The sequence below is a fragment of the Gordionus sp. m RMFG-2023 genome, chromosome 3 (assembly GCF_954871325.1).
Source record: "Gordionus sp. m RMFG-2023 chromosome 3, tfGorSpeb1-WG-v2, whole genome shotgun sequence".
Taxonomy (NCBI): Eukaryota; Metazoa; Nematomorpha; class Gordioida; order Chordodea; family Parachordodidae; genus Gordionus; species Gordionus sp. m RMFG-2023.
In genome coordinates, this window is record NC_088777.1 from 22,924,617 (window position 1) to 22,996,705 (window position 72,089).

The following is a 72,089-nucleotide window of genomic DNA, read 5'->3' on the forward strand; positions in this document are numbered from 1 at the left end:
ATTTAACATGTTAACAATATCTATGCTATAAAAAAATTTTCAAAAATAACGATTATAACAATTGTCACTTTTCTATGGTACATCTTCATTGAAATTTTATTTTTACATCTTAATATTAATAATTATAACTTATTTAATTTAGGATATAATAAATCAAATAAGTTAAAAATAACGATTATTACAATTTCCACTTTTTAATACATTACATCTTCATTGAAATTATAATATAAATTTTTTTTTATATAAATTTTTTTTTACCCATATATGTTCTAAAAAGTTAAAAAATAACGATTATGAAAATTGTCGGTACATCTTTATTAAATTTTTATTTTAATTTAACATGCAGTTCAAAAAATAATATCAAAAAAATAAAACATTATAAAATATGAAGATCTTTGAAGATCGTTGCTCGAAATTTTTTAAAAGTAAAAGATCTTCAAATTTTACGATCTTCAAAGATCTCGCTCAAAAATCTTCAAAGAAGATCTTTTGTACAACTCTGATATATATTTCTAATTCAAATTACAACTTAAATTTTTATATACCTTTTTCTTTTTGTTGTTGACGAAAAAACTTACAGATATCCATATTTAAAAATTATAAAAAATTAAAATTTATAAACTATCTATATAGTTTAAAAATATATATTTAATAATTAAATTTATAAATATCTAATTTAACTATGCCAAGCCAGAAAATATTTACAAAAATCTTTATTGTTATTTAATAAATTTAACTATGCCAGAAATTATTTACATACAATATATCTTTATTCTTTTATTGTTATTTAATATTTTAGTTCATATAATTTATATATATTTTTAAACGATGTGATCATTTAAAATTAAAACTCCTTTTTTTATAAATATATTTCATTGTGATATTCATATTCATATTGTATTATATATAATATATTATCTTATTTCTCTAAATTGAAACCGTTTTTTAAATATAATTATTCGCAATAAAAAAATAATAATTTTTTATTTTATAAAAAAAAAAAAATAAGGGGGGGGGGGGGTTCGACCCCCCCCCCCCTTGTCTACACCACTGTATAACTCCCTGAATGAGACCCGGCTTGTTCAACTTCAGACAATATAATGAAGTTTATTTGGTCCACCTCTGTCACGTGAGTTATGGTTGTCGAGTTAACATTTTTTCTAGTAGATTCGTTAACCCCAAGCAATGGTTGGGTAATAAGATGACGAGCAGACAAGATGTAGTGTCTATATATAAATCTCAAAAAATACCCAAAAAGGGATATGAGGCGAAGCCTAAATTGATTGACAAAGTAGGAAAGAGCATAAGAGATTTTGCTTACTTATCCCGCCATATTATGATTAAATCAAAATGCATCGAGGTTTAAAACAATTTACTGAATTTAAGTTATGCCAATTATAACAGATGTCAAGAAATAAAATATGCAACATGGCAAGCTTGGAACCTATAATTAAAAATTCATTTAAGGTACCATTTTAATTTTTATATACTTATTCTTTAAAGGAGGCTGATCAATTGAATTTATTAACTACCAATCTTTTTATACAGTAATTATTTTTTATTGTTTAATTATAGACATTTAACAGGCTAGATTCTTTGCAAAGGAAGTAATAATAGGCCAAATATATTTATTATATTCATACATATATTTTAGTTTAGAAAAGTTATCAAATTTGAATGAAAACATAAATTCAATAATAAAAGCAATGAAATGACATTATAATTATATAAAAATAGGTAAGGTAGAGCAGTTCATTTTTTGGAGTGCTAACAAATATGCCATTTTGTAATATCTTATATTTTGCTCAATGAGTTTGTGAAATCATGATTAACAAGCACACTAATTTATTACAAAATAATTCATTAACTATCTTATGCCAATCTAAAATTTTTAACATTTGCTAATTATTAATAGTGGTTTCTATTCATTCTAACTAGGAAAAAATTTGATTATATGACAACCTTAAATTGTCTTTTTATTATTAAAACTATAAAAAATCACATAGATGCCTTTTTTGCAGTGTTCAGAGATTATTGTCATCATACACCTCAATTTTGTTGGGTAAAATTTACAAATAATATGAATAGATTTGGAAAGAATTTCTATTCCTTCTGATTGAAATATCTCCAATATGATCCTAGGATCTCAAAGTGATGGAAAAAATTCTTATGTTTGCTTATCATTCCTACTTTTTGTGAGGGAATTGTTCAAATAAAACAAATAATGATGATTAAAAAAAATTTCATGAGAATTTATATTTTAATAATTACAAATAATAGGAAAAAAATTATTACAAGCACACATAAATATATAAGTTTGGATATTTGCCAAATATGTTTCGTAAGTAGAAGTTAACTAAAGATTTTAATTTATAAATGACTTGATTATTGAGTTCTTAATTACACAAGATGTATAAGACAATATTATTAGGTAAAATTATGGAAATAAATAAGAATTTGCTTTTGAATTGACTTAATTATCCATTATTTTTTATAATTAGTTTATAAAAATACAAATTCGGTAACTATTTTTCAAAATAAAATAACATCTTGATTTATTAAATATTAATTTATAAAAAATAACCAACTATCCTTTATAAATATAAAAGAATGTAAACAAGATAAAATTTTATAAAAAAACAAACGATTTTAATTTTACAATGTAAAAAATATATTTTATGCGAATGTGCTGCAAAACCAGGGTTTAACAAAAATCTTAAAATAAAAATTTTGAGGAAAAAATCTTTGAAGATTAATTTACTAAAAATAAAGATTTTTGAGCAAAATAAAAAAAAATTTTGTAAAAAAATCTTTATGATTTTGAGAAAATTTTTTTGTATTTTATAATATACTAAAATCTTCAGTAAGAAAATCTTTATTATAATAAAACATTTTTGATCCTAAAATTTTTTGTACAAATATTTTGTGATTTTTTAAAAATAAAATTTTTGAGATATATGCTTTTATTTTATTTTTTGATCTTAGAAAAATATTATTTTTTATAAGTTGTAAATGTGAGAATTTAATGATTACATATTTTTTAATATTTGGTGTTTTGTCATAATTATAGATGTAAAATTCCTGGGAAAATTGGTTCAGGGGAAATTTCCCCGGGAAAATTGGGGAAAAAACAGGAAATTAAAAAATAACCACAAAATATACTTTAAACCTTTCAATTTTTTTATGGAATAACTTTATTAAATTTGAGGAACTAAGGGAAATTAATATAATTAAACAATAAAGACAAAAATAAATACACTATAAACATCATTTTTTAAATAACTTTATTAATTACAAAAAGCATGTATCAGAAATTACATTTAAAATTCTTGGGATGCTAATGAAATAGCATCAATATCTTCATGGGATGAAATTGAAATATCATCATTATCACTTGATATTGATAAATCGGAATCTGAACTCTTTTGATGATATCCCGAACTTGATGTATTTGTATGAACCTTTAAATGTATGTTATGCCTTATTGATATTAATTTTTCGACTCTTTCATTCTTTATTCTATTTCTCGTTTTTGAATGAATTTTTCCAAATGCTGACCAGTCTTTCTGACGAGGCACTTGAGGGTGGTATCGAAAGACATCTTACTGCCACTTGACAAAGGGGTTGATTTGTACACAACCCTTTCCACCATATGAGTGGTTTGGTTTGGATTGAGCTCTCCCATATGCCAGCTCCTTTATAGAAACCTTGTTTTGAACGATATTTTGCTAAATTACCCATAATTTTTCCAATATCGCAATTAATTTGGCCTGAAATAATATTTATTATATTTAAAGCTGCTGTTAATTCACGGTCTGTTAATTTCACACCATAATATCGAGGATCCAGAAGATTTGTTGCAAAATGATATTCTCGGCAACAAAATTTCTTTCGTTTTTTAATATGCATCTTAAAAAATAAAAGATGATGAATTGAGTTTATCTTTTATGTCCCAAAATATTTCTGGAACGTCAGATAATACCTATGAATCCGATTCTACAAATATAATTTTCTTATAAATAAATTCCAAAAAGGTCAGTACAGACTCTAATTTATCCCAGTATCCTTCTTTGTCTAATATAATAAGCCTTCTTTGTTTGTTTGTAAATAAACTAGAAATTGCAATTTCTTGCAAAACTTCCTTATTTTACCTTAAGGTAAGAAATAAACTCTTTTTGTTTAAGAAATTATAAAAAAAACTTTAATAAAAAACATATTGCTTTCAATCTAAACAAAGATGCGTTACATTAACAAACATACTGCAAACGCTTAATTTGTGCGCACTATTATATATCAAATCTAAATATATCATTAATTATTAATAATTCTATAATATCACATTAATATTATGTATGAGAATATAATGTGAAACATTTTACCTTTATTTTTGTACTTTTAAAATTATAGATTTGAAAAATTGCACTCAATGATTGCACTAATAAAAAAAATAAGTGTAAAGGCTCACGAGGAAAATAAAAATTATTTATAAATTAAATTATAAATCATAATTATTGAAATAAAATATTATATTTTATAAAATATAAATCATAATTTTTGCAAATAAATAATATATTATTAAGGGAAAATTCGGGAAATTTCCCGGGAAAATATGAATGTTCCCGGGAAATTTCCCTACTTTTACATCTCTAGTCATAATTAATGTTTTATATTTAATGTAAAGTATAAAAGTGACATACTCATCTCAGAACCTTTAAAAATAATTTTAATTAAAATAAGCTAGTTGAGCATCAAGATGGTTTCAGTGATTGTAAAGGATATAAAGTTGACAATTGTCTTAATCGTAATTTTTGAACTTTTTTGAGTTTTTTTAAGTAAATAAGTAAAAATATGTTTTGTAAATATGTTAAATTAAAATTTCAGTGAAGATGTATCATAAAAAAGTGACAATTGTCATAATCGTTAATTATTAACATTTTTAAATTTTTTTAAATAAATAAAAATATGTTTTGTAATTATGTTAAATTAAAATTTTAGTGAAGATGTACCATAGAAAAGTGACAATTTTCATAATCGATAATTATCAAGATTTTTAAATTTTTTTAAAGCAAATTAGTAAAAATATGTTTTGTAAATGTTAAATTAAAATTTCAGTGAAGATGTACCATAGAAAAGTGACAATTGTCATAATCGTTAATTATCAACATTTTTAAATTTTTTTAAAGCAAATAAGTAAAAATATATTTTGTAAACATGTTAAATTAAAATTTCAGTGAAGATGTACTATAGAGAGTGACAATTGTCATAATCGTTATTTTTTAACCTTTTTGAATTTTTTTAAAACAAATAGGTAAAAATATTTTTTATAAACATGTTAAATTAAAATTTCATCAAATATGTATCTTAGAATAGTGACAATTGTTTTAACCGTTATTTTTTTTTAAAAGCTTATTATAAAATTATATATTTTGAAAATTTTTAATTTCAGTGAAGATGTACCATAGAAAAGTGACATTGTTATTATTAGTTTTTTCTAATTTTTTGTAGTAATGAGCTTACTACCTATAAAGGTGACAATTGTCTTATTACTCATTTTATATATTTTTAAATTAAACATAAGTAAAAATGTTCTGATATAATTTAAAACTAGACAATTATCTAATTCTCAACTCCCTTTTGAAATTATTTTAGTATATTTATCGTATTGGGATTCGGAATCCGTGGGGATTCGGAATCTTTTGATTTTAAAACCTTTATCGAGAGCGATTTAAAAAATTTTAAAGTTCGATTTTAACCGGAAATGTATTCTAGCTTGGGTAGAATACCCAACTGTAAATTTCAAACAATTTTGCCATGAACTTTAGAACTACTTCTAATTTATATTAATTTTTATATGGATTTTTCATATAAATTAAAAAAATACTAAAATGTCTATCGCTGAAATTGGCTAAAATTTATAGGGTAAATATTCTACACATGCTGGAATTCAATTCCTGTAAAATCAGATTTTTAAAATCCAAAAATTGTCCATAGTAAATGATTTAAAATTGAGAGATGCCGAATCCCCACCGATTCCGAAACCCCATACGACATATATATTTTTTGAAATTATCATATTACTCATTTCCATTATTTTTAAATTATATTAATATAATATTTTGTTGGAAAACACTTAAATTTCTGTGCAGATTATAATAGTATTATATATGTTAAATGTTTAGATGCAAGAATGGAGTTCAACTAGAAAGATGCACTAAATAAAAATGATCTTTTTACGACAAAAATATTTAAAAATATTAAATCAATTTTAGTGAGTTATTTTCTAAGAAATATTATAGGGGAATTATTTTCCGCTCCCATTAAAAAATCAGAATACTATTATGCAGCCTGTAGAAGGAAAAAAGGTTTGGACATCTATTAGCAAAATCTCGAGGCTTAGGTATTATTTATCTGGCTAAAATATTGAGCTAGCCATTTTAAAAATTGCCTCAAAACGAGCTTTAACACTAGGGGTTGGTTTAAATTTATTTATATTGGCTAGGGCAAGAGGAAAAACCTATAAAAATTATTTATATTTTACATTCTCTCTTTCTCCTTATAGAATATTTAAAATAAAACTACTTATATAAAAAAGTTTAAAGAAAAACACAATTAAATTAATTCAATTTATTGGTTAATAAATGTACACAAAACAGGAATATATTCTTAAAAAAACGCGTATAATCTCAATCTCATTTTAAGTTCGATGTGCCAGCAATCAATGGATAAATATTGCTTCAAAGTTATAGTCCATCACCTTTACTAAAGTAACAGAATATAAGTCATAACATAAATAAAATAAAAATAATATACCCTACAAATAAAAAAAAATATATTGTTAATTAATAGTGAAAAAAAACCAGAAAAATGTTAACTTTTTTTAACCTAATAAAAACTATATTGAAAATTTTAAATAATTTTCTAAATAAAAAATACATTAAATAATAAAAGGGAGAGGCAATGGAAAAAAGGAAAAGAATTTGATGTCTGACCCAGAGTTCTACTTCTATTTTATTTTTTGAATCCCACCCTTCTGGGAAATAAGGTCCGTGAAGTTGGCCCCACAATTTTTGATTTTCAATGGTTTATCAGTTGGTGTGATTTGTACCGTTTCAGTTCGATTTGTACCATCACCGTTTTTGAGATATTCAAAGAACAAAATGGGGGGCCAACTTCACGACAGCCCCCCAACTTTTGAACTTAAAAATAAAAAGTGAATAGGTCGATAGAGAATGATTTGTACCGTTTTCAGTTCGATTTGTACCATCACCGTTTTCCAGCTATTGACCGTTGAAAATATGGCGCCAAAAATAAAAAACACTCAAAATTTATTTTTTTTAAAGTTTTTTAACGTCAACGGTATAGATATTTTTTCTCTTCCTAATGATGCCTCAAATTAAGCTTTATCTTAATTATTTATTTCGGAAATCAAATTTTAAACCTTATATTATAGCGTGAAGTTAGCCCCCCCCCCCGATATTCAAAATTTGAAATTTTTCAAATTTTTAAAACGGTATTGATTTGTACCGTTTCAAACTCGATTTGTACTATTACCGTTTTCCAGCTATTGACCGTTAAAGATATGGCGCCAAAAATAAAAAAAACACTCAACATTTATTTTTGTTTAAATTTTTTAAAGTACAAAGAGAATTTTTTTCTCTTCCTAATGATGCCTCAAATTAAGCTTTATCTTCATTATTTATTTCGGAAATCAAATTTTAAACCTTATATTATAGAGTGAAGTTAGGCCCCCCCTTCCGATATTCAAAATTTGAGATTTTTCAAATTTTAAAACGGGATTGATTTGTACCGTTTCAAACTCGATTTGTACTATTATCGTTTTCTAGCTATTGACCGTTAAAAATATGGCGCCAAAAATAAAAAAAACTCAACGTTTATTTTTTTTTTAAATTTTTTAAAGTACAACGGTAGAGAATTTTTTCTTCTTCCTAATGATGCCTCAAATTATGCTTTATCTTTATTATTTATTTCGGAAATCAAATTTTAAACCTTATATTATAGCGTGAAGTTAGCCCCCCCCCTCCCGATATTCAAAATTTGAGATTTTTAAAATGGGATTGATTTATACCGTTTCAAACTCGATTTGTACTATTACCGTTTTCCAGCTATTTACCGTTAAAGATATGGCGTCAAAAATAAAAAACACTCAAAATTTTTTTTTTTTTAATTTTTTTAACATACAACGGTAGAGAATTTTTTTCTCTTCCTAATGATGCCTCAAATAATGCTTTATCTTTATTATTTATTTCGGAAATCAAATTATTAACCTTGGCGCCATATCTTTAAGGGTCAATAGCTGGAAAACGGTAATAATACAAATCTAGTTTGAAACGGTACAAATCAATATCGTTTTAAAAATTTGAAAAATCTCAAATTTTGAATATCGGAAGGGAGGGCCTAACTTCACGCTAAAATATAAGGTTTAAAATTTGATTTCCAAATAAATAATGAAGATAAAGCTTAATTTGAGGCATCATTAGGAAGAGGAAAAAATTTAAAAAAAAAATGTTGAGTGTTTTTTATTTTTGGTGCCATATCTTTAACGGTCAATAGCTGGAAAACGGTAATAGTACAAATCGAGTTAGAAACGGTACAAATCACTCCCGTTTTAAAAATTTGAAAAATCTCAAATTTTGAATATCAAGGGGGGGGGCTAACCTCACACTAAAATATAAGGTTTAAAATTTGATTTCCGAAATAAATAATGAAGATAAAGCTTTATTTGAGGCATCATTAGGAATAGAAAAAAATTCTCTACCGTTGTAAAAAATTTAAAAAAAAATAAATGTTGAGTGTTTTTTATTTTTAGCGCCCTATCTTTAACGGTCAATAGCTGGAAAACGGCAATAGTACAAATCGAGTTTGAAACGGTACAAATCGGGTACAAATCAATCCCGTTTTAAAAATTTGAAAATATTTAAATTTTGAATATCGGGGGGGGGGGAAGGGGGGCTAACTCACGCTATAATATAAGGTTTAAAATTTTATTCGAAATAAATAATGAAAATAAATCTTAATTTGAGGCATCATTAGGAAGAGAAAAAAATTCTCTACCGTTGTACGTTAAAAAACTTTAAAAAAAATAAATTTTGAGTGTTTTATTTTTGGCGCTATGTTTTCAACGGTCAATAGCTGGAAAACGGTGATGGTACAAATCGGTACAAATCATTCTCTATCGACCTATTCACCTTTTATTTTTAAGTTCAAAAGTTGGGGGGCTGTCGTGAAGTTGGCCCCCCAATTTGTTCTTTGAATATCTCAAAAATGGTGATAGTACAAATCGAAATGAAAACGGTATAAATCGGGTACTAATCACACCAACTGATAAACCATTGAAAATCAAAAATTGTGTGGCCAACTTCACGGACCTTGGGAAATACATTTTGTAATGCTAAAAGAAAAGAATATGTCGTCTGACCAAGAAAATACGGGGTATGACGGGTAATACTGAATTGCTAAAAAGCCATTAATCATAATCAATCAAAATTTTATTTAATGAAAATTTTTAAAACTTTTTTTAAAATATACTTAAATTATTTTTTTATTAAATGAAGGGTACAGATTAAATATCATATAATATATAATTTTATTTTGAGTTAATATTATTATAAAAGAAATATTTTCATAGCTTATTAAAACATAAATAAATTTTAAAAATTAATATATATCCGTAAGAGGGCGTTATATGCGTAAATATGTAAGTATCATTTTAGGAAACCGGAATGATGATTGGATAGCGCTTTTTTTATATTTGGGTATATATACATATGAAAAACCTAAAAATTAAAAAAAAAATTTAGGTTTCTTTGATGTTTAATTTATGAGTAGGTTTAGAATAGTAAAATAATGGAACTTTTCTAAGGTAAATATTGCTGGCGTTATTTATCAAAATCTCTTAATTTTTGTTTTATATGTGTATATTTACGTGCTAAGCATTATCCTAAAAAATTTTTTGAAAATATTATGATTTGACCGAATGCCGATCTTAAAACCGACCACTTACTAAATATTCGATTGACCAAATTTACTAGTAATACAATTTGAAAAATGTTGATTTTCGTATTATATATCTATAAATACGTATAAAACATAATCCCAAAAAATATTTTTAAAATATCGCTATTTGGCGGATAACCGACCCAATGACTAAATACTGAATTGCTGGCGTTTTAAATCAAAATATCTTAATTTTGTTTTATATGTGTATATTTACGTGCTAAACATTATCCTAAAAAAATTTTTGAAAATAATTTGATTTGACCGATTGCCGAGCTCAAAACCGACCACTTACTAAATATTCGATTGACCAAATTTACTAGTAATATAATTTGAAAAATGTTGATTTTTGTTTTATAAATCTATAAATACGTATAAAACATAATCCCAAAAAATATTTTTAAAATATCTCTATTTGGCGGATAACCGACTCGTAGCCCACCCAATGACTAAATACTGAATTGCTGGCGTTTTAAATCAAAATATCTTAATTTTTGTTTTATATGTGTATATTTACGTGCTAAGCATTATCCTAAAAAATTTTTTGAAAATAATTTGATTTGACCGATTGCCGAGCTCAAAACCGATCACTTACTAAATATTCGATTGACCAAATTTACTAGTAATATAATTTGAAAAATGTTGATTTTCGTATTATATGTCTATAAATACGTGTAAAACATAATTCTAAAAAATATTTTAAAAATGTCGTGATTTGACGGATAACCGACTCGTAGCCCACCCAATCTTAATTTTTGTTTTATACGTGTATATTTACGTGCTAAGCATTATCCTAAAAAATCTTTTGAAAATAATTTGATTTGACCGATTGCCGAGCTTAAAACCGACCACTTACTAAATATTCGATTGACCAAATTTACTAGTAATATAATTTGAAAAATATTGATTTTCGTTTTATAAGTCTATAAATACGTGTAAAACATAATTCTAAAAAATATTTTAAAAATATCGTGATTTGACGGATAACCGACTCGTAGCCCACCCAATGACTAAATACTGAATTGCTGGCGTTTTAAATCAAAATATCTTAAATTTTGTTTTATACGTGTATATTTACGTGCTAAGCATTATCCTAAAAAATCTTTTGAAAATAATTTGATTTGACCGATTGCCGAGCTTAAAACCGACCATTTACTAAATATTCGATTGACCAAATTTACTAGTAATATAATTTGAAAAATGTTGATTTTCGTTTTATAAGTCTATAAATACGTGTAAAACATAATTCTTAAAAATATTTTAAAAATATCGTGATTTGAAGGATAACCGACTCGTAGCCCACCCAATGATAAATACTGAATTGCTGGCGTTTTAAATCAAAATATCTTAATTTTTGTTTTATACGTGTATATTTACGTGCTAAGCATTATCCTAAAAAATCTTTTGAAAATAATTTGATTTGACCGATTGCCGAGCTTAAAGCCGACCACTTACTAAATATTCGATTGACCAAATTTACTATAAATTCTTAGTTATAAATTTATATAATTTTTGTATTAACACTTAAAATTTATGCAATACTATATGCTAAAGTATTTTTATTTTTATATAATAAATAAAATCTATAATACTCTCTAAAAATGTGTTATGTGCAAATATTTCAGATAATTTTAATTGTCTAAGAGATAAGCAATTGAGATTCAAAAAAGGTGCTTTTAAACCCCCTCCCCATGATTATATTCTTTCTAATATTTTTTTATTTTCCTTTATTATTTATATTCGAAATTATTATATTTTCCTGAATATTTTAAAAATATTTGGCATTATTTTAAAAATAAAAAAATTTGAGTTAGAAGTATATAAAAAATAATAAATAAATACTTTTAAATAATAGCCGTTAAAATTTAAAATTGTTTTATAATTATAAATCATAATTTTGCTATTAAAATGTCTTTATTTTGGTAAAATATATATTTAATAATATATTTTAAAATTTTATTATAGGTTAAAGGAAACGGTTATCCGCCAAATAGCGATATTTTAAAAATATTTTTTGGTATTATGTTTTACACGTATTTATAGATATATAAAACGAAAATCAACATTTTTCAAAATATATTATTAATAAATTTGGTCAATCGAATATTTAGTAAGTGGTCGGTTTTGAGCTCGACAATCGGTCAAATCAAATTATTTTCAAAAAATTTTTTAGGATAATGCTTAGCACGTAAATATACACGTATAAAACAAAAATTAAGATATTTTGATTTAAAACGCCAGCAATTCATTATTTAGTCATTGGGTGGGCTACGAGTCGGTTATCCGTCAAATCACGACATTTTTAAAATATTTTTTAGAATTATGTTTTACACGTATTTATAGACATATAATACGAAAATCAACATTTTTCAAATTATATTACTAGTAAATTTGGTCAATCGAATATTTAGTAAGTGATCGGTTTTGAGCTTGGCAATCGGTTAAATCAAATTATTTTCAAAAATTTTTTTAGGATAATGCTTAGCACGTAAATATACACATATAAAACAAAAATTAAGATATTTTGATTTAAAACGCCAGCAATTCAGTATTTAGTCATTGGGTGGGCTACGAGTCGGTTATCCGCCAAATAGAGATATTTTAAAAATATTTTTTGGGATTATGTTTTATACGTATTTATAGATTTATAAAACAAAAATCAACATTTTTCAAATTATATTACTAGTAAATTTGGTCAATCGAATATTTAGTAAGTGGTCGGTTTTGAGCTCGGCAATCGGTCAAATCAAATTATTTTCAAAAAATTTTTTAGGATAATGCTTAGCACGTAAATATACACATATAAAACAAAAATTAAGATATTTTGATTTAAAACGCCAGCAATTCAGTATTTAGTCATTGGGTGGGCTACGAGTAGGTTATCCGCCAAATAGAGATATTTTAAAAATATTTTTTGGGATTATGTTTTATACGTATTTATAGATTTATAAAACGAAAATCAACATTTTTCAAATTGTATTACTAGTAAATTTGGTCAATCGAATATTAAGTGGTCGGTTTTAAGCTCGGCATTCGGTCAAATAATATTTTCAAAAAATTTTTTAGGATAATGCTTAGCACGTAAATATACACATATAAAACAAAAATTAAGAGATTTTGATAAATAACGCCAGCAATATTTACCTTAGAAAATTTCCATTATTTTACTATTCTAAACCTACTCATAAATTAAACATCAAAGAAACCTAAATTTTTTTTTTAATTTTTAGGTTTTTCATATGTATATATACCCAAATATAAAAAAAGCGCTATCCAATCATCATTCCGGTTTCCTAAAATGATACTTACATATTTACGCATATAACGCCCTCTTACGGATATATATTTGTTAATTTTTAAATTATTTATGTTTTAATAAGCTATGAAAATATTTCTTTTATAATAATATTAACTCAAAAGCTAAAAAGCAATTAATCATAATCAATAATAATTTGATTATATAATATCTTATAAAAAAAATTCCTAAAACATTTTTTTTATTTTACATAAATCCATTTTTAATTAAGTAAAAATTGATATTAAATATCAAATAATTTAAAATTCTATTTTACTTAATATTATTAGATTAAAATATATTTACTAGCTTATTACAACATAAATTTTATTTTAAAAATACAAAATTTAACAAATTTATATACATAAAAGGGATGCATAAATATAAAAATATATTCTTAGGAAACCAGTAATATTGGATAGAGCTTTTTTGTGGTGTAACTAAACTGCGAATTGACAGGTATAAATTTATTTATGGCCTATCAATTATATTTTGAAAATATAAATAATGTATTTGTATTATGTAAATCAAATTTATTTTCAAAATCAAAATTATCTAAATAAATTAAGTGGAATATGGAAAAAAGAGTAGTTCATAAATTTAAAATATGTATAGAACAGATACGTTACAAAAATATAATACCTATAATAAATTTAAAAAATCATAAAAATATTTCCGTTATATGGCGTAATAGACTAAAAATTTAGTTTTTAATTAAATAAAATATGAATTATAGGAGTTTAATTTTTTATTTTGGAATAATTTATTTGGTACAAGCTATATAATTATAAAATGAAAAAAAAATTAAGTTTCCATCATTATTTTTTGAGTTATGATGTCAATTCTCAGTTTAGTCAAAAATATTTAGATTTTTGGGATTTTATAAATGTTTATATTTTTTGACTCATTTTGTGTAAACCTACTCATATAAACATAAAATGGAAAAAAATTATAGTTTCCATCATTATTTTTTGAGTTATGATGTCAATTCTCAGTTTAGTCAAAAATATTTAGATTTTGGGATTTTAAAAATGTTTTATTTTTTTGACTCATTTTGTGTAAACTTACTCATATAAACATAAAATGGAAAAAAATTTAAGTTTCCATCAATTATTTTTTGAGTTATGATGTCAATTCTCAGTTTAGTCAAAAATATTTAGATTTTTGGGATTTTAAAAATGTTTTATTTTTTTGACTCATTTTGTGTAAACTTACTCATATAAACATAAAATGGGAAAAAATTTACGTTTCCATCATTATTTTTTGAGTTATGATGTCAATTCTCAGTTTAGTCAAAAATATTAAAATATTTGGGATTATAAAAATGTTTTATTTTTTGACTCATTTTGTGTAAACTTACTCATATAAACATAAAATGGAAAAAAATTTAAGTTTCCATCATTATTTTTTGAGTTATAATGTCAATTCTCAGTTTAGTCAAAAATATATAGATTTTTGGGATTTTAAAATTGTTTTATTTTTTTTACTCATTTTGGGTAAACCTACAAATAGAAAAAAATATAAGTTTCCGTTATTATTTTTTGAGTTATGATGTCAATTCTCAGTTTAGTCACAAATATTTAGATTCTTGGGATTTTATAAATGTTTATATTTTTTGACTCATTTTGTGTAAACCTACTCATATAAACATAAAATGGAAAAAAATTATAGTTTCCATCATTATTTTTTGAGTTATGATGTCAATTCTCAGTTTAGTCAAAAATATTTAGATTTTTAGGATTTTAAAAATGTTTTATTTTTTTGACTCATTTTGTGTAAACTTACTCATATAAACATAAAATGGGAAAAAATTTACGTTTCCATCATTATTTTTTGAGTTATGATGTCAATTCTCAGTTTAGTCAAAAATATTTAGATTTTTGGGAATTTAAAAATGTTGTATTTTTTGACTCATTTTGCGTAAACCTACTCAATATAAACATAAAATGGAAAAAAATTTAAGTTTCCATCAATTATTTTTTGAGTTATGATGTCAATTCTCAGTTTAGTCAAAAATATTTAGATTTTTGGGATTTTAAAAATGTTTTATTTTTTTGACTCATTTTGTGTAAACTTACTCATATAAACATAAAATGGGAAAAAATTTACGTTTCCATCATTATTTTTTGAGTTATGATGTCAATTCTCAGTTTAGTCAAAAATATTTAGATTTTTGGGAATTTAAAAATGTTGTATTTTTTAACTCATTTTGCGTAAACCTACTCAATATAAACATAAAATGGAAAAAAATTTAAGTTTCCATCAATTATTTTTTGAGTTATGATGTCAATTCTCAGTTTAGTCAAAAATATTTAGATTTTTGGGATTTTAAAAATGTTTTATTTTTTTGACTCATTTTGTGTAAACTTACTCATATAAACATAAAATGGAAAAAAATTTAAGTTTCCATCATTATTTATTGAGTTATAAATCAATTCTCAGTTTAGTCAAAAATATTTAGATTTTTGGGATTTTAAAAATGTTTTATTTTTTTGACTCATTTTGTGTAAACCTACTCATATAAACATAAAATGAAAAAAAATTTAAGTTTCCATCATTATTTTTTGAGTTATGATGTCAATTCTCTGTTTAGTAAAAATATTTATATTTTTGGGATTTTAAAAATGTTTTATTTTTTTGACTCATTTTGTGTAAACTTACTCATATAAACATAAAATGGAAAAAAATTTAAGTTTCCATCATTATTTTTTGAGTTATGATATCAATTCTCAGTTTAGTCAAAAGTATTTAGATTTTTGGGATTTTAAAAATGTTTTATTTTTTTACTCATTTTGTGTAAACCTACTCATATAAACATAAAATGAAAAAAAATTTAAGTTTCCATCATTATTTTTTGAGTTATAATGTCAATTCTCAGTTTAGTCAAAAATATTTAGATATTTGAGATTTTAAAAATGTTTTATTTTTTGACTCATTTTGTGTAAACCTACTCATATAAACATAAAATGGAAAAAAAATTAAGTTTCCATCATTATTTTTTGAGTTATGATGTCAATTCTCAGTTTAGTTAAAAATATTTAAATATTTGGGAGTATAAAAATGTTTTATTTTTTTGACTCATTTTGTGTAAACTTACTCATATAAACATAAAATGAAAAAAAATTTAAGTTTTCGTCATTATTTTTTAAGTTATAATGTCAATTCTCAGTTTAGTCAAAAATATTTAGATTTTTGGGATTTTAAAAACATTTAATTTTTAAGAGTTTAAAATTTGATTTCCGAAATAAATAATAAAGATAAAGCATAATTTGAGGCATCATTAGGAAGATAAAAAAATTCTCTACCGTTGTGCGTTAAAAAATTTAATAAAAAAATAAATGTTGAGTGTTTTTTATTTTTGGCGCCATATCTTTAACGGTCAATAGCTGGAAAACGGTAATGGTACAAATCGAGTTTGAAACGGTACAAATCAATCCCGTTTTAAAAATTTGAAAAATCTCAAATTTTGAATATTGGGGGGGGGGGGCTAACTTCACGCTATAATATAAGGTTTAAAATTTGATTACCGAAATAAATAATGAAGATAAAGCTTAATTTGAGGCATCATTAGGAAGAGAAAAAAATTCTCTACCGTTGTGCGTTAAAAAATTTAAAAAAAATAAATGTTGAGTGTTTTTTATTTTTGGCGCCATATCTTTAACGGTCAATAGCTGGAAAACGGTAATGGTACAAATCGAGTTTGAAACGGTACAAATCGGGTATAAATCAATCCCGTTTTAAAAATTTGAAAAATCTCAAATTTTGAATAATGGGGGGGGGGGCTAACTTCACGCTATAATATAAGGTTTAAAATTTGATTTCCGAAATAAATAATGAAGATAAAGCTTAATTTGAGGCATCATTAGGAAGAGAAAAAAATTCTCTACCGTTGTACTTTAAAAAAATTTTTATACAAATCATTCTCTATTGACCTATTCACTTTTTATTTTTAAGTTCAAAAGTTGGGGGGCTGTCGTGAAGTTGGCCCCCCGTTTTGTTCTTTGAATATCTCAAAAACGGTGATGGTACAAATCGAACTGAAAACGGTACAAATCGGGTACTAATCACACCAACTGATAAACCATTGAAAATCAAAAATTGCGGGGCCAACTTCACGGACCTGATGTCAATTCTCAGTTTAGTCAAAAATATTTAGATTTTTGGGATTTTAAAAACATTTAATTTTTTTGACTCATTTTGTGTAAATATAAACATAAAATGGAAAAAAAATTAAGTTTCCATCATAGATTTTTGAATTATGATGTCAATTCTCAGTTTAGTCAAAAATATTTAGATTTTTGGGATTTTAAAAATGTTTTATTTTTTGACTCATTTTGTGTAAACCTACTCATATAAACATAATATGAAAAAAAAATTAAGTTTCCTTTATTCTTTTTTGAGTTATGATTAGTCAAAAATATTTAGATTTTTGGGATTTTAAAAATATTTAATTAATAAGACTCATTTTGTGTAAACTTACTCGTATAAACATAAAATGGAAGAAAATTTAAGTTTCCATCATTATTTTTTGAGTTATGATGTCAATTCTCAGTTTAATCAAAAATTTAGATTTTTGGGATTTTAAAAATACGTATAAACCAAAAATTAAGACATTTTGATCAATAACGCCAGCAATATGTTCCTTACAAACTTTCTACTATTTTTTGATTCTAAACCTACTCATTAATTAAATGTCAGAGAAACCTCTATTTTTTAAAAAAAATTTAGGTTATTCATATGTATTTACACCCAAATACAAAAAAAGCGCTATCCAATATTTATTCTGGTTTCCTAAGAATATATTTTCATATTTATGCATTTAAAGCCCTCTTATGGATATAAATTTTGTAATTGTAAAATTTATGTTGTAATAAACTAGTAAATATATGTTTTTTTTCAATAATATTAAGTAAAAATAGAATTTTAAATTATTTGATATTTAATATCAATTTTTTACTTAATTAAAAATTGATTTATGTAAAATAAAAAAAATGTTTTTGTAATTTTTTTTTTCAAAGATATTATATAATCAAATTATGATTAATTGCTTTTTAGCAAGGCAGTATTTAGTCATACCCATTCACTTATATATTTTCACTCTCACATTTACTTATTTCTCTATTAATATAAATCACTCCAAAAATTGTATTTTACTATTGCGTTTTGCGCTCTATATATATATTTCCTTCACTCCAATTTAATTCAATACAGCATTTATACATTTTATTTCCAATATATAATATGCATTAACCAGTCTAAAATTCCAACAATTATAAAACCAAATTTCATTTTTCTAAAATTAGCACCACATTTTTATCAACACCTCCATGAATATTAATTAATCACACTATAATTCATCAAAATGCTTAGGTCACATTCGCCGTTTTAAATATAATTTATTAATGCAACACTATAAAATTCCCCGTATTCGGTCATGGCACAATTGTGAAAATAATTAAGTACTATAAAACTACCAATAGTAGAGCGCTATTTAATAACTTACACAATTTACCAACACAACTCTAAAAATAATAATTTTCAACTCCAAATTTTATTCGCTAACTAAATATATAACTACAAAAAAATGTTTAAAAAAAGTCATTATAATTATGAAATCTTGTCCCTTTTATACTTTTTGGGGTATAGAAAACGAGTTCTGCACGTGATATATTAAATCACGCGCCTATTTATAAATATGATAGATATTAAACAAAATAATTTAAAAAAAAAAAATAATTTTAAATAATAATATGACACATAGAACTAAATATGACTTAAAAATAATTTTTTTTATTTTTATATGAAAAAGATGCCTATAAAAATTTATATTAATTAATTTACTTTAATTTGATATATGTTATTATAAAAATAAGAATATTCACATATATATATAAACGACAAGAAGATTTTCTTTCTTGGGATGCTCGCATTAAGATCCTCCATAAACGGTGATCTATCATTTGAATCTACAAATTTTCTGCTGTGATTGACCGAGCATATCCATTTTCATTAAGATTGTTATAGCTTAAAATAATATTAAATTTTAAGATTTATCAGTATTTAATTTACCCTTTCCATTTGTTGGTCATAATTTAATCAGTATGAAGGGCTTACTAATTATATTCAAATCTTTATCTCTTAATTTCCCATCATTCCTTGATATCCTACCTGCTACTCAAATGGTATATAATTTTAAAATCCTCCCCGTGTTATTTTTTCTTTTAAAAATATGGGATTCATAGGGTTGGCAGGATCGTGGATATGTATCTTGTATCTTTTTTAAAAATTTAGAAAGTATCTTGTATCTAAGATATAAATTCTTTAAAAATATCTGTATCTTAATCAACTTTGTATTCAAAAAAATACAGATACTTAAAAAAAAATTATATTAGTTAATTTAAAATAATATTATTTTAAAACTTAAATGAAAAATTTAATCCAAATTTAGATTATTTAAAATAATGTATGATATATGACGTTGGTCGTTCTCGTCATATAGCTATTTGTAAACAACTACCATATTTTATTTGAATCGTTTTATATCCATCTATTTTAAAATAATAGAAGAATATAATAATTTTAATTAAGTATTTTAAATGGGAAATTTTTTCAAGTCACTCAACATGGATATACCAATACAAATAATAAAGTTACTGCAGAATTTAAAGAATGCCACAAATCTATAAGTGGCTCTGCGAAAGTATAATATATGATTTTATTATAAATAACATTTCTTCATATTCCATATAAATCTAAATTTTTATATTAATGATTTAGTAATGAAATTAAAAAGATATATAAAAATCATCGATGAAGAGAATAAGAAAATAAATATTGATAAAAAAAGAGGTTATTAATTTGAACACTAGGTCAAAATATAATCCACATATTTGGTGGGGTACCATTTTTATATCTAATCCACCTTTCATATGTAATTTTTTTAAATTTTTACATGTATGCTTAATATATAATTTTGTTTATATAAAATAAATGAATCCCGGAAAAAAAACCCCGGAAAATAAACCCCCCGGAAAATAAACCCCCAGGAAAAAAAAACCCCGGAAAATAAACCCCCAGGAAAAAAACCCCCGGAAAATAAATCCCCAGGAAAAAAAACCCCCGGAAAAAAATTCCCCAATAATTTTTTTTTCATTTTTATAGAATTTACTTAAGACCGGTCTACTCTTCATAAAAAAATTCTTAAATAAGAAAAACTGATGTTTAAATTGGTACTGGGAAAAAATGCCTCAGTAAAATAACTATGTATTGTAAAAAAAATTTCCTATAGTATATTAAATAGACTAAATTTGACAAAACTTAGAAATAAGAAATGTTTATTTTATTGGTAAATCATGATTATGTATATATAATTTATAATAATTATTATATTGGTTGACATCGAATATTGAAGGATATCGCTCTTATAAAATCCGGAAGGCTTCGCACCCCATCACGGTATTCTTCGCAAAGTTTCTTTAGCCGAATCTGGTTGTTAGAACTCTGCGATTTTGTTTTAGATGTCCAACTACCTACGCGCCATCTTTCAAGTTTGGTTTCGTCGGCAGCCACCTCGCATTTCATTTTTTTAATGAGTACCCAGATTGATGGGTGTTTATTACCAACCAGATTAGAAAAACGATGATTCCAACCTTCGCATTGATTATTTGTTCGTTCTTCATCTGAGAGAGTACTCTGATTCACGTTCCAGGTTTCTGGAGGAAATCGAGGCTCAATTCGACGTGTTTGGGATTGAGAATTGCTTCTCATGACATTCCTTGATACTCCATTGACATAATTTTTATCGAAATAATCGAGAATGTCCTTACCATTGCTCGGAGTAACTGATCTAAGGAATGTCATTGCATTATCCATATCACATAACGGAACGAATGCTAAGCCGTCCATCATGCCACAAAAAAAACTTAGAGTTTCATCCGTCCTATATTCGCTTTCCAGACCCAGCTTCTGAATTTTTCTATGTGTACTTTGACACAAATGGTAAAAACATCCTCTAATTACGATGTGATCCCCTAATTGAAAAAATAAATATAAATTATTAAACATATTAATAATCATACCAATGATACTCTTAACCGCGGTCATAGCAGACTTTTCGAAATCCATGTATATATATAATGGATCAGGAAATAAATCCCTTTCCTGACATTTAGACATTATTGTTTGAAATATTATTTCATATGTACTTTGAGTTTTTTTCTGGAGTACACAATAAACCGCTGTAATAAAAATATTGTTTATTGCTACTCTAATCACATATAATTGTAGAAAATTTTTTGGGGACATGGCAAAATTACCATCCATATACCACTCTGTCCTATTAGATATTAGATTCAAGGAATCATCTGTTGCGAACATTTTTATGCGTTCTTCAGCTTGTGGGCCATTATCAAATAATAAAAATCGTTTTGAGTTCTGGGAGCCACAATTTGCCCAATCACCTATAATATTTAAATTTTTATGAAAATATAATTATATTTAAAGTAATACCTTCAATAACTAGGTCTTCCAAATTCTCAAGATTTGAAGGGTGTTGCATTGCTTTGTGATTCCTTAGAGTTCTTTTTATAGAATCTTCCGATAACATATGCGACTGAACTCTTTGGTCTAATTTTACAATTTCCTCTGCATAAATTTGAAGAGGTTTTGCCAAAGAGTCTGCACATCGCTTCTTCATGTTAGCAATGGATTTCATTGCTACTAGTCCATCAATATTTGATGGATGATTATGAGCTGTATCAAGAACTGGGTCTTGATTATCGAGTGTTGAAAAAAGTATTGCTCGGCATTTAAAAGAAGAATACTTTGAGCAGCGCCATCTAATCTTGTTTGAGCATTTTTTATGTATGGTATAAGAATAACCTTCAAATATGAGCTTTCCAGGATGAATAAGATCCATTAAATTTTTTTTATAAAATATAAATTTTATGAATAAAATATTTTTGTAAATTTAATTTTTTTTTATAAAATATAAATTTTATGAATAAAATATTTTTGTAAATTTAATTTTTTTTTATAAAATATAAATTTTATGAATAAAATATTTTTGTAAATTTAATTTTTTTTTTGTCTTTTATATACGGCATAAAGATCCAAATTATTATTGTTTATTATAAATAAATACCAATTATAGCGTTTTTAATTTATAAACAATTTTTATTCTTTTGATTAAAAATACATTTTATAACAATACATTTTAATATCTGTTCATTTAACTAGTTGCTGCAATAATATTTATTAACTTGCAATTGTCTAAAAACCAATTATAGCGTTTTTAATTTATAAACAATTTTTATTCTTTTGATTAAAAATACATTTTAAAACAATACCAATCATAGCGTTTTTAATTAATAAACAATTTTTATTCTTCTGATTTAAAATACATTTTAAAACTTTTAATAAGCTAAAAACTAAAGGTAGTTGCATATCAATGAGGTGAGAAATCATGAATAAATTAAAATTATCACATTTATTCAAAATACCAAATGCAAAAAAATTGAGTATTTTCCATTTGCATTTTAATGGTTTCAACTGAATTAAATTGTATATTGGGTGAATGTATATTTGTTTCTATTATAATAAATCACGAATTTATTTCAATATTCATCTTTTAAATATGCATGAATTAAGTTTCAATTTCTTTATATACTGGCTGCTAACAACCAATCAGGTTATATATAGATGTATTTCTAAAAATTGATTATCTGCTTAAATAAATTTGTATTTTAAAAAAAATACATTACGTTTTAAGTATCAATAGTAAATATAAATAACCCATCATATTGGGGGTAAATTTGGATGGTGCATCATATTCATAGGAGACACACCAACTCCAGCAAGATCCATGACAGTAGGAGGAGGTGGGGGTGGAGGAAGCATGAATGGTCTATAAGCAAAAATTTGATGAGGTCATAATATTTTTAACAAATTTTTAACTTGCAATTGTATATATACCAATTCAATATAAATTATTGCTAGAATATACTTAAATATGAGAGTGTATAAAAATAATCTCAAGGGGTTTTTTTCCGGGGGTTTTATTTCCTGGGGGTTTTTTTCCGGGGGTTTTATTTCCTGGGGGTTTTTTTCCGGGGGTTTTTTTCCAGGGGTTTTTTTTCCTATTACCAAAATATAGAATGACTATAAATTACATTTAAAAAAAATTCTTGCAAAAGTATTTCAGTAAATATTATATTTGATTTTCATTTTATTTTTAAATTTTAAAGAGTAATAATTAGTATTATTTATAAGACAATAGTTTTTTTCATAATTATAATAATATAAATACATTCTATCTAATTTTATCATTTCAAAATAGAATTTTTACAAAAAATTATTAAATAAATCTCTAATTTAAAATTTTTTTTTTCACTAATAGAGAAGTCATCTGGAATCATAAAAATTGTATGAACTATGAACCATCATAAAATATTACACATATAGAAAAAACAAAAAGAAATTGTGAAAACTGCAAAATCGTTAAATAAAACGCTAGAATTTTCAAATGATAAAAAAATATCTCTGGAAAAATTCAATAATTTTTTAACTTCATTTGTTATTAAAGGAATTCCATTATCTATAGTTGAGCAAAAAGAATATGTTAAAATGATGGAAGGTAAAAAAATTTTTCTCTCATCCTTATCTCTTCTACTTGTCAATTTATTAGAAATATTATCATGTCAGTGGCGTAGCTAGGAATTTACCTTAGAGGGGGTACATATAAAAGCCTGGGGGCGAAGCCCCCAAACCCCTTTAACGGGCCTTCGGCCGGGTTTATCTTACAAATCATAACCATATCTTCGATAATATATAATAAATATATTTTTTAAATGCATTAATAGATTATTCTCAATGACTTTATAATAATACTATCCAGAATAATTTCAATAGTAATATAATATCCTTCCACAAACATCAAAACCAAAAAAAATATTAATGGTATTTATTTGATATAAAGTCACTATTAAGTCTTTTGAGCGTGTAATCTAAAAAATATTTTTGCTCTGGGAGGGGTCCAAACCCACAAACACCCCATAGCTACGCCACTGTATCATGTATTGGATTATCATTACCAATTAAAAAAATTTCTCGAAGATCTTTGCAAATAAAAATTGAGAAAACTTCATATATGAAACTGATCATTTAAAACAGTTATTGAAAGCTCAAACATATATCTGCACTACTGCAGATAGGTCTACTAAGACTAGAAGCTTTCTTGGAATGACTTGCCACTGGGTAATGAAATCATATGCTATTTTAAATTAAATAAATATTTAACTAAGCTCTCAACCGATAGTTTATAAAGACAATCTCGAGCTCTTGTAAGAAGATTTTGGGAACATACATATAATAAAATACCAGAGTTGATGAAATCCATCGTTACTTTGGAATTGATGAAAAAGTTATAACTACTGTGACAGACAACGGATCTAATTTTATAAAAGCTTTTAGGCAGTTTAGAATTCGAAGTCATTGAAAGTATTATTTAATACTTCTTTTATTGTAAAATTTATAATAATATATTTATTCGGCGTACGCCGTTTTACTTTGCTTCTTATTTTTGATCTTGAGACAAACTAAGGGTCTAAAGAAGCATCAATATTATTGCCTCCTTACATTCGTTGTCTATATTGCCACAACAGATATGAAAAAGCTAATAAGGATTCCCCTACAATTTCTAGAATTCATCATCCCGCTAGCCAAATGTACTAAGTTATGGAATGCAGAGTTGGGCAGGTCCTCCAGAAAAAGAATCTAGATACAGATACAGATTCTTTATAAAAAAATGAATATTAGATATAGATACTAGTATCTTTTTCAAAATATCAAAAAGATAAAAGATACTTGTATCTTTTACTAAATTAGAGTATCTTAAATACAAGATATTTTTAAATTATCATTACCAATTAAATTAGAATAGTTTATAAAATACAGTTTTTATTATTTGTGAAAAACATAGCATATACATATATGAATATTTGTAATAATTAATAAAATATTTATTAATGAATTAATTATAATAACCAGGGATTTTAATATTTGTTCTTGCCCATTAATAGCTTAGTATATTTAATGGGAGTTTAAAATTTGCAAATAAGAAAAAAAAATTAAATCAAATGGGTTATTTTCTGTGTTGTTTTAATTCGTAGTATATGGCTAAATGGCATCTCTAAAAAAATATACTTATTTTATTCATTTTCTGTAATAGGTATTTATCATTACTTGTTTGTGATATTTATGTATTTTTTAAATTAGTTTATTTTCTAATATGACTTATTAATTCTTGCGTTTGCAATATCATATATACAAATATCCTTTAAATCTCTTTTCAAATCTTTTTCATATATTTCTTACAAAATCATTAATTTTATATAAAAAATATGAAAATAATGTACATTATATTATAATTATTAAATAACAATTTTCTTTAATGCATTTTAAATTGATTAAATTTTGTAAATAAATACTGTAATGTAATTTTACTTATATCATAAAGAAATAAAAGTAACTAATAAAGTTAAATTCTACCTTATTATAATTATTTTATTAAGAGCCTTTTAAAATTATCTAATGTTATATATCAATTGTAGCTTAACAATTTCCTCTAATAAAAACTTGCTAAAATAATTATAAATAAAATATATTAGTGATGTGCCGATATTTTTTATCGGATCGGATCGGGCCGATTTCACCCATTTTAAAATATCGGTTATCGGCCAATATAATAAAATTACATCCGATATAAATTCTTTAACAAAAATTAAATATTATAAAAAATTTTTAAAAAGTTATATCTAAAATCATTTATTTTTATAAATAAAATCGAAATCCATTTATATGTATATTTTTTTAATAATAATAATTAATTAATAAACATTCTGCCATATTGTTATTTTTTTGCGCATTCTGTTTATAAAAGTGTGCGAGATTCTCTTCAGAATCTGTTTTTAGTGAAGCTGATGATATTGACAGTTATCATTCCGCAGGCTGAGATAAATGGGAAATTTTGGTATTTCTAAGAAGAAATCTTCGATATATTAATGTTAAATATTATTTTAAATATTTATTTCAAATTTCATAATACAATTGTTTATTACTTATTATATATAGAGATTAATTTTATTACTTATTATATAAAAGTGATTTAACAATAAAAATATTTTATATACTTTTAGAATTGCAATTGAATTGAATATAAAATATAACTGATCATTATAATATATTTTAATGAAATAAGTAATGGTATAATTAAATTATAGATGTTATACTAAAAAAAAGTATATTAAAATTAAAACCATTGGTATCTTTACAGAATACAAAATTAGATATGATGGATCGGTAATCGACCGATATAAATTTAATATCGGGAATATCGGATCGGCCTTCATAAAGTAGTATCGATACACCCCTAAAAAATATATATCCAAAATGATTTTAATTTGATAATCAACCATCTTCTATTGAAAATTTTATTAACAATTATATAAGAGGGACTTAAGTATAGGTATTATTATGTTAATATTAAATAATTATAAAATAAAAATGTATAATTTACTTTAATATGTTTAACATAGTTTGTAAAGGAGTTTGTTGAACCTTTAGTAACTTTTTCACATGAATTACTTTATAAAATATTCCATCTATAATTTTAAGATTCGGATTTGATTCAGGAGAACCTATCTCTACTTCATCTTCATTACTATGATTGTTAAACATTCGAAAAATTAAAAAATATTACATATAAAATATATCCTTCTATTATCTAGTTTTTGTTGTTATTTTTAATCTATCTACCTTTGTGACCTGTAAAATTTCCAACTAAATTTGGTTATCGATATATTTAAAATATAACGGGAAAAAATAAAGAAAAAGATTTCACGAAGAAAATAAAGTTACATTGTGTGATATGTAAATGTTTTAAACATGAATATTAAAAAGAATCTGTATCTGTATCTTTTCAAAGAAAATGAAAAAGATTCTTCGAAATAAAGGATCTTAGATAAAGATATTAGTATCTTATTAAAAATGTCAATAAGATACTGAGTACAAGATATAAAAGGTTCTTTGCCCAACTTTGATGGAATGTTAGTAATAGACCTAAAACTGCAGTTTATCAAAGCAATTTTAGGAAAAAAATTAGTTATTCCATGCTGTACGAGATGGAATAGCATGTTTGATAGCCTAAGTAGTTTATTAAAATTTAAAAGTGAACTTCCAAAATTATATTAAAAATTAGAATTTCCAAATCTAATATTGATAGCAATATTTAGAAGAATATTGCCATATAATGTCCTTATTAGCTATAGCGATTGACAAAATACAAAACGAAATCAACTGCTGTTATGGAGATCAGCTCCAATATTAAATGTCGCTAAAAAAAATAACAAAAACCATTAGCTATTGCAGTAGAAAATTCTTTGAATAAATTTGATAATAACTAAGCGCATTTTTTGCCACTATATCTCATTCATCCTTACTTTAAAAATCGTTGGATTGATGTTGAAGATTTATTAATAATGTAGCCAGAGTTGTTAAAGGGTCGAATCAAAAGATCGCCGATCCTGGATTCGATCATAAATTTGTCAAATTTCCCGGATTTATGATCTTGACTTAAATTGAGGATCAATATCATTTTTTTAATATTCGATCCTGATCCTTTTTAAAATTAATTTTTTACTTAAAAATAAAATAAAAATTTTAATTATTTTTAAAAAAAACAATCTACATCATATTTTATCAACTTCCATTCCATCATATTTTATATTTCAACAATTTCCAAAATTTTATCTAGAACGAAATTAAGAGCCTACAAGTTTACTTTATTTAATTATATTATAAATAAATTCTAGGTTTTAATAATGTCCTCCATTATAGATTTACAGCTCATTTCTTAATATAGATTTCCTTCACTGTATGATGACAGCAACATACAATAATTCACCCAAAATTTAAGATAATTGGCCTTATATTAATCTGCCACAAAATCTGTTGGCAAAAGAAAGGTTAATCCCTATTTGGGAAATATGCAGGATCAACCACATGCAGATGCTTAAAATGAATGTATGGATAAAATAGATACTTTTTGGGGAAAAATTCTTGACAAAATACTCGTTCCATTAATAAATTTTTTATTCTAATGATGATTCAATGAAATTTTTAATATTTATGTTAATTTAAATTATTTATTGAATATAACACACCTGTATTATCAAGCGCTCCATAGGAGTGCTTGTTTAGTAAAGCTAAACATGTGCTTAATAAAAGACGTATGTTTAAATGATAATAACTTAGAAAAAATTTTTATTATTAAAGGCTAATTTTAATTATAAATAAATATATTCTGATTGTTATACTTGTATTATTATTCAATTACAATAAATTTATACCATATTTAAATTTTTATATTAGTTAATTTTGCATCAATCAATAATTTTCTTCAGAAATTTAAATAAAAAAAGGATCGAGATCTTTAGATCGTGATAGAGATTCGATCTTTTTAAAAGGATCTATTAATAAGCCTGCCTGTAGCTTTAATTATTTTTAAAAATATTATTGAAATTAATATGTCAGCAAAATCTTCAATGATATTGAATTAATTATCCTAAATTATATGAAAGATGACCGACACAACTTAAATATGTTTATAATTATTTAAAAGAAATATTTATTAAATTTAACACGTATCTGCCCCGTTGAACGATTATTCAGCCTTGCTAATATGGTCAATAGACCAAATCTCAAAAACTAATTAATAATATTAAAAAATAATGGATTTTTGATGTTAATTTATTGATATTTACTAATTAATTTTTTGTTCTGATATTATTTTTATTATAATATACAATTTTTTTTAAAAATATCTTTATATCATTATCGTATACAACAAATTTATTATTTTCTACAATTTATTTCCATATTTTTAATGAATTTATATTATAGTTAAAAAAATAAAGCTTGGTACATTTTGATTTTGACTATTTAAAGTTTTTTAAAAAGTCTTTTAAAGATACAAATTTTTATTGAAATTTTACCATATCTATACAAAATTTTACTAAGTAACTGTATCCGAATACAATTTTCTGAAAATTTGTCCAGCCCTAGTCAAGGGCCCCCTATTTTTTTTTAAAGAGATGGCCTGTGTATGGCAACAAATTTTTCTAAAATTTGCATACCTAAAACAACAACCTCTGGACACAAAAAGATATAATAGATGGATAAATTTGTTTACAAGAAGATTAATATTTTCAAATATAGTGCCTAATTAATAAAATTTAAAAATTAATATAATATTAAACCCTTCCATATAGAATCATTTTTGTTCTATATCATTTGAATATTTGCTAGGTAAGCATGGATGTTGTTATTTCATTATCTCTGCCAAATATAATAAATAAATACTTTATAGTAGCATTCATAGGAATTAATTCTAACCTTACTATAAAATGTGTGCAAAAATTCAAAATCTTTTTAAAGACTTGATTGTAATATCATTTTGTAAAATATAACTAATTGGCTTGTTATTAATTTATTTTAGATTGTTTTATTTCATAGGTTATTTATTAAATTGTGATCATTAATAGATTGGTAAAGTAAAATTCAATAGATATAAAATAGTTAATAAATATCTTTTAGAATTTATTTATTTCTTTGGAATTATAATCTAATCGCTATTATTTTTAAGTTGTTATCAAGAGTTTTATATTTTAATTGTTTAACGCAATTATAAATATTATGAATTCATATATTTTTCAAAGACATTATTTTGCACAATAAAAAATTCTTAAAGCTAAGGCTTTATATTGAGTATCAGATATTTTTCTTAAAATCAAAGACTATTTTGCAAAATTAAATTTTTTTATTTTCTCGTAACTTTTTTATTGAATCTCCGAAATTTTTGCTATAAAAGTTAATCAAATGAATTGTTGAGTTTCATTAATCTATGCTTTCGGATCTAGGTAATGAGGGAAAGGGGGGGGGGGTGCACACTTTTTAATATAATATCTTGAGGTGAAAGCTATTAAGATAAATTGCAGAGACTTGCCCATCCGAATCATATTACAATTTTTAAAATATATCTAAACCTGGCCTAAAAAAATTTTAAAACAACAAGGCCAGGCAGATTATTTGAAATCGCCATTATTAGCTATAAAAAATTAATATATATTTTTAAAAAAATTTTAAATCTGGGTATGGTCATGCAAATGGTACATTTGCAGATCTCTGAAATATTTGACACCCAACAATACATGTCATTAGTGAAGTGTTGGGGGGGGGGTATGTATAAAACAAACATGAATTGATGTAACCCTATGTGTCCATGGTGGGTAAAAAGTGCATAGTAAATTATCCTAACATGGGTAGCAAGTGAAATCTTATTATATTCATTTAAATTCGTAATATAATTATATAAATTATTTTTATTATAAGATATATATTATATGTATTACAGTTCATAGCTGAGAAATTCATTAAAATTATAACCAGTTATCTAAAATAGCATTGCATAACTCCTCAAAATTTTCAAATATTTCAACAAATGTCAAGCATAGGCATCACATATTATGAATGGTGAGTTAGTACGAGATGTCCCTATTGATTATGACTAATACTTGCCATTGATAAAATCTTATATTATAAACTTCTAAATAGATATTTTTTTAAATGGAAATTATAAAAGCTTTCCAAATATTTTGTAAGAATTTTCAAAATGAATTGGCGGAAGCATATTTAGGCATGGTTTCACAATTAGGAAATCCACATGCTGTTAATATGCAATTGCAATCAGAAGAATCTTTGTTAATACAGATTCATAAAATTATGTTATAGCTATGTTATCTTTACAACTAAAAAATGGATAATAAATTTGTTAAAAATGTCTTTTGTTTAAATGTTGCCCTAATTAATGGCTTTTTAAATGAAGCAGGTATTTTTACTAAAACAATTTTAGAGTATTAGCAATATGTTATGACCTTGGAAAAAAACCATCAAATGATGGATGTAATTTGAGAAATACATTTAAAATACAGCTAGATATTATTTGAGGAGATTATGCTCTCTATTTATTATGATTCTAAAGAATACCCAAAATAATTGGTCTAAAAGCATTGGAGAAATGAGTATAATTACGAAATAACAATAAATCCCAGACTTTGGAAAAATATGTAAGCATGTATTATCTATTACCTACTTTGAAAAATTTTACAAACCAGCTGACTTTATTAATATTTATATAAAGTAGTTATAAAGATCAATGGGAGTGGGGGGGGGGGATATTAATATATTTCACAATCACTTTGAAGGCCGAAAGCTCGCAAAAAATTTTATTCCACATTTTCATATTTCTCTAATAAAATAAATTTTTTACCAAAAATAACTCCAGCAATTTTGACTTGGCCCTACCCCTTTCATCAGACAAGAAGCATACAATTACTAGCGTCTTGATCAAAAAAAAACTCTGAAATCATAAATTACAATTTTAAATTATTTAATTCCTAATCATGAACTGAGGATATTATTATTAATTTTAAATTATAATTTTTTTAAATTTATATAATTGCTCTTTTCAGAGGCTGCACTTGTATTTCATAATTGTCCTTTTCAGCTCTTTTACATTTGTGTTTCAATCATTTAGTTTGTTGATGTTATTTTAATTCGTTTTTATAGGTTTAACAAATTGATGATATATATATATATATATGATTTCTTTAGAAATTTCAATAAGATTTTGAACTTTAATTAGGCATGGAATTTTGATAAGAATAGCCTAGATCTGGTAATTGTAGTTCATTCATATTATCCATTAAGTTGGTCTATGGTCTAACAAACTTTGTTACCCATGTATAGTTTGCAAGGGTGGAGCTAAAAACCAGCCCGTTAAGATTTTTAAATTGTAAAAACGTAATTAATTCGAAATAATCTTTAGGGATAGAAATTCTATTACCCAAAGCTGGTCTCAAATGACACTCAAACTCGTATATAAGGTTTACATTATGTATAATATTTTTTTAAAGTTAATACAATTACAATACTAAAATAAATTAAAAATATAGATTGCATAAAATATTTATTCCGGAAAATTGACTATCAAAATTTTATAAATTTTAAAAAATTATATAAGTGATATTTAAGTTAATGAGAATATAATGAAAATCACAATTCACCATTTATAACAGACAAAATAATATAAAGGTTTTCTTTTTAAAGAAAACGCAAATAATTGAGTGTTCAAACTGATTTTGTACAATAATTTTATAAATTACAAGGCTACCTGCGCATATGGAAATCTAAATATCTTTTTAACCGTATTTAATATCTAAAAATAAATGGCAATAAAATCGAGTAAAAATAATTAATAAAGCTTAAAATTTGTGGAAAAGAATGATTATCCATGAGTTAAATAAATTAACAATGCTTTATTAAAATATATTTTTAATAACTGGGGAGAAGTAACGAATGGCCAGTCATTTCCTCTGGTTGATCTAAGCCCATGAGATCTAATATAGTTGGTGCAACATCACACAAGGCAGGAACTGTTTTTATATCTTTTATGCTAGAAATATCTGATTTTTCTGGACTCACAAATTTGGGGTCAAATTTTCGGAAACCCGTTAATAGCAGTGGAACTTTATTAAATAAAATTAGTTTAAAAAAACTTTAATTGAAAAAGGGAGTTAAGGTTTTACAATAATTGTTAAAAATAGAGATGAATCGAGGCCAGATAATCGAAGAAAACAAACCGATATCAATATTACGAAGATTTTATAAAATAATTCGATATTTTTTAGAATAAATGAAAACTAAACCAGGGTTGCATGTATGTTGGGTGAAAGGGCCGCCGTCTGGTGCTATCATTTCTTCGGCATTACCGTGATCAGCAGTGACCATCATCGTAAAATTGTATTGCTTACAAGCCTCTTCCACGATGCCAATCGCTTTGTCTTTTTTAGAATTATTGACAAACATAAATAATTTTTGGAGTTATCTTTTCATTGATTCAAGAGAAAAAACTCAGATAATTTAAGTAACTACTATAGATGATATAATTTAGACAATAATAAGCTTTAAAAAATACTAAAAGTGAAAAAATCATGAATTGCCCAGGTTTAAAAATGTCAATCAATTTTTTTACCAGTAAATTGACAAGCTTCAACAGCAGCATCAAATGACCCAGTATGACCTACCATATCTGGTGGAGCAAAATTGCACATAACAAATGCGTATTTACCACATTTTAAAGCTTCAGATACCTTATATTTTTTTTATTTATATTTTAATATTATTTATAATTAAAAATGTATTTGAGCGATTTAAAAAGGAAGATAAAAATAGTCGATTATGTTTTATAGCCTAATATTAAGAATTAACTTTTGGTATATACAATAAACATTGAGATAATCTATCGTTAATCAGGTTTTATTTTTCATACCAAACAATTTTTAAATTTGATAATAATGCAAGCAAAGGTTGTATTATAATCTTATAATATTACAATTCTTAATTTATTAGTTATTGAGATAAGGATTTATTTATAGACTATTTATTCAATGACGGAGGAGAATAAATATTATTAATTCAGGGTATAAAAATTAAAATATAATATTAAAATTTACTAAATATTCTCATATTTTAAATTTAATTATTTGCACAAATTCGTAATATTTTGAATATTGCCATTACCATAAAATAATGTTTTATTAAAAATAACCATTATAATTTGATCAAGATTGTGGCCCATAGTTCAACGAGTAACTTTTCTAAATTGTAAAACATACTATCTTACTCAAAATCTTGAAAGAGAAATATATAATATAAAATGTATTGTAACTAACCGCCATAGCGACTTCCATACAGCTCATTTCTGGTTTTAAGTCATAGGTTTTAACTTTAGGAGATGGAATCATTTTACGTTCTTCTAGATTAAATTGTTCTTCCCTTCCTCCATTGAAAAAAAAGGTAACATGGGCGTATTTCTCGGTTTCTATTATTAATGGTAAAAATATCTATTACCATTATGAGACATTAATAATGAAAAAAGATATAAATAAAATTCGTAAGTAAATGAAGAAAAAATAAAATTACCAGCACAATGAAACTGGGGTATATTCTTTGAAGCTAACCATTCAGCTAAAACGTTTTTATTGAAAACGGGGGAAAATAAGACGGGTAGTTTGAAATCTTTCTTGTATTCGGTCATACTATATACTACCTAGGTATAAAATGAATTTAATTTGCTAAAACGTTCTTATTAAAAAGAGGGGAAAATAAGATGGGTAGCTTGAAATATTTCTCGTTATTCAGTCATACTATAAAAGGAAATTAATTTAAAAGATAGTGATTAAAAAGAAAAACCGAATGACATACATTTACGATTAATAAATCCAATGAATTAAAAAATATTGCCTTTATTTCTTTAAATATTTTTCTATATATTATATGAATATATAATATTTTAATATTGTATTAAGATTTCGATTTCATTATTTTAAAATAAAATGAGAAAAGGATTAAAAAGTTATATTATACTTTATATTGTATTAAACACAGTGTTGAACCAAATCTTTTAAAAATAAATTAATTATTAATGGTGTACATAAAGTCAGAACTTTTTATAAAATTTAAATTAATTATTTTTATACGTGGAATTTTATAATCATAGTTGGATATCATCAAACAGTAATTACAAATAAAAAATCTATATAAAATTTAAAAATAAATGAAATTAGTATTCTATTTAATTCTTTATATAAAACATTAATTATAATTCAAATTTCTAATATAAAATTAATTTTATAAGTAAAATAAAGGAAGATCGTATAATTTATTTCTTTCATTAATAAAATGAATAGATATTATTTAAAAAATCAGTACATATTTTTATTCATATTTTTCAATTTTATGTTTTAATTAAATTTCTATTTTTTTGTTACATATTACTTAAAATCTTTATAAGTATAATTAAAATTATGTTTAATCATTAATTCCGCTAAAGATCAGATTACGATCTTTCTTTCAGAAATTTTCATTAAACTAAATATGCGCTCTTAATTAGCGTGATGTGATAAGGAGAATATATTTTTCAAAATATGGAGCAATGTTTTTTGAAAAAAAAGTACCCATTTGTTTTCATGAGCCAAATTCAATATACTATTTTGTTCTATAAATGTATTTAAATCAATGAATTCCTGAAATAATTCATCTAATTCGATATCTTTTATATTAAAATATTCATTTAACCTTTTCGAATTTGAATTTATTATTGATAAATTAGATTTTTCCATATTTGTAAATTAATATTTTTTCTCTAAATAAGAAAAGATTTGTTTTAATAAATTTATTAACTTCATTATGAATTGACGCGATTTTATTATGATCAACACATTTTATAAGATTTTGTCTTACAACTGATCCATTTGATAACTTGGGCTTTTAAAGCTCTAACTAATTTATTTATTAGTGAAAACATCTCCATTGCAATTAAATTTTCGGATTCAACTTTTTAACCACAAGCAACTTTTTAACCACAAGGTCGTCCCTATATTAAAACTCTCGGTAATACATTTTCAAAACATAGTTTTAATATTGAATTGGAATTTTTTTGGGGAAAAATAAAATTTAACAGCTAAATAATTATTTTAAGTCTTTCGAGAGCCGGTATTAAGCCATTTTGTTGAATCAAATCATATTAGTTCGGCTCATTAATATCGTGAGAATTCATTTTCAAAACAGATACACTATTTGTGGATCTGCTGAATTCGACATAATATTTAATAGGAATTATTTCTATGACTATTAATAATGCATGCCCCTTTATTCCTTGAATTACATGGTACAGGTACAATAGGGATAATATTTTCATTCAAAACTACAGTTACACTTTGCCCTTTTCCGGAATTCACACTTGCGTATCGGCACCAAAAGATGCTATATTTGATAGTGAAAGGTTAAAATTTTCAAGGAATCTTCGATTTCTCCGAGTCGATGAAATTATTTTTAGAAGTTTACTTGAAACCTCTTTCTTTATTAAAATAGCGCAGCATTACTGGGAATGTTTTAGTATTTCCATTATTTAATGCGTCAGTTAATGGATGATTTTCCTTCAAATCCTCTAAGATGTGTTTATAGTTTTAGGACTTATTTAACACTATTTTGGAGGCTTGCTCTTCTACTTTATGTTTTTGACTGTTTTAAATCAGTCAAGAGTATAGACAATAAGCTTGTAGCGCAATCTATAGGTAAATAACTAAGCGAATGTTTTTTTCGTGTGATAGATGAATGTCGTTTCGGCTATTGCAGTATTATTAACATAAATGATTGTTTTTGAAATAAGTTGGATATTATTGGATGGTTCGTTATTTAATTGTATGTTTTTGCCTTGTTGAATGTTTTTTGCATGGCTGATATTTTAAATTTAGCATTGCATATTATACAAATTGCATTTGGGCTATATTCTTTATCTTCTCTGACCCATTAATAAATAGAATTCCAGTTATTTTGATATTGCGATTTAAAAAATTTTTTTGATATTAATCTTGTCTTTTTTAAACTGTAATTTATTTTATTTTTACCTTAAAAATATGAATAAAAGAACAAAAACAAAATGCCTTTTTAAATGTATGATTGAATTAAAATAAAGTGCAAGTCTCTGGTTAAGCTATTTTTAATTATTTTATATTTCAAAAAATTTATAAAATAAATCGGGAGAATTTTTTAGGAAAAATTCGGATAATTTTTTTAGGGAAAATCGGGAGAAAAGATAAATCAATAGATGGCGTGTTTTGGTGTAAACAAAAGTAAAAAAATTGGGATTACGCCAAAAGCGGGAGTTCTGGCAACACTGATTATCATACAAAAGATAATTTTATTCAAATTTATGGGTCTGAGCTATTATGCTATTAAAAAATAAAACAGGCATGATCTCCTATTTAAACTAACAAAAATTTTTGAACGTTTTATTCCTTCTAAGAAATTCAAAAAATTTTACTAAGTAAAATAGTTATATATTTTTTAAAAAATCTGAAAAATAAGAAAATTCTTAGCTAAGTATTAAAAAAAAATATTTGATCATCAATTCATTAAATATTATGTACGAGTTCATTTTAGAAAAATAAACCAGGCAATTATTTTAGCCGTCAACATACTAATCAAAAATTTTTTTATGTCAGAGCAGAAGAAATAATCAACTAAGTATAGGCGGGTTTTATTAAATTTACTTGGCCAATTTATAAAGCCTAATTTAAAATTCATCCTTATTTCAAACTTGATTGGACTTATAGTGCGCACAAATTGAACGTTACAACGCAGCGTTTCAAAACGCATATAAAAAAACGTAAACGCAGCCTTGTTTAAATTGATGCATTGAGTTTAATTTTAATATGAAACCTTTATTTAAAACAAAATAAATTACTTGCCTTATATTTACTTAAAAAAATAAAGGAAGGAAGAGGAGCAAGACATCTCAAATATATGTTAAAGGAAATCTTTTTTCTGAATATATTAATATTAAAGGCGATTTAACACATTCTCAATTTTATAATTGTACAAGATGAGGTAAAATAAATTTAATTCATTATTAATTATTTATATAATAGGTATTTATGGTGTATCATTTGCACAACTTGCTTATAGCTTAAGGATTTCCAAATCCTGTATACCTTATATTGTGAAATCAGTGTGCATAGCAATTTGGATAGCTGTACATATTCACATGTCTAAGCCTAATAAAAATGATTGGGAAAGAGTACATTTATTATAATAAATCAAGATTAATATTTACTTTTTACATTTCCCAGGAATTCCTGCTTCAATCAGGACCAAATTGTTTTGGGGCTATAGATGGAAAACATATCTATATCAAGAGCCCTTCCAATAGTGGCTCACAATTTTTTAACTGCAAGCATAGATTTTCAATTAACCTGTTAGCCCTAACAGACATAACATGAAATTTATAGATGCACAATGATAAATCTCACTACAAGACCTTTCTTACCTAGCTGAGAATAAAAATTTTATAAAATATTAAATTGTGTTACATATTTGATTTTTATAGACAATTATGTTATTAAATGACATAAATAAATAAAGTGAATATTAAGAAAAATTTATTTAATATATAAATCTTAATTTGAACACTATTCTAGGTGTAGCACATTGAGCTATTTAAAATCTTGAGGAATGAACCTCAAATAATATAATTCTAATATCTTACAACATGATACAAACATTTATTAAACAATACATTTATATTTATATAATGCTATTAAATATGTCTAATGGAGATTCATTGGCAGGTTTGGTGTTTTACTTCTCATAACTTAAGGATTCAGCCTCCTCTACAAGGCTATTGAAAAAATGCCTAAATAAAATATAAATAAATTTAAAATATAAATTAGCTTTACTGCATCCCAGATGGCTTTCTTCCAGAACATTTATTAACCTATTAAATTCATTCAGTACTTTAGGTTTGTTGTTGTTGAGAGTTCCACATGAAAATTAACTCTATTATTTTATACAAGGTAATTAACTTTTTGAGAATAAAGAAAACAAAATACACTTATAATTTTTTATGAATAGTAAAATATTTTGTGGGATTTATTCAAATATAGATGGTAAGTAAAATCAATATAAATTTTGGATTAGTATTGGATAGGCTTTGTAATAATATCAGAACAGAATTTGAGGATTGGCACAACCCTACTCTATATTTACCAAGTAGTTATTATCACTTACCAATAAAATAAATAACATGAATATTTAATTAAGGAGGTTTTCCTATTTTCTCCTTATTCAGCTAATACTTGAAGTTTCTCAATCTCTTCTTGAGAAAGAATTACAGCAATTGTGCAAACCTTTTGGTAATTTCATCGTTCCATTACCTAAAAATATTGTTATATCATTTAATAATAATTATTCTTACAATTTAGAAGAATTTTATCACTTCAAAATTTAAAAAGTTTCAAAAAACACAAGCAAGTTTGTCTTTTAAAAAATAATTTAAAATGGAAAACGGAAATGTGCTCAATTTGAACGAATGCATTTAAAATGCATTGTTTGCGTTTTGAAACGCTGCGTTGCAACGTTCAATTTGTGCGCACTATTAGATACAAATGGAGGAAAATTAAATAAAAGACAATGAATACATAGATTAGATGATGAATTATCAAAGTTTACAATTGTAAACAGATAACCAGAAAAAATCTAATAACTTAATATACGATTTTTCAGCATATTTGTGATTATGAATGGTGATAAAAATTTTGGCATCAAATTTTTACTGATTATTTTAAAAATGAGTGTTAGGATATTAGTATATTAAAAGATAAACCCAATATAAAATTGTTAAAGCATAACATGAATGCCGAAAATATCCCATTAAATTTTTTTTAGTGGCTAAAACTGTCTTTACAGAACGGGGATGCCTTAATAAAGAAAATTATAAGAATGTTCAACTAATGAAATCTAACAATTATTATTTATTAACATATATATTTTGTAATAGATGAGATATCAAGTCAATAAATTTTTTAGCTGACTTAATAATAGAATCCTATATTAGGCATTATGCACACCTTACATAAGTATATTAAAAAAATTGTATATCTATACACATTCAAGAATGTATCTGTATCTAGATATATTTTTGGACGATGTATTTGTATCTAGATAAGTTTTTGGATGATATATCTATATAATAAAGTATCTTTAAAAAATCATTTTTTGAACAATTTCTTATTCCTTAGTGTTGTGATTATATTTATTTATTAAATAATGTTAATGCAACATCTCCACAGTATATTATAGTTAGTAGTAGTAGGACTAACTAAAATAAATAATAAAAATATCTCATTTGTTATATTTTTGGGGTTTTCTAATATTTTATTTTGAAAGGTGAAAATATATAATATTTTCTAGATTAGTAATTTTTGAAAATAAGAGTATTTTAAAATTGAACCTCCCTCATTTAATTTTAAATATCTCGGAATTCAAATTAAACATTAATACCCATTCATATTTATATTAAATGATTGACCATATATGCTCCATTAAAAATTGAAACCTTTTAATTTATAAATAATTTATAATTAAAACTATTATAGCACAGATACCACGTTTTTGGTCTAAACAGCTTAAATTTTTCCAAACTCTGTTATTTTAAAATTTTAGATATGAAAATAGAAATTATAATTACTATAAAATTTATAATTTTTCTGGTTCTATTAGCTAGTGATATTGTTTTATATTATATTAAATAACAATAAACGCCACCTTGCGGATATATTATATAAATACATTATCTATTTAATGCAATTTTATTAAAGATTTAAGCCATTTATTATTAGATTAAATATTTTATAATGAAATATCGAATCATTTTTTCCTCGTTATTAACATTGGTTTATATTTTCTCGAAAAAAAGGCTATCAGAAAAAAATGGTATAAATGCATATCTGATTATTATATAAAAATAATAAATTATCTTTTCAAATAGTTCAAGAATATATGGCTTATGATACTTAGACCATTTTATAAATGTTAAAAAAAATTTAAAAATGATTACTAGGTTCTTTGGTATGACGTTGGTATCGAATTGAGGTTTAAGCCCAATACATTCAACAATTTCTCTCATCCTGTCGGCTCTGTAGTTAAAGAAGAAAACTGTATCACCATCTAAATTATTTGTAATATTAAATTATGTCCTAGAGGCCAGCACGGGCTATCCGAAGCCTGACCTGGTCCAAGCCTCGAATATTAAAAAAAAGAGAAGAGTTGCTTGAAGTCTGACAAGCTTGACTCATCATTATTTATATATGATAATTATTCACTATGTGATTCTTGACAATGATATTATTGATGTCTTTTCTTTTTAATAGGTTCATTATTACATTTTATAAGAAAATTATTTTCTATAATCTAAATAATTTTTAAAATAGATTGAAACTTTACTTTTTATATAGAAACTGAATAAAATTTGTATGTATGCAAATTAAATAAATGCAACTTTATATGAATATTGCTTTGATTATGGGGGTTAATTTAAGATGACAATATGTGAATAAATATACATGATTTTTAATGGTTTCTTAGATATTATAATATTTAAACTCAAATCTAAAAAAAATTTAGATGGGTCAGGTTGGATCTAGAAATGTGTGCTCGGTTTATGGTAAATTTATTTTAAATATCCATGCTTAGAAATAAGAAGAATGCATATATATTCTATAAATTTACTAGTAACTAATAAGCATAGAAATATTAATCTAACCAAAAACCAAATAAATGAGAGATGTACCGATACCAATTTCATTACTCTATAGTGTTAAGGTTTTTAAAATTGTAGAATTCAAAAAAAATTGAACATTCTCAAAAAAGTTTTAATTAATTTTATAAAAAAATCTTTTTGAATAATTTTTTTAATGGTTTGATCTCTATTTAAAAAACTTATGATACAAAAATTTTTTATATTAAAAGTAAATTAAACATGTTTTCAATATAATTTGAGGGGCGGGGGTGGTCGAGTTTTTTAAAAATATTTTTAACATGAGCGAGTGGCAAGCGAGTTTAAAAAAAAATTTTAAATAATGGGCGGGTGAATTTTTAAACTGAGCAGAACAGATTTCAATTAATCAAAAATAATAGTTTTATTTTATAATACTACATATTATGTGTTTAATTAAAAAGACATTAAAATAAATAAAGAACTAAACCAGCCATTAAAATAATTTGTAAACATAAGACGGGCAAGCGGGTTAAACAATTTTTAGATAAATGGGAGGGCGGGCAGGTAAATTTTTTGAGAAAATTATAAGTGTGCGGGTTAAAAAATTTCAAAACAATTGTTGGGGTTTCAGTGGTGTGTATTTCATTAAGGGAATATTAATTTTATAGAGAAGGGGGAAAATTTCAGAGAGTAAGGGACAAGATATTTGGAGGGGGGGGGGATAAAATTATTAGTGGCTTAGGGAGGGTGTGTGTAGAAGCTAACATTAAAAACATTTTTCTTAAACCAAAATATTATACAGATTAAATTTTCTAGAATATTGAGTTAGCCTCGAAATTTCGATACTATATGTCTAGACCTTTGCTCCTTCTATGAGCAAAATTTTCAGGCTTGCATAATATTTTTCTGGATAAAAAACTGAGTTAGCCGTTTTTAAAAATCGGCTCAAAACAAGCTGTTTAACAACACTATAACATATTTTATTTTTTTTTAAATATTAGAATTTTTAACATCGCAAGATAAAAATATGGTTTATGATTGGTTAAACAAGAGAATGATAAACTGGACTAAAAAATAGTTCCGATTTTTAATATTTAAAAAAAAGTGGTTCTGATTACTAGGATCTAGAGGTTCTGATTCACAAATTTAGTGCCGTTCCAAAGGTTCCGGTTCCAAATTTTGTTTTAACCAAAAAAAGTTAAGATAATTTAAATAATAAATAAACCCCTTAAAATTAATTGCACAACATTTTCAAGAATGTACAATCGATCATGATTATCTGGGCCCCTTGGAATGTGAATGAAATTTTATGTGCAAACTTAAGCACAAGTAACTAAGGTAGTGTTCAAATTTTAGAATTCTAGTTAATATATTTTTTGGTCAAAGTATAAAGAATGATTTATTTTTATATGTCACTTAAATCAATAGATATCTGTATAAAAAAATTATAATGCCAAGCTTCAATTTTATTGAAGAATGTTCAATAGATGATAGCATTATGTAATTAATTGTTCGTATTATTTAAAATATGATATTTTTATAATAGTACACAACACATTTTTATATAAATACAAAATTTTAAATAATTTTGAGGTTTGGATGGTTTAAAAAATATTTTTGAGAAATATGGTATATGTATGTAATTTACTGTTTGTAAATATTTTTTTACCGATATAGATTAAAATATTGCATAAATATGTATTGTAGACTCTTGACTATAATAAGAATATCATTTTTAAAAATTTAAATGACAGAACAACTAATTAAATATTATTCTAAAATATATTCTGTTTTTGGTGTTTTTATTATCGATTTTTACCATGAAAGTGAAAACTTAGCTTTCTAATTTATATATACAAATATAGATTGACCTTAGTGACACTTGCATAAATTTTATAAAAATAAGACTCATTATTTTTTATAAAAATTGTAAACTTTAGAAATGGGATTAAATTGACCGTAATATTAAAAAAAATAAATTATTTTAAAAAATAGATTTATTATTATTTATAATTCTGCGATTTTGAGTAAATCTTTAATTTAGTAACAATTGATAAAAGTAAAAATAGGTTACTTTTCATACTCACACTTTTGATATTTTCAAAATTAAATAACTAGGATCAGTGACGTAGCTAGGAATTTTCCTTAGAGAGGGTCCATACATATAAAATCTGGGGGGCGCCTTCGGCCCTTTTGCCCGGCCTTCGACCGGGTTTATCTTATAAATCATAACCATATCTTCGATAATATATAATAAATATATTTTTTAAATGCATCAATAATATGTTATTATAATTTATTAGATTATTCTCAATGACTTTATAATAATACTATCCAGAATAATTTCAATAGTAATATAATATCCTTCCACAAACATCAAAACCAGAAAAATAAAATTCATATAAAATCACTTTTATGTCATTTGAACGTATAATCTTAAAAAAATTTTTGCTCTGGGAGGGGTCCAAACCCGAAAACCACCCCCGTAGCTACGCCACTGACTAGGATGCTAAAATTTGAATAATTAAAATTTCATTCATCCGAGGATTCTTGCGAAAATCATGTTTTGATCGTAACATAAAATGATCAACATAATTATGTTTATCATAAAATAAAAGCACATCGATCATTATATACAAAAAATCATTGTTTTAAAGTGGCGTGTGTGGCTCATGTGCTACTTTGCTTGTGAATCTGAAGTTCACAAGTTCGCATTCAGGCAAAGAATTGTTTTTCTTTCCATACGTTTCTTATTCAAACTACTGGGGCACCTATAGCAGAGGTATGTGGAATAATTCTAATATTTACAATCGTGTTTAAATATTTCATGAAAAACACATAAAAATAAACCAGTCACTAGCCATAAAAATTACTTGCACTTTAATTAGAACAAGTTCTGGAACCGTTTATAGAAACTTCAAAATGTGGTCAGGTACCGGTTTGGTTATTATAAATTTAAAAAAAAGGGTTTCCGATTCTAGTAAGCTGATTTAAAAGATAGAACTATATTTTATTAGGTGAAAAAAATATATAAAGATAATTTAGGGGTTTTTCAAAGTAAAAGGATGGAAGGAAGGAAGATTATTATAATATTTCGGCTCTAGTTCAGTTTTGAAAATAAGTGGAGTTATTTAGAACCTTGTTATGACAAAATTGTGAAAAAATTAAATAAAAAATTTGAATCTTAAATTTTTTTCTCTTATTTGTTTTTGGATGGAGAAATTCTTTTTTTAAAAGCCGCTAGCCAGGCATATAGAATATAATAAATATTTTCTTAGAAAATAATGAAGAATAATAAAAGCTAAATTTTTAAATTTAAATACTAGTCAAAAACAAGGAGTGCAGTCAACTACTAATTATTTTATTAAATAAAAATGATCCAAAAAAATAACACTTTTACGATAAATTATAAAAATATTTTATATTTCACAAGAAAAAATTTTTAGGACGAAATTCATCGGAACATTAACCTAACCTTTAGAGCATTGAATAATTTAGTGATATAGGTACAATAAAAGATATTGACCGATATCATAGATATCGGTACATTACTATACTAGATATTGGTACAACTCTGGAATAAACTTAATAAATTAACTGCTATGATGAGTTTATATATCATCTAAAAATTGGCAAAACGAAATCAAATGTGTATTAATAATAATTATGAATGCATGTTTTATATGGGGTAATACAAAACCTTTGATTCTATTATCGATACCATCTTCAATTATGATTGGCTTTAAAAATTCATCGGTTTGTTTTTCTTCACCCTGACCGTTGTATTTTGCTTCCATAATCTAAATAAAAAATATTAAAATTGCAATAATAGATCAGTTGAATTTAACCTTATATATTTTCTTTTCAATAATGACAACGCGCAATTCAGCAATGTTTTTTGCGTTAAAAAAGACTGAATTTTAGATTTTTTTCAAAAAAATACAACTTTAAATTAAATAATAAATGGTTTCTTAGAAAAGTTCAACGCTAAAAGTTTTTGTTCAATTTGTAAGCACTGTAGCATATATAATGGTTTATTACATAAGAATTTGATTTATCTTCAAGTAATATTAATTATATATATTTTCTTCCATTTTCATAGTTTGGTTGGAAATAACAGACCAGCAGGCCCAATCCAGATACAAGGGCCGGGCCGTATTTTTTTTAAATATACTAGGGCCAGCCTTAACAAAATTTATTTTAAATATCCAGACCGGGTCGAATATTTTAAATCGCAGTTATTCTCTATAAACATTAAAAATATTTAAAAATCGTGTATTATAGAACAATATATCACATTTATTCACTTATCATATTTCCTATTTCCATTTTTTTGGTCCTTAGAAAATATTGCTAGTAAAATATTATTCAACTAATTATTATTTTAGGTAATATTCAATCATATTAAAAGCAAAGATACACTCAATATTCAAAATATAATACACTTAAGGGGAAAATTTATTTTAGATATGTATCATTTTATTTCTCCTTTTCTCTGTCCGATCTTAAGGAAATTATATGTTGCTAGGGAGAGAACGCAAAATGATTGATACCTATATAAATGACTATTTTAAATTAAAAAAGATAAACAGGAAATTACTATTGACCAGTCGAAACGAAAGTGTGGTGATTCAAACTCACTCCTTTTACAACATATGAGGAGATAAGATGATTTGTAGTTATTATATATTGATTTTATATTTGCTGAAAAACGATCTGTAAAATGCCGAATGGGTAAAATATATTTTTTTAAATAAAATGAAACTGGTAGAAAAATTAATACACCCTGGAAATTTTTTTTTAAAACCCTAGAACGGACTTGGAAATAGAAAACAGTGTCTAGGCAAAATCGAAAATTTTTTTTCTACAAATTCGGGCCTGATTGTGCAAATGGTACCTCTGCTGGTCTCTGATGTTTTTATAATTTTATATGATAAAAAAAATAAGTGATATCTTTTGAAAATATTTCTTTAAATTTCAAAAAAATTTAAGAACTAAATTTTAAGCAATGTAATATATTTTAAGATGGCAGATTCCTTTACATTCCTAAAGCTCATGGAGCTTTTTTATGGATTCAATTTTAAAGAAATTATAATATCTTATACAAGAACCATGACATTTTTGAAAGATGGTGGTTATCTTATTGATCATACATGTTGCCAAAATAATATGAAATGGGAGAAATAATTCTACATAGAGTGAGATGCTTAATTTGATTAAAAGTTTAATATTTTATAAATTTCAAAATTTTGTTAATTAGATTCCATATTTAAGTTAATGATAATTATCCATCAATTATATCACTTTCATTAAGATGATCAATAATCAGTTTTGACTAATAATCAAATTATTTTTAGACATGCCACTTCAGGCAAATTTATTCTTAAACTAAAAATAAAAACAAAATTAACATTTTCGCAAGGTGTCTAGAGGTAAGGTAATATGATATAATAAAATTATGATTTGTTATATTTCTCCTATTAAATATTCTAAATTTAAATGAAAAATTTTAGGCGCAAGTCCACTCCATTAAAAAAATTTAAAAACCTAAGCCTAACCCAGACCCACTGGTAAATATATGATTAGACCCACAGGCCCATGAAGGTCTCTGATTAATACGCATGCATAATTTACCACTAAAAAAATTTAAAATTAATTTATAATTTATTTGTTGTAATTAATTGCATAGCCCTTCATGTCATTTATAATAAAATATCATTACCTACAAAACATAAACATATAAGTCTGTTTGTTAAGGGGGGGGGTCACTATTATGTTGGTTTTTTGTTGATAAATTTCATTGGAGATCTTTAGATCCACTTATAGTAAGTTTTTTGGCTATATTTGATTTTTATAAAAATAATTTTGGGTTTTATATAGAGCTTTTCTTCTAAAAATTTTGAATTTTAGTCGCTATTTTAAGTAGTTATTAATTTCCCTAATTTTTCCCTCAAATTCTTCTTTAGATATATTGAAAACATTTTGAGGGGGGATAAGGGATGTATAGGGGAGAATTTTTGATTAGCTTAGTTATATACAAGTACAGACAAATTTGCAATAGGGGGATATGTAAAACAAGATTAGCAATATATATACTGTTATATATTTCTCATTTATAATAAAATATATTACCTACAATGCCTTAGCACCTCTTATAAGTTATAAATAATTCTAGAATTTTTCCATCAAAATTAATATAATATATAAAACATTGAACAAGTCTGTAAGTTGAATTTTGACACCAATCCCCTGTATGAGTGCTTCATATGCAACTTTTATGCGCTCCCATCTTTTATCCCTATCCATTGCATAAAATCTTCCAACAACTGTGGCCAACTTGCCATGTTTTAATTTTTTCGACAAGTAATCTTCAAGTTGTTTAAGGTAACTACCTATAATTTTAATTGTTTTTAGATAATTATAAAATTTATATTGTATAGAAATTCATGATATAATGAAAGTTAGAATAATTTTTTTAAACTTATTAATTAGAATTTTATATGTATGTAGACTTGATCATTAAATATGTATGAAATAAATTTAATTAAAAATACTTCCACTACAAGGTAGAGTATCTCTGCCATCTGTAATAGCATGAACAAAAGTATTTTTAATCCCTTGAGTTTTAGCTCCTTCAAGTAATGCAAATAAATGATCAATGTGAGAATGCACACCACCATCACTCACCTAATAAACAATTGTTAATTTTAGATTATAATTCAAATATTTGATAACTTAAATTGAAATTTTAAATTCTATTATAATATTTCAATAGAGGGAATTAATATTTAATAATAATAAGTCATACCAGTCCTATAAAATGTAATCTATTAGTGCCATTTTTGGATTGGTTGCACATTTCAACAAATTTTTTATTGCTAAATAGACTTTTATCTTCTATAGACATATTGATTCTGACTATATCCTATTCATTATTATAAGCAAAAATTAAAATCATTATCTTACTTGATATATCACTCTGCCGGCTCCTATATTCAAATGACCAACTTCACTATTTCCCATCAGATCTTTAGGCAAACCAACACCTAATCCATGTGCACATAATTTGATACTCTGCCCTTCTCTTTTACTTAAAGAGTCCATATTAGAGGTACTGGCTTTTGATATAGCATTTCCTGGTATAGTGTAAAATAAAGAATTTATATAATAAATTACCCTTAGTATCATTTCTTAAACCCCAACCATCTATTACAATTAAGCAAACATTTGCCATTATTTATATAAACTCAAATCAAGGTTTTATGAATGTCACAATTTACAAATTCTTTAGGAAAACAAAAACGTGTGAAATAGTAATATAGTTTTATCATATCATATGTTTCAAATCATAATTGGGATTCGAAATATAATTGATATTCGACATTCTCCGCCACCGGCGCCGGTAGAATTTGTTTTACAGCTTATTTAAAGGATGGGGATGGGGGGGATGGGGTATCAATATAAAGGAAAATTGTAAATTAATAGTAAAAAATAAATCAATTAAATCTTAAAAAATATATTGTTCACGTAAAAAAGCATAAATTATTTTTAATATATTTTTTATAGACAAATAGCGGATTTATAATAAATGGAACATATCTTATCCCTTTTACCAGCTTAACATTGCAATAAATTAGGTATTATTTAATATGTAATAGTAACATTCTTTTTTAAAAAGAGAACAAATTTAAATTTAAAAAAGTGATACCATAAAGGATTATATCATTGGATACCATACATATTTTTAGACGTCTTACTACCGCAATAGGAAATCTACCGCGATAATCTACCGCAATTTTTAAATTTCTCCCGCATAATTTTTTTTTTTTAACATTTTAAACTTTATAATATATAAATGATAATTTTGAGAAAAATTAATTGATTTATTTATATTTCTAAAATAAACTATAATTATTTATTTAAAAAACATGTCTAGTTTATAAATATCTTTACATCATTACCTATCATATTTTTTATTTTTATCCAATAATAAATCGACACCATTCATTCATATTTTATCATTTACATGTGTGTTTGTGTATAAAATTATAGGGCTAGACGCTTAAATAAGGTAATATTGTACTTATTTCAATGATAATTATATTATTTATTATAGTTCAATCACATTATTATTATAATCAGTGAAAGGGAGTGTATCTACATCTATTGCAATACAAAAAAATGCTCCAAAAATAAGAAATAATACAAATGAAACTACAATTGGTTACATGGTATACGTTAATCATGTAGTATAACCAGGCTTGTTAACCGATCTTTTTAAAACGATCGAATCCCGATCACGATCTATTCAAAAAAAGAGGATCGAAATCCAGGATCGACCTTTTTTTCTATTTAAATTTCTGAAGGAAATTTCTGACCGATGTAAAATTAACTAATATATGTTATAAATTTATTGTAATTGAATAATAATATAATATAACCGATGCAAAATTAACTAATATAAAAATAAATTAAATATGGTAGAAATTTATTGTAATTGAATAATAAATATAACAATTATAATATATTTATTTATAATTAAAATTAGCTTTTAATAATAAATTTTTTTATAAATTATAATCATTTAAACATCCGCGTCTTTCATTTAGAACATGTTTAGCTTTACTAAACAAGCCCTCCACAGGAGCGCTTGATGGCAAAGGTGTATTATATTCAATAAATATTTTTTTAAAATTAATATAAGTATTAAAAATAGTCATGGAATCATCATTTGAATAAAAAAAATTTTTAACGGAACAAGCATTTTGTACAGTATTTTTCCCCAAAAAAATCATCAATGTCATCCATACATTCATTTGAGGTATCCGCATATGGTTGTTCCTGCATATTTTCCAAATGGGCAACTAAACTTTCTTTTACCATCATATTTTGTGGCAGATTAATATACGGCCAGTTAAGTTTAAATTTAGGGTTAATCATGGCTGCCAAAATGTTACTGTCTTCATACAGTGAAGGAAATCTATATTATGAAATGATAATTAATTTATTATTAAATAAGTGTTCATTTTATTCATATAAATCAAATCAAGTATCTGCAAAACTTAACCCTTATAAATTTTACAGTCGAGTCTGGCACAGCATCTGTATGGTATTTATTTATATTTGGGTCATATCATAAATATTGATTAAATGTAAACTTAATACTTAATATACAAAGAAATTGACATTGTAATTTATTTACAAAAAATATTAATCAAAATATTAGCTTAAAATTCAAATAATCTAATAAATTTTTAATGTCTTTAAAGGCCCATTAATATTTTACTAGATATCAGAGGTTTAGTAGAACTGGCCTGTTAAAAATATTTTACTAAATTTGCCAGATCTTTGCAATTTTTTAATATATTTAGCAGATATCTGATAATATAAAATAATTGCATAAAAAAATATTTTTTTATAAAGAATCTGTATCTAGATTCTATTTCTGTAGGACCTGCTCAACTCAGGAATGTAATAAATTAAATTTAAACATGTTGACATTAAGATTATCATATAAAAAAAATTTAAAAGAATTACTTGTAAATGTCTCTTTAAGTTCGAGGATGATATTTTGGAAGATGATATTATCTTCTTACAGAGACGGCATTTGGTGCTGATCATATTATAAGAGTTGCTTTCATCCATTTCACATAAAGTAAATACTTACGTAATTTCAAAAATGGTAAAAGATTCTCATTCTCACTTATATCTGCTTTTACATCAATAGTATAAGCAATAGAATCTTCTAAATCTATAATGGACATTTACATTTACCTATTAAAATAATATTAATATATTATTATAAATTTATATTAAATAACTTGTAAGAGCTCTAAATCTCGTAGAATTTAGGAAATGAATAAATATATCTATAAATAAAATGGTGGAATGGAAGTTGATAAAATATAAAGATAGATATATTTTTTAAAAATAATATTTTAATTTAATTTTCAAAATTTTTATTTTATTTATTGCTTTTTAAGTAAAAAATTAATTTTTAAAAAGATCGGGATCGAATTTTAAACAAAATGATCTCGATCTCGATCCTCTATTTAAGTCAGAATCATAAATCTCGTAAAATTGACAAATTTGCTATCGAATCCAGGATCGTCGATCTTTTGATTCGATCTTTTAACAACTCTGAGTATAACATTCAAAGAGCTACTTATCATCACAATGTAGATCGAATCTTTCCTCAATAATATTTAACGACTCCAAGCTAAGAGAAAACTTGTGATAGAAAAAAAAATATGCAAGGCTATCACCAATGTTTTAGGACCAATTCTTGATGATTTGAAAGAGGGACATCCATATGCAATTCTAACAGATATATCTAATAAAGGAAATATTAAAACATTTCCCTTGTTTCTTTGCTATTTCAATAAAAATAAGGGCGTTTCAACAAAACTGTTAATCGGATAGTGAAAAATCCAAAGACATAACTAACCATATATGGTCAATATAACAGATTAGGAATTATAAATGAGTTGTATGTCAGCATTATGCGTTGATAATGCAGCAGTAAATTTTATTGAGGCAGCACAATGTTGACTTAACACTAATTGCCTGTATATGCCATATACTACATAATTCTTGCAAAAAGGCAATTAATATTAATGTATCATCTGTATAAAGGGGCGTCGCTAGCCTTTTCAATTTCAGTGGGCTCAGCAAAAAAAAATTTATGGGGGCTTCGTCCCCATATCCCCCCTTTGCGGGCCTTTGGCCCGCATTTACACGGCCTTCGGCCGGGTTTTATATTAATATATTATACATTTTTAAAATATGCTAACTCTAGACAATTATTCTGAATTATTTTGTCATTTATAATATTTTGCATACAAAATAAACTAGCATATAAATAATTAAAACAATACAATAAATTTCTAAAAATAATATTTTTTAATACAAAATCTATTTATTAGAGTATAAAATATTTTCGATTGCTGATATAAAAAAATTTTGCGTAAATAATTACAAGTGATAAAAAAGGTTAATTATTTCATACATATGCCTAAATTGATAATATTTTTTAAAAACCAGATAAGGCTAAATAATTCTAGCAAGTTACATTGACAAAAGGCCATGACACTCACGATGGTAACCCATATCAAAATTTATTATGTTAAATAAATTGATAAAAAAACAGTAAAAATCTTTAGAAGAAATTATGCAAATATATTGAAGTTTTGAGTTATTTACACGGCAAGGATGCCATATTAGAAATGAAACATTTTTTAACTATAAAATAAGAACCAGAGTGATATGATGAAAGTAATTAAGATTTTATATATTATTGTTGCACCATCTCTAGTTGGTTTATTATATCTTAAAATAATAATAGATTGTAATAATATCAAGAATATATTCGTATTAAAAATTTAACTCAAAACTGTTTTTCAAATCAAAAGCATTATTATTAAAATTTTAAAATTATTAACTGTAATATATTATATATCTGTCAAATATGTCTGTAAAAGTGGCATTTTACCTAATATTTTATAAATAATTATATATTATAAAGGATTATAAACTATTTATCCACTTACTTTTTATAAATAAATATATTATACCTATTTGGATTTGGACCTTGAAAATAATTTTAGAAAGAGACATGAAAGATCAAAATGTAGTTGATTAGTGATTTTGAACTCGGCTAATTACAATATTAAATTTGTTAATTTTCAATTAATAAATGATTATATTTATTTAATTAAGGTTATATAATAATTTAAATAATAAAAATCAATTAAGCTTCAACTGTTAAGGCTAAATTAATATTTATTTATTGATATTGATATATTTTTAACACAGAATTGGATTTCAAGCTGACAGACTGAACATATAATTTATATGTATAATCTAATCTAATAATTAAAATAGTATTCATTTAATAAAAATTTAGATAGTTTTATTAATTTTTAAATAATAAAATTAAATCTATATATTACTCAATAGAATTATAAAAGAAATCGTTCAGGGGGCAATTAAAAAAATTTATTTTTAGTTCAAGGGGATATTAAGGAGTCATTAAAAAAAAAATTTGCTTCAGGGGGATATTCAAATTTTTTAGGGGGTTCGAGCCCCTTCACGCCTCCTCCTAGCAACGCCACTGTCTGTGTATGTCGAAATAATTGTAATAAAATGTTTTAACGAATTTAGTTAATCAACTAAAAAAGTTAATAAATTAAAAGAGTTGGTGAATAGGTCTGACTTAGAATGGGAGTTTTTGCGACATGTTCCTATCAGTTGGTTACCAATAATACCCGAAATCGATAGAATTTTATAATTTTACCAACCTTCAAAAAAATATTTCTAAATTAAAGATTATAAAAGCTGTCTTTGAAAAATATTTTCGAGAATCAAATAGCAGATAATATTTAGGAATGATTTCACATGTAGGAAATCTACTACATGCTGTTAATATGCAGTTGAAATCTGAAGAATCTTTTTTAATAAAGATTGACAAATTTATGCTGCAGCTGTGTTCATTTAAATAAAAGATAATTAAAATATCTCGGGAGGTCTTGTGTGGTCAGGAAATTTTTATAAACACAAAATATTTAAATATCGTTTGTATCTTAAATGATTGTACGTAATCTGGGAATGGGAGAGGGAAGGGGGTATATAAAAATTGATATGGGTATTAAATAAAAAGATTTTAAAAAATCTTTTGATTATTTTAATTTTATCACGCTAAGCGGGCGTGTTAAGATGTCATGAATATTATCATTAACAGAAAACATCAACATGGGTATCAAATAAAAGCTAAATACAACATATTAAGACTTCAATATTAAATATCACTATAAGCAGGGGTAATATTAGTCGATACTTTTAAATACTCATTGTAAACTAATGATAAAATTATATTTTTAAATCTCAAAATTTCTGGAAGATATATTTGAAACCATCATTTCACAAATTTTAAAATAACATTGTAAATTTTTCTAATTGCAGTTATAAATTATTACACTTCTTTACAAGCAAATCATCCCTATTATTATATTTTTTTAAGCCATATAATCAACACATATTTTATTTGATTTTGATAATTGAAATTTAAAATATATTTTTGAACAAATGTATTATTTACACAAATAATATTTAAGTGACATTTTGTGAAACAATTAATGCCATTTTTAAAACTTTGACATCTCTTATTGTGGCAACTTTTTTTTGGCAATTGCTAATTGATTTACAATGACCATAAGAAGATGCACTTCTTGATGCTGTTATTATGAAGATAGTCTTATTAGGAATGGTTAAATTGTTAAATTTTATTGATTTGTGAACGTTCGTTTTTAAAAATGGGGAATCATTTTTTCCCAAATGGGTTACAACCCATAGTTTTGCGCCCTCCATTTAGATAATTTTGTCTTCAACATTTTTGGGGCATAGATTTAATCTATCATTTTTATTTAATATTTTGTGTTGATAAAAAATTTCCTGACCCTCCAAGACCTAGAGCCCGAGTTTAATTATTTTTACAATCAAAAAAAATTTAATTACCATATATTTGATATCCATATCAAATAAAAATATTTTTGTCTCCCTTCTCCACCCACCCCCAAGACCAAGTCCTACCCATCAAGACCAAGATTGAATTCTTTCAGTCAAAAGATATTTAAATTAGCTTTTATTTGATACCCATATCGATATTTTGTGTAAAAAATATTCCTGACCTGCCAAGATATAGATTCGCCCGCTTAAATATTATTACAATAAAAAAATATTTTAATTACCTTTTATTTGATGTCCATATCAAAAAATTATTATTTAACCTCCTCCGCCACTCCACCCACCCCTAAGACCAAGTCATATTCATCAAGAATATGAATAAATGTTTTCAGTCAAAAGATATTTAAATTAGCTTTTATTTGATACCCATATAAATATTTTTTGTTGATAAAAGTATTCCTGACCCCCCAAGACCTAGACCAGCCCGCTTAAAGTGATTATTATTATTATGATAAAAAAATATTTTAATTACCTTTTATTTGATACCCATATCAAATAAAATTATATTTGCCCCTTAACCTACCCTCAAGACCAATTCATATCCATCAAGACCAAGAATGAATGCTTTCAGTCAAAAAATATTTAAATTAGCTTTTATTTGTTACCCATATCAATATTTTGTGTTGATAAAAATATTCCTGGCCCCCCAAAATCTAGACCTGCTCGCTTAAAATGATTATTATTATTATTACAATAAAAAAATATTTAATTACCTTTTATTTGACCCATATCAAAATAATTCTTTTTTAACCCCCCCCCCCTAACCTCCATTCACCCCCTTCCCAGACCAAATCCTACCCATTATGACCAAGAATAAAAATTTACAGCCAAAATATATTAAAATTAGCTATTATTTGATACCCATATCGATATTTTATTTTGATAAAAATATTTCTGACCCCCCCCCCCCCCCACAGTCCTAGACTCGCCTTTTAAGGGGAAGAGATTGACCTCCAGTTGAATAGATCTTTTTTAGACATATCTTATTTCATAAGGTCAAGAAAAACAACATTGAAAATTAATAAATAACAATAAAATTAAAATTAAAAAAGAAACGCGCGTATAAAGCTCTAAATAATAAGAATCCTCTTTATGACGGTTAAAACGTAATAATACCGTATTATCATACCTTAACTTAAAATCCTAATTTTTTAGTTATCCCTTTAAAACACGTGATGATCCCGGATAGTCTGATCGCTTTAATAATTACGACATATATATATATCTCCAGTTTAACAAAAAAATGTTCTTTATATATATATCCATTGAAAAATAAATAAATCATAAAAAAAATAATCAATCGCTGAATGAAAATTAAATGTACTTCGTTTAAAATTGAATTTAACTCAGGTGATAAAATAATTTAAAAAAATGTAAATTGTAACATAAAACGATAATATAAACTAAAAATAAAATCCTTTTTTGGAGTTAGGTATAAAATTATCAATATATATTTAAAATAGCGATAGACATTGATACATGCTGGAGAGATTGTAATGCTCTCTATTTTTTATGATTTGCTATACTCAAAGATAGCTTGTCTAAAAGCAGAAGAGAAATGGGTGGAATTTTTTCGTAATTACGATAAATCCCCATGCTTGGAAAAAATATGCTAATATTCTCCTTACATCATTCTAATGCCTCATCGGAGCGCCTTTTTAGCCTGATGAGGGGACTGCCTGGAGAAAGAAGAGAAATCGGATTGCTGTAACAACATTATAGGCTAAGCTAATGGTAAGCAAAATTATAATATGTCATGCCAGCAAATTTAAATATATCTCAATAACGACGGTAAACGTTTAGTTCCATTATTTAAATCTCAAATAATATAATTAATATTATAACTACAAACTATTTTTTCAATATTTTTTTTATATTTTATAAAACCTTATTTATACATTGGCATAAAATATATGTATTTTTTACATTGTAAAATTAAAATCATTTGTTTTTGTTTATAAAATTTTATTGTTTACTTTCTTTCATAGTTGTTAAAAGATACTTTTTAAATGTTAGATACAGATACATCGTCTAAAAATTTATCTAGATACAGATACAATTTTTATTATACTCTTATATGAGGTGTGCATAAACTTAAATTAGTGAAAATTCATGAAATAACCTATTTATCAAAATATAATTAAAATAATGAATTTTAGATTTTAATATAAAATATGAAAATATATGATTAAAGGATTAAATAATTATTATTCAGTAATAAAATATTTTCAAAATTTTGGTCATTAAGACATCTCGTTTATCTGTAAAGACATTTTTTGTGGTGTTATATTTTATGAATAACAATTTTATATCAGGATATCTTTAAAAATACTAAAACTCGACATTCATTTTTAAAAAAGTTATTTAAAAATAAATGAAGGATTTTCAACAATTGAAAATGCTTGAATGCCAGCTAAAATAAAAGCAGTTATAAAATCATCTAAGTGGTTTGGGTTGCAAAAATATAAGTGGGGATGAGCTTAGTCCAATATTTTCTTTAATAGATTTATTCTCCTTTCCGTTTTTATTTTCATTAACAGTGTTTGATGTTTGCTCTTAAAATTTAAAATTACAATTGTAAACATTTATTTAGTATCTATACTAGAGGTCTGCATTGGGCGGGATTTTGGAGTAAAAGCCCGCCCATCCAATGTTTTTAAAAAAATTTAACTTGCCCGCCCAGCCCACCCATAGTTTTCAAAAAAATATACGCCCATTTGTCTAAAATTCCTTACCCGCCCGCCCATTAGTCTAAAATTTTTTACCTGCCCTCCCATTATTTATAAAAATTTTTTAACCCAAGCCCGCTTATAAAATTTAATTATGGTCATTCTTTCATTTTTTTAAGCATCTAATAATAATATTTCATTACTCCTCTACAAAAATTTTATAATTTAGGAAATTAATTTAAGTATAAAAATAATCAATGTAAATTATGGACAATTTATTTGATCAAATTGAATATTTATGAAAAAAATATAAATGTAAAATTAATATTGTACGTAATTATAATGCAAAAATAATAATGAATCGACATTTTCTGGATTCAAACACGTTCTTCTTTGTTCTTAAAATCTTCCAGCAATGCTAAATCCGCGTTCGGAAGAAGCACTAGTTGCAGGAATTGTCTTAATTTTTCTTGCTAATCTTGATAGCTTTGGCAAATCTCTTTCTTGTCGTTTCCACAAAAGTAGGATATCCGTTTGAAGTATATCCTCTTCCTCAATTGAGATCTTTAAATAATAGTGAAACCAAAATAAATTTAATAAAGTAATTTAAAATTTAAATTAATTGTAATATGCAACTTAAAATTTTGCTAAATTATACATATCAAAACTGGTTACTTTAAAATTTAAATATTTTGTTATGTCATTAGGTACAATACTCTCCTCTGTAACAACCTCACCCATATGTTGGGGTTTAATCAAACATTGCATTTAATAGAGCTAAGCAATTTTATAATTTATTAATACCCTTTAATTTGATTCTCTTTGCATTTGGGGAAAGAAGTAAAATCAGATTTTCATCCACGTCGATGTTATATTCTTAGATGCAAAAAATCCAACATGTTTTCAATATGTTTTTTTACTTCTATAATTTCTTCCGACGTCAACATTCTCATTTGTCGGAACTTTGGTATTAAAAATGTTGAAATTTTATGAAGCATATGGATTTCAAATTTTTAATTATAATATTTTTACCTCTTTTCTTTATTAAATCTATTTCTTTTTCACAATTTGTTTTTCCTATTATACCCATATTTATTTGATTTTGCTCATGTAGAAGAAGATTATACCTATTTTTTTATAAATAATGAAATGATATGCATAAATCCCAAAATACTAATTTTTATACCATATAAGAACGTTCTGCAGTGTAGGTCTGCAGTCGCTCTCAAGAACATTAGTTGCATCTTTATATGGCTCCAAATAGTCTATCAGTGTTTTTAAACCTTCCTTTCCCATAGATCCCATTTTTTCACTCATATCACGAGATTGTTAGAACGATAAAATCTCATCATACATTATATAAATGCTTTGTAGCATCTTATGTTTTGTATTCCATCTTATATCAAAATTTTGTTGTAACATCTTGCTCAGATATTTTATGTTGCCACTTTGTTTGAAATAAGTGGTCAACGATTTTGCAGTGATCAAAATGTTTATAATCTCAGAAGTATTTTCCAAAATAAAAGTTGGCTGGAAAGCATTGCGAAGAATTGTGTTCAACATATGTGCTGAACAGTTTAGTCTATTAAATCTAATATTTAAAAAATATAACGGAAAATATAGTTCTCTAAATATGAATGTTTTTATTTAGTTGTATACAGAACAGAATCTCTCATAAATTATTATAATATCTACCAATTAGATAAATTTTATAAAATTTAACAAAATATTTACCCTTCCAGCGCTTTTTTAATATTTGCTCCTTGGTCGGTGACAAAGATGGCTTGGAAAAGTATTCTCGGAGCACACCAAGTTTTAAATTTTTTTAATAATTCCTTAAGAATATTTTCTCCCGTCTTTTTTTCCTCTAGAAATTTTGAAATAAAAAGAAATTTTTTTTCTTATTTCCAATTTTGTATATAATGGATTGATAAAGATATATAATCGGTTTTTGTAAAATCCTCGCACCACATATCTGTAGTACATGAGCAAATAAAATTTTTTATCATTTCTCCAATTTTAGGAAATCATATTTCCTTAAGATCCTCAGTAACTTTGGATATGTGCCTGCTAACGGTTGTGGGGCAAGGAATAATTTTTTCGGCTTCCAATTTCCCATAGGTGGCCCCTAAGTCTAAAAATCTTTGTAAAATATTTACAAATCATGGTCCTTGAATGGCTTGAAATGGCCTAAATAAAGTTAAAAGAATAATTTAATAAAAATTAAAATACCTAATATCTCTAGCGCAATATTCTACAAAATTGGCGATTAGACCCGATTTTATCGTTTTGTTTAATTTAGAATTTTTGAAAATATCCGGATATTTTTTTATTATCCAAATCTTCACAATTTGCAGATGAACATTGATGACGAAGGAAGAAGGATGTGCCACTTTTGTTATTATATTTATAGATAGATTAGCAATCATTGCAGCGAATCCTATCTAGCTTTTTGTCATTTTCATCGAAAATGATTTTAAATTGTTTCCACATTGAAGATTTTAGTTTATTATTATCTGAATTTTCCTTTAATTTATATAAATTATTTTTTATTTTTTAGATATATTTTCTTTATTAATAGTAAAATTTTAAAATAAAAATAAAATTAAAATATATTTTTTTATTAAAAATTATGTTATAAAAAATAAAATTTATATATTATATAATAAAATAAAATAAAAATGAAAAGAGCAAATATAAAGATAAACAATTATTACTAAAACAAAATAATACAATGCAGATTGCAAACCCAAAAAAGGAAATTTTAAGAAAAAAGTTTTATTACATTCTCATAAAAGGAAATTTTTAATAGACAAAAATGGTTATTTATTCTAAGAAAAAAGTTTTATTGTTGTGTTTATTACATAATATAGTTAGGTAAATGTTCTCCACTTAAAAAAAACGATTGGTACAATAAAAAAAGAAATATTGTTATTATAGTTCATTTAAACAATTATTTTTTTTTAGTTTGTTTTTGAACAAAAATTTTAAATTTCTTAACCCGCCCGCCCATTGTTCAAAATACTTAACCCGCCCGCCCAGCCCGCCCATAGTTTCAAATTTTTTAACTCACCCATAGTTTAAAAAATTTTTAACCCCCCCGCCCTCCTGCCCAATACCCTTAAATGTGATCTTAAATTTTAAAATTACAATTGTAAACATTTATTTAGTATCTATACCTTTAAATGTTTTACAATGTTGCAAGTTGAGGTAATGCTAACTGAAATTTTCGTATTTTTTGGTAGACATGGAAAACATTTTACTAACAGAGATATTTGTTTTCTTTATTTTGAGATATTATTTTAAAATATACTCTATAAATTGGCCATAGAAAAACAATATCTGACCTTCATTCCTCTTCATCACAATTAATATTAAACTAAAATAAATAAATTAGTATGATAAAATAAAATTAACCAATTCCATTGAAAATAAAAATGACAGTTCCTTGAGATGGATGTAATATCAATATTTGTCTGGTTTATTGATATTCGGACATGATATTTAATGAATATTTTATATTTATAATTTTTTATTATAGTAGTCTTAATATTTTTTAATATATAGATATTTAAAATATATGCTCATATGAAATAAAATAAATTTTTGCATTCAAGTTTTTTTATTTATAATATAAAAAGCGTTAAATAAAAGTATATCAAAATGTATCTTAAAATATATCTAAAGCAGATACAATTATCTCTAAAATAATATCTAGATACAGATACTTTAAATAAAAATCTACCTAGATACAGATACCACATTTTTATATCTAGATACTTTAACAACTCTGGATTCAAAAGATCGTTGGTTTTTTTTATATAAAATTAATATATTTTAATAAATAAAGATGTTATTTTAATAATAAAGATATTATTTAAAAAAATTTGTCTTGTTTGATCAAATTATTTTCTTTTATATATAATATAAATAAAATAACTCCACTACAAACAAGTTATTTTGAAAAATATTACATATTTTGAAATTATAAAACTTTACCTTTGTTAATATTTATATAAAGTAATTATAAAAATTAATAGGGGAATAACTAAGATAAGTCACAATCTTGGCCGATTTCTAGCTATTTTTATATTTCTACCGCAATTACCCGTAAAATACCAAATTTCTCTCGCAATTTGAAAATTTTGACCTGGCAACCCTGTTCGTGAGTTGGTGAAGCGACTTGAGGATCAATTTTGAAATTTATCCCAATATTTATATTAATTGATCCAAAATTATCTTGAAACCAGACATCAGCGAAATTAGAGGAGGGTAGTTAGTTATAAGCAATAAGAAAAGTGTAAAATTTTGAAACTGGCTAACGACTTGAAGATCAATTATCAACATACACAACTGTGTAGCCAGCTAATTGATCTTCTAACGGGAGAGGAGGGAGATTCACTCTTCGTGAGTTATAAACAAAATAAAAAGGCACTTGGCCAAAACCAAAAATAGGAAATACCATGTTTTGAAACTTTGCCATTATTTAATACTTAATTTGAGCTTTAATATTCTCTAAACTGATATTTTTATAACTTGAAGAAACCTCATAATATATGGTCAATGTTTTTATTTGGAATTCTTGTATTACATATATACTATTCTATAATTATTCAATTTAACTGGCCTTTTATATAATATTAAATGTAAATACGCTATATTATTGTATAACAAATATTATTTAAATAACGTTGAATATTATAACCTTTTAAAATATATTAAATATAACATATCTTATTTCTCACCAAGTTCAAGTTCGTCTATTAATCTTTTTGTTTGCTTTCCTACCCTCGTTGGATATCGGTTTTTAATTCTTTCTTGACTCGGTTTAATTGTTTCTACTATTTTATCTTCCCCTAACTTTATACTGTCATCTATTATTATTGATTCTTGTTCAATTAGTTCTTCCCTTGTTCGTAGTTGGTCGGCGTGTTTTCATACTTCAATTGGATTTTTCATCCAAACTAAATCGTTTTCTCCAAAATATCTCTGTATTCCTTTGTCAAACTGATTAGGTTTCACTACAGAAGTTTTTAATTATTCAATAATAAAAGGTTTGACCCAGTCCAATAATATATTTAGTCTTCTTCCCATAAATAGTTTATTTGCCCTGTTGCTGAGGTTCTGAATTTCTATACCTAAATAGCACTTCTTTTAAGCATTTTTCCCGATTATTCGTTTGTTCTTTATATTTGAAATATTGATTTTTGATAGACTAAATGCATCATCTTTCTACCAAACCATTACTTCTCGGATTATACGGTGTAGTTTTTATATGTTGTATATTCCTGTTTTTACACCATTTATCAAATTCATTAGAAATCATTTGTGGACCATTGTTTGCAATTTGACTTGGAATACCATATCGAGTAACCCATTTTTCTAATCTATTTATTAGCATATTTAATTCTATCGATCTCGATCCATTCAGAGTACACATAGATTTCGACCAGCCGTCAAGTGGTCAGGCAAAATCTAAATGTAGCATTCCACGGGTATACGGCAACACCTGGAATATCTCTGCATTGTTTTTGACATCCTATACATTAACTAGTTTTTCAACATCTTTTTCTAATTGTTCCCACCATATCGAATGTCTCGTATTGGATTTCATTGATGTAATACCTGGATGTCCAGTATGCAATATATGTAAAACTCTTTTTTGAAGTGAGTACGGAATGATTCATCTGCTATTTCAAAACAAAATACCATCATCATTTTCTATTTCATCTATTCTTGTTCTAAAAGCTTGTAATTTGCTTGATTTTATATATTTGTACCATTTATTAATATTTTTACTCTTCTTAAAATTGGATCTTTTGCGGTTTCTTCTCTAAGTTCTTTACTAGATAAAGTTACTGTGTCACAAGTAACATTTCTTATATAAATCACTTTTGTATTTATGCTTGTTATTCTATCATCAATTTTCTTTATTGGATTTCGCGATAAATCATCTGCAATTAAATTTTTAGTGTTCTTGAACATAATATCGTAACATATGCGGATAATTTATAGGCCCAAAGTAATAATCTTTGATTTGTTAATAAACTTAAATTTCTTTTATTGCCATTTATTTTTATTATAGTTGGTCCGCTCGTATTATAAACTTACGTCCATACAAATAGTTATGAAATTTTTCTACGCGATTTATTATTGCTTTAGCTTCTTTGTCTATTGTAGAATAATAATTCTTTTCAGCGTCTTGTATAGTTCATGAGGTGTAAGCTATTGAAAATTCTTTTCTATTATTATATTTTTGCAGGAACAGCACCAAATCCTTGGTTAGATGCATCTGTTTCTAATATTAACTCGAGGTCCGGTTTATAAAACTGTTTATTTTATTCTAATACTATTCCTATTGCTTTTCAAATAATGTATCATTTATTTTAGTCCAATTACATTTAATATTTTTACTAGTTTCATTATGTAATTCGGCGATAATATCATATAAGTTTGTGATAATTTAATATACTTAAAAACGATTTTATGTCCTATCTTTTGGGGTTTTTTATTTTTATATTGCCATTATTTACTTTTTATCTGGATGTATTCCATTTTCATCTATTATGCATCCTAAATATGATACTTTTTCTTTTATAAAATTTGTTTTGCTTGTTTTGATTTTTAATCAAGCATTTTTTAATTTTTTGAGGACGTATTTTATATTATCTACATGTTCTGTATTCTTTTCCTATGATTATAACATTGTCTAAATAAACTGTTGTATCTTTACAGTCAGCCAGTAAATCGTCCATATATCGTTGAAATATTATTGGTGCTGTAGCTATACCATAAGGTAATCGTAAATAGCGATAGTATCCATTGTATTACCATAGTTAATAATTATTGCGATTCTCCGTCAATATTTGTGGATATGCGTCTTTTAGATCTAAGTTGTATACTTATTTCCATTAGCAATCTTGGCGATTAATTCTTCAAACATTGGTAGAATGTGATAGTCTTTTAGTAAAAATGTATTAAATGTTACTTTGAAATCACCACATAATTGTATTTCACCTGAAGTTTTAAGTACCACTACCATTGGAGTACTCCAGGTTACTCTTGTTGTTGATGATTCTGTTTTCTTTATTATGTTGATTTCTTCCAAACGTTTGAGTTTATTTTCAATTTCTAATTTTAAAGGCAACGGTACTCTTCTTTCTGGTAGAGCTATTGGTTCTGTATTTTCTTCTAATTGTAGTTTTATTAGTTCTAGTTTTTATCACTAATTTATTATCAAACACAATAGCAAATTCTTTATATAGTTTTTCAATATTCACATTTTTATTACCATTATTATTATATCTATGGCTGATCATATTGACTACTAAATTAGTTGGTAACGATCGATGAAATTCTGTAGTCCATGGAAATCCAAATAGAGCTGCATAATTTGTTTTTGTAATTAATTATAAAAATAGCACGTTTTTCTTGTATTATTATTATTCGTGTGGTAGTTATTTGAACTGGTTTTATTTTTATGCATGTTTAATTATCATTTTGATACTGCTGAAAGCCAATCCTATAAATAACCTTATTTAAGCTTAGTTGCTCTTCGTCTCTAGTATCTGGGTATCTTAATCGTAGTTCTTTATCTAGTTGCGACATCTTTAATCCAGCGATAAATTGATCACGAATTCGTAGTTAGATATTATTTTCAAATTCACATCTACGGGCTTATTCCTTTATATTTTTTAAATAACTCATTATTGATTCTGTTGGTCCGCGATATCTAATAAAATCAATTCTTGATGCCAAGACATTTCTTTTGTCTTTAAAAAGTTTTTTTGCAATTTTGTATAAATCTGCCGCTACCGGTTCCACGTCAATTCGGCGCGGCTTCAATTTGGCGCAGCATCATATTGACACAGCGTCTATTCAGCGTGGTGACAATTTGGCGCGTATCTAATACAACTTTATAAATTTATTATTATAAAAAAGGATGATTAAATAGAAGTCATTTTGAATGTTAGTCCTATTAATTATTTCTTTATATTTTTTTTACAAAAATCTCAATTTTATTTACGATATGTGTAATATCAATAAAAAAATTAATAATATCAAAAAAAATTAATAATCAATATTTATACTGATTTCTTTTGTGGACAAATTTACCATATTATAAGGTATTTTGATTAGTAACCAATATTATGTAACCCTAGAAATTCCGCGCATAGAGAAAGAAAGACCAACCTAGACTGAAATAATTTTTTTTTAAATAGACCCGGCCCAAAAGTGATTTGCAGATCTCTAGAGCTAGTAACACTTTTTGTAAATGTTAGGAGAGATGGTGCTAATAAAAAAAATGGCAGTTCACATGTTAAATAGTAGGATCATTGGATAAATTTAGGGGTGAATTTTAATCAGATCTGTGATCCCTCTTTTTCTAAAAAAAGAGCTTGTGTTCAGTGAAAAATCTTTGAACCCTCAGGTGGTTTCAGGATTCGGAGACTAGAAAAATAATATAAAAATTAGTTAAAATAACAGAAACATCTATTTTTAAAAATTTTTATTTTAATTAGTATTGCCATAAAAATAATTTATGAGATATGATACAATGTTGCCAGATTTAATTTAAATGAAATTATATAACCTGTAAAAATTGAGAATATATAAAATTTTAACAATTTTTTTCCAAGTCAAATAATTTTATTTTCAAATAAATTAATAAATATGAAAATGTTTTTAAATATGCACAACTATGGCTGAATGTGATATGTGAATAAAATATTTTTAAATCCTATTATAACAAAAAACAAATATCATATTAACTATATTTTCTTTATTTCTTTTATGTCACAATTAAATTAATTTTTAATATCTTTTATTAATAAAAAATTGATGTCATTATACTTTTCCTTTTGTAATATTAACAATATGGCTTAATTATATTTTAAAAACCTCAAAATTTTTAAACTTTCGAATTTATAAAATTATGAAACATGTCAAAAATCTAGGGCTAAGTCCTAAATCGGCCGGCCGGGGGGGATTGTATCCTGGGAATAATAAAGGGCGCGGAATCAGAAATTCCAATGAATCACAAATAGTGGTGATAAGAAATTGCAATGGATCACAAATCATGAGATATCAAATATTAAATAAAAATATAATATAGGTAAGGGGCTGATCAGCAGGAATGAAGGGGAATAAATGGTAGGAGTGACGAAATTGTCAGCTTAAAAAATTAGGATTCAGAATATATATAATTTATTTAAATTATGAAAATATTCGATCTGATCATAATATAAGGAAGCATATATAGTTTTTTAGTGAATTATACAAAATAATCAGCGGATTAAAAGGAATATTGTTCGGGGAGACGAATTGAAAAATAAAAGCTATGATCCTTGCGAAAAGATATAAAATCTTATTTGAATAATTAAAATATCATGTCATATAAAATAGCGAGCCACATATCGTTTTTTTAATGAGTAATAGCAGATAAGCGGTGGGAATAATGGTAGGTTCGATGAAATGGCAAAAAGAGAAAGCAAATAAAAGGTAAAGGAAAGGGAAAAGAAAAAGTTAAAGGAAAAGGGAAATGAACAGTAGAAAGGGAAGGAAATGGTGAAAGGGAAAAAAAAGTTGTATGGGAAAGAAAAGGGCAAAGAAAATCGAAAGAAAAGAAGGGCAGAAAAAGGGTTTACTTTCTAAATTGCTAAAAACAAAAAAAAATTGGGAATCTTACTTATATATCCTAGAAAATTTTAATAAATTTTAAATTAATATTTGTTACTTATTTGTAAATATTAATTTTTATTATTACTCAATTTATATTACTTTTAAATTGTTAATATGAGTTTGTAGCTATTTTATAACCGTAATTGATTTACATTTTATAAAAAAAGATATATTATATATTTATATTAAGTTCGTGAGAAAAGATATTGAATTTAGTTAATTTTATATAATAATAAAACTGTTTTTTACTTGATTCTTATATTTAAATTGAGGTAATTCCTACTAATAATATCCATTCTACAAAGCAATTCCTCGCAATACAGACTATCAATATTTTATTTTTCATTAATATTAATCGATTTTAAGGAAGTAAATTTTGTATTTAAATTATAGTTTTTAAAAAAATTAAGTACTCATTTTGAATATGTATGTTTACTTCCTAACATTTATTAATATTATCTTCAATATTGCCTTTAAAATTTTTAAAAGATATAAGCGAGATTTACCATTTTTAAGGGCAAGGGAGAAAAAAGAAGGGAAAGAAAAGGGGAAAAAAGAGGGGAAAGGTAAAGCCAAATGAAAAAGCGAAAGGAAATAAGGGAGAAATATGAGGAAAAGGGAAAGGTAAAAGAAAAAGAAAAAGAAAAAGAAAAAGAAAAAGAAAAAGAAATGGGGATAGGAAAAGAAAAAAGGTAAAGAAAAAGGAAAAAAGAAAGGGAAAGGAAAGGTGAAGAAAGGGGAAGGCAAAGAGAAATTTAAAGGGAATGGAAGAAAAAGAGAAAGAATATTGAAAAAAATTAAAAGAGAGGAAAGGGGAAAAAGCAAAAGAAAAGAAATATGTAATAAAAGGGAAAGGAAAAGAAAAAAGATGAAGGTATAAGATAAATTAAAAGGAAAGGAAGGAAAAGAGAAATAAAAAGGAATGAAATTAAAAAGGGAAGAAGGGAAAAGGAAAGGAAAGAAAAGAAAAGAAAAGAAAAGAAAAGAAAAGAAAAGAAAAGAAAAGAAAAGAAAAGAAAAGAAAAGAAAAGAAAAGAAAAGAAAAGAAAAGAAAAGAAAAGAAAAGAAAAGAAAAGAAAAGAAAAGAAAAGAAAAGAAAAGAAAAGAAAAGAAAAGAAAAGAAAAGAAAAGAAAAGAAAAGAAAAGAAAAGAAAAGAAAAGAGAAAGAGAAAGAGAAAGAGAAAGAGAAAGAGAAAGAGAAAGAGAAAGAGAAAGAGAAAGGAAAGAAAATGGGTATTGAAAGGGAAGAAAGAGGAAGAATAAGATAAATTAAAATGGAAAGAAAGGAAAAGAGAAATGAGAAGGGAAGTGTCCTAGTTCGCAATATATTTATTTGTTTATTTTTTTTCTCTTTAGCTTTCACCTTTTCTGGTGGTAAGCTCCTATAATTAGTGTTGTTAAAAGACTCTATTTTTAAAAACGACCAATCCTATATTTAAGCCAAAAATATTAAGCAAGCCTCGAGATTGTGTTAATAGATGATCAACCATTTTACCATCTATAAGCAAAATCTCCAGGCTTTTATAATATTTTTGGCTAAAATATCGGGATAGCTGTTTTTATCTAGCCCTTTAACAACTCTACCTTCAACATCTCTCTCTAATATATTTCTTTATATTGGCTCTAACTTTATGGCCCCATTGAAGTTTTGGCCTTCCTCTTTTACGTTTGCCCATCACTTCCAAACTCTCAACCTTATTTCCTATGTAGTTCAAAGGCCTTCTCATTGTGTGCCCATGCCACCTAAGTCTGTTTACCATTAACTTAGTCTTAATGGGCACTACCTTTAAACTACTTAGTATTCTTGTACTGTGCACTTTATCCTTTCTTGTTACCCCAGCAATCATCCTCAGCATTCTCATCTCCATAGTTTGTAGACTTCTCTCGTCTGATTCCTTGGTTGGCTATGTTTCCGAACTATATAGAATAGTTGGTTGTACTATGGAACTGTAAATTTTTCCCTTTAATTTGTGTGGGATTCTTTTGTCAAATAGCACTCCAGATAAAGATCTCCACTTTAACCACCCTTGATTAATTTTACTCTTTATCTCTTTATCTCTTTTTCTATTGTGTCTTTGTTTGTATAGTGGAGCTCTATTTGCAGCTTTTAATTGTCGATATCTGCCATTCATTTATATCAATACTCACTGTTTCATCTCCTCCTATCATCATATACTCCGTCTTTTCTCTATATACTTTTAGCCCCTGCTTTTCTAGGATATTTATCCAACTTACTAATCTTTCTTCATTTCATCCTTGGATTCGGCAAGTATCACAATATCAACTGCAAATATCATATTCCACGGGACATTTGAGGTATAGAATGTGCTAATACATCTATTACTGTAATGAAGAAAAGTGGGCTGAGAGCCGACCCTTGATGAACTCCTTCCTCTATTGTGAAGCCTGCTGAAGTACCTGTTGTGCTACGGACCATTGTTGTATGGCCCATATACATATCCTGTATTATTCTTATATATTTTTGGGGAACCTTTTTGTGGCGTAGCGCCCACCAGATAAGTTTTCTTGGGATTCTATCGAAGGCCTTTTCTAGATCGAGAAAGTCCATGTGTAGCTTTTTGTTCTTTTCCCTCTATTTTTAACTCATTTGCCTAATTGCGTGGATAGCAGCAGTTGTTGATCTTCCAGGCATAAAGCCAAACTGAATCTCTCCAATTTCGATTATGTCTCTTAATCTTTTTTCTATTATTTTATCCCCTATAGGAACTAGATAGCTCTGCCTCCATTTTTGAGGAACCTCTTCATTTCCAACTATTTTATTGTATAGATTTGTGAGGAAATGCATTCCATCATCTCCTAGTGCTTTAAAAACTTTCTATTGGAATATCATCTGGACCCCTAGCTTTTTTGTTTTTCATATGCTTGAGGCATATGATTATTTCTTGTTCTGTTATTGGTTGTACAAGGTTTTGACATGGGAAGTATTCATCTAGATGTAGTATGTGGGGATTAAAGTTGAGAAGCAAGTTGAGAAGCTCTTGAAAATATTCTTTCCATCTATTCTTTATTTCTTTTTCCTTTATTATCAATTTCCCATCTTTATTTTTGATTACTTTCGGAGCTCCGTTTATAGAATTCTTTTCTCGCTGTTTGGCTAATCTGTATATTTTATTTTGCCCTTCTTTGGTATGTAGTTCTTCATACGTGTCATCGTATGCCATAGCTTTGGCCCTAGCCACCGACTTTGTAGTTAATTTCTTGGGTTTTTTGTAATTTGTCTTGTCATCTGGGTTTTTGGATTTGCACCATATTTTATAAAGGGCTTTTTTCTCCTGTATGGTTTTTACCTCTTCATTCCACCACCATAGTTCTTTGTATGATTTGTTACCTGCCCTTGTCAAGCCTAGTGTCGATTTGGCAGTGTCTATTAATCTGGACGAAAGGTCTGTCCACATTTTTTCACTGACTTGTGAGGAATCTATTGTTTCAATGTTTGCATTGATTGCAAAGGCATCTGTCATTGTTTTTAATTTACCCTATTTGATGCATGGTTCCAGTTTTATCTTATTTTGAGTGGATTTATTTGAGATGTGTAAATCCATGACTAGTAGCTTGTGTTGCGCGGCGATATCTTCTCCTGGGATGGCTTTGCAGTCTATTACATCTTTTAATCTTCTGCTAGAGATTAGCATGTAATCTATCTGTGTTTTCCTTGTACCACTTTCTTATGTTATTAAATGTCTGTCTTTTTTTCCTATAGTAGGTGTTGGTTAAGGCAAGGTCGAAGGCTTGCGCAAATTTCAGTACATGCTCTCCTTCATCATTTCTTTCTTCGTATCCAAAACCGCCATGATGCCTTTTGTAGCTATCTCTTGCTTTTGCGCATTTAAGTCACCACCTATTATGACTAGGTCATCCTTAGATTTCCATTACAGCTTCATCAAGGATAGTTCTAAAGTCATCTTTCTCTTCTTCCTTGCAACCCGTTTGGGGAGCATATACTGAAAGGATGTGTAATATTGGTTGACTAATGCAGAGTTTTATCTTCATTCGTCTATTAGAGATCCTGTTGACTTCTACTACTGAGGAGGTTAGATCTTGACTGAGGATGATGCCGACACCGTTCCTATTGCTAATTCCATAATAGTACAATTTATACCCATCTCCAATCATTAAAGTCTTTTGACCATTCCATTTCGTCTGTATGCACGCTATATCAACTTTTCTCTTGTTCAACATAGATGTCACATCTCTCGTCTTATCTTTGAGTGTACCAATATTCAAACTTGCTAATCTTGTCTTCTTTGCTTTGACCTTTATTTTACTTTTCACAGGATGGAGGTCTACACCCTGCGCGTCGCTTGAAGGGAATGCCCTAGCTTTCATATTCATATTTTCATTTACTTCCTTCATTTTGTTTATTGGACAAGTATCCTTAGCACCCTGCTGTTCAGACCTGTGGGTGACCGGGGTGTCATCTCTAAGCTCCGAAATTCATCTTACCATATGTCTTTACACATCAGTCATGGAAGAAAAACATGAAAATTTTTATGCTCCTTACTAGGATTGAACCTGCGTCTCGTCCTTCTGTTTCCAAGCATACATCATAACCCATTAGACCACCCCGGCGATATTTATTTGTTTATATGAATATAATTATTAAAATGTCAATCATTTTTGTGATAAAATTTTTATCATTTTTTTTATATGAATTCAT

General features: G+C 25.6%; 3 protein-coding genes across 9 annotated transcripts; 1 reads left to right on the forward strand and 2 right to left on the reverse strand.

Annotated features, from left to right (window-relative positions):
* Positions 1-1,094: 1,094 nt before the first annotated feature.
* Positions 1,095-37,855, forward strand: LOC135927394 (uncharacterized). Of its 7 annotated transcripts, XM_065463360.1 has the most exons (6): positions 1,098-1,360; positions 1,405-1,467; positions 1,504-1,547; positions 1,587-1,607; positions 1,655-1,737; positions 2,007-2,155. In XM_065463360.1, the coding sequence occupies exons 1-5, from the start codon at positions 1,202-1,204 to the stop codon at positions 1,713-1,715; spliced, it is 348 nt and encodes a 115-aa protein (XP_065319432.1). In that variant the 5' UTR covers positions 1,098-1,201; the 3' UTR covers positions 1,716-1,737; positions 2,007-2,155. The 7 variants fall into 7 exon arrangements, with proteins under 7 accessions (XP_065319430.1, XP_065319431.1, XP_065319432.1 ...); XM_065463358.1 differs by lacking the exons at positions 1,655-1,737; positions 2,007-2,155 and adding an exon at positions 37,760-37,855 and having other exon boundaries at positions 1,095-1,360; positions 1,592-1,607; XM_065463359.1 differs by lacking the exon at positions 1,655-1,737 and having other exon boundaries at positions 1,095-1,360; positions 2,007-2,094.
* On the reverse strand, positions 20,693-21,604 carry LOC135925817 (uncharacterized). Its single transcript, XM_065461313.1, has 2 exons — positions 21,388-21,604; positions 20,693-21,339 (listed from the first exon to the last, which is right to left on the reverse strand). Exons 1-2 carry the CDS (start codon positions 21,482-21,484, stop codon positions 20,693-20,695), a joined length of 744 nt encoding a protein of 247 aa, XP_065317385.1. The 5' UTR covers positions 21,485-21,604.
* LOC135927393 (2,3-bisphosphoglycerate-independent phosphoglycerate mutase-like) lies at positions 32,423-48,864 on the reverse strand. Its single transcript, XM_065463357.1, has 13 exons — positions 48,717-48,864; positions 48,507-48,676; positions 48,349-48,465; positions 48,095-48,227; positions 47,751-47,932; positions 45,241-45,340; positions 40,881-40,990; positions 34,406-34,532; positions 34,156-34,304; positions 33,456-33,573; positions 33,130-33,264; positions 32,764-32,949; positions 32,423-32,639 (listed from the first exon to the last, which is right to left on the reverse strand). The coding sequence occupies exons 1-13, from the start codon at positions 48,772-48,774 to the stop codon at positions 32,623-32,625; spliced, it is 1,602 nt and encodes a 533-aa protein (XP_065319429.1). The 5' UTR covers positions 48,775-48,864; the 3' UTR covers positions 32,423-32,622.
* Positions 48,865-72,089: the final 23,225 nt, after the last annotated feature.

Excerpts from the sequence above, each read along its gene's own strand:
- LOC135927394 (XM_065463358.1), top strand. The coding sequence starts at position 1,202 with ATGACGAGCAGACAAGATGTAGTGTCTATATATAAATCTCAAAAAATA. Across the intron at positions 1,361-1,404 it reads TTAAATCAAAATGCATCGAG|ATGTCAAGAAATAAAATATG; the intron begins GTTTAAAACAAT and ends CAATTATAACAG. Across the intron at positions 1,468-1,503 it reads TAATTAAAAATTCATTTAAG|GAGGCTGATCAATTGAATTT; the intron begins GTACCATTTTAA and ends TATTCTTTAAAG.
- LOC135925817 (XM_065461313.1), bottom strand. The coding sequence starts at position 21,484 with ATGTCTAAATGTCAGGAAAGGGATTTATTTCCTGATCCATTATATATA. Across the intron at positions 21,340-21,387 it reads CGCGGTTAAGAGTATCATTG|GGGATCACATCGTAATTAGA; the intron begins GTATGATTATTA and ends TTTTTCAATTAG.
- LOC135927393 (XM_065463357.1), bottom strand. The coding sequence starts at position 48,774 with ATGGCAAATGTTTGCTTAATTGTAATAGATGGTTGGGGTTTAAGAAAT. Across the intron at positions 34,533-40,880 it reads ACGTCATACCAAAGAACCTA|GTAGTATATAGTATGACCGA; the intron begins GTAATCATTTTT and ends TTTTATACCTAG. Across the intron at positions 33,265-33,455 it reads TGAAGCTTGTCAATTTACTG|ACAAAGCGATTGGCATCGTG; the intron begins GTAAAAAAATTG and ends ATTCTAAAAAAG.